The sequence below is a fragment of the Lolium perenne genome, chromosome 3, assembly GCF_019359855.2.
Source record: "Lolium perenne isolate Kyuss_39 chromosome 3, Kyuss_2.0, whole genome shotgun sequence".
Taxonomy (NCBI): Eukaryota; Viridiplantae; Streptophyta; class Magnoliopsida; order Poales; family Poaceae; genus Lolium; species Lolium perenne.
The window spans coordinates 160,626,664-160,698,752 of record NC_067246.2 but is presented as its reverse complement, the minus strand read 5'-3'; the positions used below and the strand labels follow the sequence as shown (position 1 = coordinate 160,698,752).

At 46.7% G+C, this 72,089-nt stretch overlaps 2 protein-coding genes across 8 annotated transcripts; one reads left to right on the top strand and one right to left on the bottom strand.

Moving 5' to 3' along the window:
• The first annotated feature begins 44,988 nt into the window (after positions 1-44,988).
• Positions 44,989-64,095, top strand: LOC127323577 (protein kinase and PP2C-like domain-containing protein). Of its 7 annotated transcripts, none has more exons than XM_051351696.2 (12): positions 45,096-45,357; positions 45,494-45,611; positions 47,532-47,743; positions 48,578-48,645; positions 48,762-48,985; positions 51,257-51,308; positions 52,504-53,038; positions 53,116-53,182; positions 53,257-53,476; positions 53,554-53,658; positions 63,346-63,441; positions 63,629-64,095. In XM_051351696.2, exons 1-12 carry the CDS (start codon positions 45,237-45,239, stop codon positions 63,821-63,823), a joined length of 2,013 nt encoding a protein of 670 aa, XP_051207656.1. In that variant the 5' UTR covers positions 45,096-45,236; the 3' UTR covers positions 63,824-64,095. The 7 variants fall into 7 exon arrangements, with proteins under 7 accessions (XP_071684335.1, XP_051207655.1, XP_051207656.1 ...); XM_051351697.2 differs by having other exon boundaries at positions 45,098-45,357; positions 47,577-47,743; XM_051351699.2 differs by having other exon boundaries at positions 45,204-45,357; positions 47,577-47,743; positions 48,486-48,645.
• Positions 64,096-64,216: 121 nt separating this feature from the next.
• LOC127323578 (bidirectional sugar transporter SWEET2a) lies at positions 64,217-66,777 on the bottom strand. The gene is made up of 7 exons (XM_051351700.2): positions 66,477-66,777; positions 66,312-66,348; positions 66,011-66,227; positions 65,734-65,892; positions 65,470-65,589; positions 65,236-65,366; positions 64,217-64,641 (listed from the first exon to the last, which is right to left on the bottom strand). The coding sequence occupies exons 1-6, from the start codon at positions 66,544-66,546 to the stop codon at positions 65,253-65,255; spliced, it is 717 nt and encodes a 238-aa protein (XP_051207660.1). The 5' UTR covers positions 66,547-66,777; the 3' UTR covers positions 64,217-64,641; positions 65,236-65,252.
• Positions 66,778-72,089: the final 5,312 nt, after the last annotated feature.

The window sequence follows — 72,089 nt, the reverse complement described above, 5'->3', positions numbered from 1 at the left end:
TATGCTTTGTGTTATCAGATATGAACCTCGAGAGAAGGACATCACAGCAGACCCGAAGATGGACAAGGAAGAAGGAGAAGAAGAGTCCCACCGAAGGACGCCTCGGGGCCGGCAGCCGGCCTCCGGGCACCGGCACTGCCGGCCTGCTCACCCGGCAGCTGCCGGCCTCAAGCCCCTGCTGCCCGGCCTACTCACCCCGGCACTACCGGCCTCCAGACCCCGGCACTGCCGGGCCCTCCAGCTGAAGACTCGACGAGAGCCAAGACCGGCACTGCCGGCCTGGAACCAGCGGCACTGCCGGCCCCACCGGCACTGCCGGCCCATCCTCACCGGCACTGCCGGCCCCACCCCTGTTGACTTCATCTCAACCGTCGATTTCGCATCCATGTCCCAGGATAATTTATGTAATTCCGACTTTACCCCTGTACGAATCTGGGTCTATAAATACCTCACCCCTTCCTCCAGATTAGGGTTAGAGATAAACTAAGAAGAAACTTGAGCTTTGCTCTTACCCATATGGGAAACCCTAGATCCATGATCTTGTATCCACCCGGGCTCCTTATCGACGCGTGATGATGATGAGGTATCTCTGGCTCTGATACCATATGTTAAGGTCTAAGACCCTTTGTGTGGCCCGATCTCGCGATTGACCCAAGGGAAAGGCGTGGGAGAGGAAGAACGCGAAGATCACGATGAACACGAAGAACACGATGAACTCACGCACGCACACCAACCCGATACAATCGATACTTACCCCGTGGCTCGATGGACCACGCCAATAGAATCAACCCGGAAGAGACACGCGGTAGAATTCCGAGCGGAGAGATTGGTGAGGGAGATGAATCTAGGAGTGGGAGAGAGAGTGGGTAGCACTAGAATCTCACACACCAAATCCAATCATCCAACATAGGTAGCCTTGATACAAAGGGATGATACCCTAGGGAGACAAAGCTCAAGTTCTATCTTAAGCCAAATCTTGTCTAACCCTAGAAATGAGCAGCACAAGAGATACATATAGCCAGATTCGTCCAAGGGTAGTTTGGGGAAAGAGCTAAATAAGTTACAACCGTTGGATGAGAAGCAATGGTTCAGATTTGGTCACATACGCGCGCGGGCGGTACCTCGGGCGGAGGTACCGGCCATGGTACCGGAAACAGCCTCAAATTGGTTGAAAGCATCCAGTATGGTTGGGCGCATGGGCGGTACCTCGGCCGGTACCATGGCCGGAGGTACCGGCCTGGCCTCCTCTTCCCGCGGCGTCGACGTGGCCGCCCCAGGGAGCACCAGGGCCGGCCGGTAGTACCGGCCAGGAGGGGCCGGTAGTACCGGTCCTGCCCTCCTTTCCCGCGTGGCCATCTCCAGGAGGAGGTACCGGCCATGGGGGGCCTGGAGGCTCCGGCCTCTCCTTGGTGGAGGCTCCGGCCCCCCCCCCTTTCCCTCTTCTCTTCTTTGCTCTTCCTTCTTCTTCTTTCTTCTTCTCTCTTCTTTCTTCTTCTTCTTTCTTGTACAATGGGGTGTCCTCCTCCTCCTCCTCATGTCCTTGATGAGGCTCGCACCTAATGACACATACACTTGCATGAGGTAGTACACCATTCAAGTGGGTACCGAGATCGAGGGTAGAGAGGATAGGGTTCACCTTGTCGTGTATGGCTTTGGTTCGGGTTGTCGGTCCACTTGGGGAACACCTTGGCCATGGTGTAGCATCGACGATAGGCGGGGCTACATCATCTCCCCCCCCTTGGGGAAGAGTCGTCCTCGACTCTTGTTCTTTCTCACCGACGGTGTAGTCCATGACGACTCTCCCATGTTGTGGTAGAGGGATAAAGTAGCGGTCGAAGAAGAACTTGGGGAAAAACGAGTTGCAAATGGAAAGCTCGTGGATGCCAATTTCGTGATCGGCGAACAAGAGGCTCTCAATCCAATACGAAGCATCAAGTCGTTTCTCCAAGAGGCATTTGGCAAAAATGGGAAACAAAAGTGTGTCGATGTATCCAAAATGTGGTATGGCAAAAATTTGTGCATGTAAGAGTTGTATGGTGTGAAGAATGTATGGTGTGGCCTTGTCCCAAGCAAATGGAACAAACAAAAGGCAAGTATCGGCGGCAAAATTTGGGGCAAAATTGTTATGTGCAATGGCAAAGCGATGGAGACTTCGAACTTGGGAGCGTATGGTTGGCTTGAGCCGAGTATGAGTGTCCTCAAGTGTGAAAGAATCCATTGCAAATGCCAAAGATGAAATGAGAAATCCAAAGAAGAGCAACTCTTTGTGTGACATGTGGCACAAGATGCATAAGGTGTCTCTCACATGTATGACATGGTCCTTGAGATTCTCGGAATGTATGATGATAACATCAAGGCATACAACAATCATTGTGCCAACAAGATGTTTCAAGATAAGTTGCATAAGAAGCAAAAGAGGTGACGAGGCAACGGACCAAACCGGAAACTCGACAATGCAAGCCGGAAACACACGAGGGCGAAGACGTTTGGGAACATACCCTTTGGCGTGAATCCCATTGGTCGGGTCATGTATCTCGGCCTTGTTGGGGTAGCTCTCAATTGCGCGTTTCATGAGCTCATGCTCCGTAGCGGTGGAAGTAGTCATGCGGGTACCTATACACACAAAAGAGAAAACAAAAAGCGTGTGTGCATGGTAAAGGAACACATCATCCATCATGATGTTCCATGTCTCGTGCACATCACCATGAGTGTCAAGCAAGATAGTATGAAATGCATGGCGATAGTGCAAATGGCAAGAAGGTGCATTCATGGCATGTGGCAACTCATGATCATCAAAAATAGAGAAGGCTATGGGGGCCATCTCATGGACAATGAAATAAGCATTTTTGCATACCAAGCATAGGAAAGAGCAATTGTTCACAATCTTGGATGCAAGGATCATGGAGTAGTGCAAACATTTGGGGCAAAGCATGCGGAAGCTAATGTCATCACTATCATTATCATTGCAAGCAATACATGGCAAAGAGCAAGTGGTCGACATATTGCAAGCAATGGTGGAAAAATTGAAGCTCTCATAGCATGGCATGGTCAAGGTATCACAAGCACTCAAGTCCACATGATCAACAATGTTATCAAGCAAAGTATCACATGGGCACATGAAAGTAGCATATGATGTATCAAATGTGTCATCAAGATCATGCATGCATTCAAAAGTCATCATGTCCACTAGTGGGATCATGGTATCACCAACACCTTTGTCGTTACCTTTGTAGTCCGACTCATTTGAAGTAGGTGTGGTGGAAGTAGGAGGATCCATGTGGTCGAGATGTCCATCTTGGAGCAAGCATGGTGAGATATCTTCATCGTCATGCACCATGTACATCGTCTCCATGATCGGGAACTCGTCCTCCGTGGAACCTAATGCAACATAAGGAGACACCAAAGAGGGAGAGGTTAATGTGTTAGCAAAATCGATGTCCTCCATGGACCTATCATCTACCTCTCGCAACTCACTCGGTGTATCACTCATGTCCTCCAATTGGAAGCACTCAAACTCACATGTGGAGTGGTAGTCACTCAACTCACTATCACTCTCGCTCAAGTGGGCTAGGTGGCTCTCATGCTCACATGGGCTTGGTACCAACTCATCAATCAAGCATATGGGAGTAGGCTCGACTTTCTCATTTCCATGCGCCTCCTTGGTTGAAGGGAGATTCCCATGCTCAACCATCTCAACTCCATGCGCCTCCATAGGTGAAGGGAAGATCCCATGCTCACCATGCTCAACTCCATGCGCCTCCATAGGTGAAGGGAAAATCCCATGCTCACCATGCTCAACTCCATGCGCCTCCATAGGTGAAGGGAAAATCCCATGCTCACCATGCTCAACTCCATCGCCTCCCAAGTCGTCCTCCATCGGTGGCGCCGTAGTGTCGTGGAGAGCTAGGCTCGTATCCACAACATCCTTGAGTTCACCTTGGTGATCTTCATCTTGAAGTGTGGGCGTCGAAGGCTTCTTGGTGGTTTGAGCTTGGAGCTTGTCGAAGAAGAGCGTCTTGGCGCTTGGCGTTGTGCATTGCCATGCCTCATGACCCTTGTCCTTGCACACCTCACATAGGAGATTGGGACATTCCCGTGGAGGGTGGCCTTGTTGCTTGCACTTGTAGCATCGGAGTCCATAGGCACGTGACGAGGTAGAGGCCATTGTGGTGGTGGCACTAGAGGTGGAAGTCGCCGTATGAGGAAGGTATGCGCGATTTGCACTTGCCATCCTCGGAGTGGTAGACACCGGATGATGGTGTTTGTCGTCTTCATGTCGAGGATCTCGTCTTCGGGCAACATCACCATGGCTTGAGGAGTGTCGTCGATGATCCGTGGAAGATGTGTGTCGATGGCGCTCATGGGGTGGCTTGTGTCGTCGATGATCACGTGGTGAACTATGTCGATGGGATCCATGAGACGATGGTGGTTGGCGACGATGATCATGTGATGGTGTGTGTCGATGACGATCCTCGACATGCCTAGATGATGGCTCATGTGGCGTGGCATGTCGTTTGTGGCGCCTTGTGGAGCTTGGAGAAAAGTGTCGATGACGATCATGTCGGGGACGCTCTTGATGCTCCATATGATGTACTTGAGGTCGACGATCTTGTGCATAAGCACGCTCATGGTGGCGCCTTGTGGAGCTCGAAGAAGTGTGTCGATGACGCTCATGTTGAGGACGCTCTTGGTGTTCCAAATGATGGTGCCATCGTGGATGGCCGCCATCTTCATATGTAGCTCCATTGGCTAAGTAGGGGTATGTGGGAGCATCGGCGTTGTTCAAGGTGGAGTCGAGGTGGGGCTCCGCCATGGTGTCGATGTCGTAGGCGTGGCGTTGCTCCACCATGTCGTCCATGCTTGATGAGCCAATGTCGATGTAGAGCTCGTCGATGTCGTCCTCCAAGTGGTGCTCCACCATGTCGTCCATGTGTGAGGAGCCATTGTCGATGTAGAGCTCCTCGATGTCATCCTCAAGGTGGTGCTCGACCATATCGTCCATGTCGGTGATGCTCGCGGAGCCATAGTCGGTGTAGAGCTCCTCGCGGTCGGACATGTCGATGATGCTTGTGGAGCCATGGTCGGTGTCGAGCTCCACATGTTCCTCCACATCCGCGGTGCTTGAGGAGGTGTCCTCCTCGAAGTACTCCATGTACTCCTCCGTGTCGTCTCCGTCGCTATACATGTTAGCACGATGGTATCTATATGGTGTATGTTAGTGGAAGAAGACTACCTCGCAATCTTACCGTGGTATGATAAGATCGGGGCGATCCAAAAAGCCGAGGTCAAAATCAATTGTATCGGGCACTCACACAAAAACACACGCAAAAGCTAGCAAATATGGTGGTAGGTGAGTGTGGTGGAAAGCCAAAAGACAAATCCGAAATCAAGTATGTTGTCAAGAGTGGGTGAAATCCAAAAATTCAAATGTCAAAGCGATGATCACTATAAACACGGAAAAGATGTGGAACGCACACACGAGATGAACGGGGTTAGTGCGACCAAGGAATGAGCGGAAAAGTGTAAGAAGCCCTTAAGCAAGGGTGCTCGGTGTCACACTAACACAAGAAGACATCAAAGCTTTGGTTGCAAATGAAGAGACAACAAGATTCACACGCGGCCTCTCTTCTCTTTTCTCTCTTTTGCTTAAAAGCTTTTTCTCTTTTGTATATGGTGGCACTTGCACTCGTTTGTATCTTTGGTGGCACTTGCACACTTTTGCTCTTTTTGTGTTTTGGCGGCCGTTTCTCGCACTATGTTAGCTCGCTTTTGCTATCTTGCCACACGAGTTTTGCTTAAAAGCTTGACTCCACACTACACACACACCTCACAATCGGGGCCACGTGCAATGTCTCGCAACACTCAATAAGCAATGCTCGATAGGATAGATCGCAAAGAAAAGGGGTTACAAGGGAAATGCAAGTTATACCTAAGATGTTAGGCGGTGATGAACACACAACTTGCGATGATGGCGGTGATGTCAAGAGTACGGTTGCAAGTCCGGGGTGCCGAGGATGTCGTCGCTTGCTTCGTAGCTGCGGATTAGTGTCACAAACAAGGCACTCAAACCGGAACAAGCAAACACAAGTTAGCGGAAGAAATGGGTCAAAGTAGCTTGGCGGCGGTGGCGGTGGTATGCCGGTGGTGATATCGATGAGCTTGTAGCGGCGGCGGTGGTGGTGGGGCCGCGGCGGTGTTTGCCGGTGGTATGCCGATGGCGGTATCGGTGAGCTTGCGGTGGCGGCGGTGGTGGTGGTTTGCCGCGGCGGTGTTTCCCGATGGTTTGGGAGGGTGGCGGTGCTTGCCGGTGATCAAGGGGGGTGGCGGTGCTTGCCGGTGATCAAGGGGGGTGGCGGTGCTTGCCGGCTGCGGAGAGGAGTGGTGGTGGTCGGCGGTGGTGGGGCGGACACGGTGGTGGTGGCCGGCTTGGGGAAGGAGGAGCGGTAGTGGAGGGTGGAGCCTCCACCCGGAGGTACCGCTCGTGCACGGGTGGAGCCTCCACCCGGAGGTACCGCTCGTGCCTCTTCTTCCTTGGCAGCTCACGTGCCCACCTCTTTCTCTCTCCTGTTCTTCCCCAAATCCAAACCAAATTGATCCAAACTCGAAAATTGATGGAATTGGAGGCTAAAAGGTGGGGGAAATAGTAGATCAACACTAGAGACACCAAATCCATGGACCAAAACCACTCAAAACGCAACAAAATCGCAGATCCATCAAAAGGCAAATTAGGGCTATTTTTGGGGAATTTTTTGGAAAAATTTTCAGAGATGAAATTGGGTGGGTGGGGGGTCAAATTCGCGGAAACCAAAGGCTGCTGATACCATATGATGAGGTATCTCTGGCTCTGATACCATATGTTAAGGTCTAAGACCCTTTGTGTGGCCCGATCTCGCGATTGACCCAAGGGAAAGGCGTGGGAGAGGAAGAACGCGAAGATCACGATGAACACGAAGAACACGATGAACTCACGCACGCACACCAACCCGATACAATCGATACTTACCCCGTGGCTCGATGGACCACGCCAATAGAATCAACCCGGAAGAGACACGCGGTAGAATTCCGAGCGGAGAGATTGGTGAGGGAGATGAATCTAGGAGTGGGAGAGAGAGTGGGTAGCACTAGAATCTCACACACCAAATCCAATCATCCAACATAGGTAGCCTTGATACAAAGGGATGATACCCTAGGGAGACAAAGCTCAAGTTCTATCTTAAGCCAAATCTTGTCTAACCCTAGAAATGAGCAGCACAAGAGATACATATAGCCAGATTCGTCCAAGGGTAGTTTGGGGAAAGAGCTAAATAAGTTACAACCGTTGGATGAGAAGCAATGGTTCAGATTTGGTCACATACGCGCGCGGGCGGTACCTCGGGCGGAGGTACCGGCCATGGTACCGGAAACAGCCTCAAATTGGTTGAAAGCATCCAGTATGGTTGGGCGCATGGGCGGTACCTCGGCCGGTACCATGGCCGGAGGTACCGGCCTGGCCTCCTCTTCCCGCGGCGTCGACGTGGCCGCCCCAGGGAGCACCAGGGCCGGCCGGTAGTACCGGCCAGGAGGGGCCGGTAGTACCGGTCCTGCCCTCCTTTCCCGCGTGGCCATCTCCAGGAGGAGGTACCGGCCATGGGGGGCCTGGAGGCTCCGGCCTCTCCTTGGTGGAGGCTCCGCCCCCCCCCCCCTTTCCCTCTTCTCTTCTTTGCTCTTCCTTCTTCTTCTTTCTTCTTCTCTCTTCTTTCTTCTTCTTCTTTCTTGTACAATGGGGTGTCCTCCTCCTCCTCCTCATGTCCTTGATGAGGCTCGCACCTAATGACACATACACTTGCATGAGGTAGTACACCATTCAAGTGGGTACCGAGATCGAGGGTAGAGAGGATAGGGTTCACCTTGTCGTGTATGGCTTTGGTTCGGGTTGTCGGTCCACTTGGGGAACACCTTGGCCATGGTGTAGCATCGACGATAGGCGGGGCTACATCAGATGATCTCTTTGGTGACTTCTACCGTTTGTTGATCTTTTGCTTGCACTTCTACCTTTTGGTCTTTTGCTTGCACTTCTATCAACCTTCCGGTCTTTTCACCCTTCTAGATCTCGCGTGTTTCGATTTGTCGATCTCTTTGCGGGACTTCTACCGGAAGGTCTTTTCTCGCAACCTCTATCGAGTAGGTGTATCGGGCCTACGAGGAAAAACCGGTTTGTGTGCGTGTGTGTGTGTTGTATCCCCACGAATTCCCCTCCGTGTTCGTCGTGTTTATCGTGTTCATCCACCTCCCCCACGAAATCCACCCAAATCCGTGAAGATCAGGCACATCCCCGGGCTTAGCCCTTATCAAAGACACTCGGGGGCTCATAATCCATCTATCTTCTTGCAACAAGAGGAAAAAATCTTTGAGATAGCAAAACAGTATAAACTCCAGCCAGAGGCTCGGGGGCTTCAACAATATAGGCCACTTTACAATATAAACAAGTTCTTCAGAACAAAAAGAGATCGACAAAATATAGACATAATTTCTCGCAATATAGTACAGCTCAGTCAAGGCCAAAAATACTATCTATGGATAAACCTCTGGTTGTTTTGTGTTCAGCATAGGTCCCCTTGACGAAGAATTCTGAATCCATCCGAAGAAGTTCATCCATCATCGACTCGGCCACAGGAGTCACCATGTCATTGATTGTGTCAAAATCATTTTTTCGCCGCGATTTCTTGGCCAAGCAATCAGCAACAATCTTCGTCAGGTCCAACTTGGGATGGCAAATGTGTATCATAATCATGGCAAACCTTGCTCCAGCAGTCAATTGAGCTCGCACAAAGTTATGAATGCGAGGGGCATCTCTAAATTTTTCCATCAGTCCAAGAAGAGTTTTTGGAGCCTCATCTCGAGGAAATAAAGTCTTGTAAACAAGGGTTAAGGTTCTCGTGCAGAAATTGAGAAATTCGCGAACCTGGCAAGCGCGATCTTGGAACCTGACAATTTGCTGGGTTCGCTCAGGGGTGGCCCAGAAGAGACAACCATGGTTGAGAGAAAGATTGACGAGGAGATTCGTTCTGACATTCACTCTTTCATCTTCAGCGGCAGCGTCAAGAACCGAGCCTATTAAGCGATAAAGCAAGAAATTTAAGGGGAGGCACAGTAAAACAAAAAAAAAGCAGTATGAGGTTGGAAAAACATACCTAGCATATCCACGCTAGCTTCAGACATTAGCTCGAGCATGCTATTTTCTCGAGTAGTGCCTTTTTCAGCTTCCGACACAGCAGCATCCTTGGCAGCTATGGCCTCTTTGGCTTGTTGGAGAGCAATTTTCTCTCTTTCAGATGCTTTTCGAGATTGTTCCATCATTGCCAGAGTTTGTTTTTTCATGGATTGGAGTTGTTGTCGAAGTTCTTGCAAATCTTGCGACAAATGTTTGCTTGAAGAACCTTCGATGAGGTTATCATCGACCAGTGTTTTCTTCGCGAAGGAAGAAGCAGGCGAAGTATCGGCAGAACAAGGATTGGTGGAGTAGTTATCAAATATTAACTGCAAAAGAAAGTCTCGGGATCAATGATAGTGCAAAGTAGAATTTCATTGATCTTCAGGAAATCTACATGGATATTACAGGAGTTCTCCAAAAGGACTACTAAGGTAATTGTCGCCAAAGCTAACATGGCGACAATAGCAAAAGAAACAGGAAAAACAAAGAAAGAAAAGAAGAGGCATTCAACTAGACCTCCGGCTTTGATGAGCTAGGAGTTGAAGATGGCTTGATCCCGAGATAGGCCAGGATTTTCTTCGTGTTGGGCTTTGCCGCCTTGATCAACGATCGCCATTTTGTTTGCTCTATCTGTTCTGTGTCGCCTACTTTCGCCCAGTCGATAGTTTGTTGGCTATCAGCAACCAAGGCAACAGTGCTTTCAACAGCAATCTTCATGTTCTCCTGGCGCATCTTTAGTCCAAGATCCTCTGATGGATTGAAGTCCTTGGCAAGAGCAAGGAAAATCTTGGGTTCCTCTTTCTTCAGGAAGAAGTAGGGGAACAGCCGTGATAATCCTGCGTCAGCCTGTTCAATGCCTTCGCGAACTTCGGTTCCATGAAACTCCAGGAAAGAGAGTGCGTCAAGGAGAGGATCGTTGTCGGGATCTTCAAGCTCAAATTCTTGGTTTGTTTTACCTGCCGCGGAAAATATATGTTGGTCGACAGCAAGTAAAGAAAAGCAAGTCTAAGAAAGATAGAATGGATCGACAAAATTACCGACAAAGCGCCGATTCTGCGTGTTCAAGCGCTTGATGATCGCCTTTTCACGAGTAGCTTGTGCGGCCTTGTGCTCGTTCAAAGCAGTTTCAGCATCATCAAGTCTATTTTGCAGATCTTCGACACCAGCAGCTTCTGCCTTGGCCTTATCAGCCTCTGCTTTAGCTTGGCTAGCATCAAGTTCAGCTTTCTTGCGAGCCGTTTCACTTTGCTCTAGTTTTTGAGCAAGAGTGTCGACAAGCTTGTTGGCTTCCGCAAGTTTTTCTGCCAAAATAGTTAAGAATCGTCAAAATTGCGACAAAACAGGAGCAAGAAGTTATAAACAAGAGCCAACAAAGAGTTATTACCTTCAGTCTTGCTGGCGTATTCGCGATACCCAATGAATTGGGCACCAATGCGAATAAGTTCTTTGATCATGGGCTGTCAAAGAAAGAAAAAGAAAAAAAGCAAAGGTATGAGGAAAAACACGACGGCACAAATGAGCAAATACAGAAAATATAGACAATAACAGGAAAGAAATTATAGGCTTACATCGTCCAAAAGAGGACTCGAGAAGCTACCCAATTGTAGGGTAGGCTCCATGATCGTTTCCACCCTTGTCCTTTTTGGTGAAGGGACAAGAGGACTTGCAGGAGGAGTGGGAGGGCCGACGTTTTGTTGAGGAGGCAAGGATTCTTCTCCTTCAATTGGCGTCTCCGAAACAACTAAAGTATGTGACGTACTCGTTCGAGCAGCCACATCAAGAGTTGGTACTTCTTCCTCATCATCACTGCGATTAAAAGTCGACAGCATAAAAAGCAAGATAGACAAAAATCTTCGAGTACAAAAATAAGGGGAAATAAAGGTGACTTACGAGCTGATGAGGGATTCAAGATATGGATCATAAGTTGCCTTCTGACGTGAAGGAACAACTTCTTCGGCTTTGGAGGTGCCGGAATCTTCGACATCATTCCTTTTCCTCTTGTTCCTTGGAGAAACAGCAGGAGGAGGAGATTGTGCCGATGCAGTGCCTTCGGAGGCAGCCTCCTTTTCAGAAGATCCCGCAGATTTTTGAGAATCTACGGGTTCATTCACAAAAGAGGGGGCATCTTGGTTGTCGTCGGTGACAACGGCCCTTTCCTCGACTTCTCCACCTTCAGGAAGGGGAGGAAGCGAGACAAGATTTGGATGGTTCTATACAAAAAGCAGGGGAAGATGTCAAAAGAGGAGTTACAAAAAAGATAGCAAGGCAAATAACAAATCAATCGATAAAGGTTACCTTGGGGAGCGCATTGGTGGCGCTATGCGGTTTTACATGACAAGAAGAAGGGACAGGATATTTTTTGCTGAGAGAGGAGATTTTTTGGACAAGCTTCTCTAAGTCCTTGACCTCTAAATCCGCCGACAGTCGATCTGCGTCCTTGTCGCCAGCATACTTCCAGAGAGGGGCGAGCCTGAAGAGGCTATACTCTGGTCCTAAGGAAATACGCCGTGATTTGGATACCTGACAACTCTTTGCCGCGAGTATTTTGCAACTCATGGATGCGAGTCATCAGGGCCTCTGTCGATATTTTTTCTTCTTCGGTAGCCTCTGCGTCCCAGGAGCGGCGGCGAAGGATTTTTTCGGCGCCATCGAAGGGAGGGATGTTGTCTTCAGCACATCCATGGTTCTCCTCTTGAATGTACAACCACTTCTTGCGCCACCCTTGAACTGAGTCAGGGAGTTTGACGTCGAAGTAATCGACTGTGGGGCGAACGGAAATAACAACGCCGCCTATATTATAGGCGACATTGGGAGAGCCATTACGGCGACAAAAGAAAATGCGCTTCCATAGCGCCCAGTTAGGCTGGACGCCAAGGAAGGCCTCGCAGAGCGTGATGAAAATGGAGATATGGAGGATGGAATTAGGCGTGAGGTGGTGAAGTTGTAGACCATAAACAAAAAGCAATCCGCGGAGGAAGGGATGAATGGGGGCGGAAAGACCGCGGATGAGATGGTCGACGAAACTTACCCGATACCCCATTGGAGGGGTTGGGTAGCTTTCTTCACTAGGGAAGCACAGCGCCTTGGGCTTCTTGCTGATCCCCAGCTTCTTCAAGAGATTGATGTCCTGGGTGGAAATTTTGGACCTTTCCCACTCCGCGCTTCCCAGATCCACGGCAGCCATTGATGATTCCGACGTGCTGTGCTTGATCAACCGACGCGGTGGCATCAACAATGGCGCAGGAATGCAGCTTGGAGAAGATGAGCTTAGGGAGTTGTGGGGCGCAGGAGGAAGTTTTGCAGAGGAGAGCAGGAGAACGGCGCGAGCGGAACTGCTTGAGGAAGAAGAAGGAGATCTTATATAGAGGTGCGGCGAAGCGGCGGACCGTTGGATGGAAAAAGTGTGCGGCAGATGATAACCACGTGGAAACAGGGGTAAAAAAGTATTTAAACATTGGAGAAGTTACGGTACGTGCGCCAGGAAAAGCGGAGGACGTGTGTCCCCCACCTGCACGATGTGTCAAGATAATGGATAAATTGGTCCCACAAGGCAGCGGGAGAGAACTTCTCGCGATTTTTCGGATTCACAATCGTGGATATCGTCAGCAATAACGTCACCTTGGCAGAGAGAAAAATTCGACTCAACATCTGCATAAAAAGGCGACATGTAAAAATATTGGAGAGCCTTTGATCAAATACAAGTTTTTGATCAAATGCTCGGGGGGCTACTTTGAAAAAATGAAAAATCAAGAAAGACAAAATAGAAATGGCGTGAGCCTATGATCAAATACAAATATTTGCTCATAGCCTCGGGGGCTACTCCCATCGGGAGCGCTGTTTGCGCACCCGAGAAATTGTAAAACTTCGGGAGAGAAAAATATAGCGGCATAAGGTGTGGAGCCTACAACCAAGCACAAGTCCTTGGCTGTAGCCTCGGGGGCTACTCCCATCGGGAACGCTGCTCGCGTGCCCGATGAAATCATAAAAAAGAAAGAAAGAAAGAGAAAAAGAAAGATAGAAGAGCAAAAGAGTATATTTCGAGTTATAATTAACTCTACATATACTCCCATCGGGAGAGCAATATAAGTCATCCGTTGACTCAATAAAATGTGCCATTCCAACAGCCGAATAAGCACTCGACAATATATTCTCAGAACGCCAAAGTTGCGATCAATTTCTGAATGCCGCAAAATTTGCGAAGGTAAGACCCCAGATCCGTTCTGTGTGGCGTGGCGCCGTCTCTGACGTCGGTTTGCTACTTTTATCCGTATCAACAGATACGAAGAAAAATCCTAACGGACGCGTTAGGTACCCGATAAATTTAACTGGGACTCGACAGAATGGTAAGACCTTAAGCGGCACCTGTCGAAGTTTACACCAGTATCCCGAGATCATGTCCAGGGACGTGATCTTGAAGTAGGTTTTTGCGGATTGCCACTAGAGCAGTTAATTAGTACCTGATCCGTCAGATGAACTAGCCCCAACTACCATTATCCCTGTACAATATAGAAACTTATGTGAAGAAATATAGAAAAGTTTTAAGTTGTCGAGTAAAAATAAACAGTGGAGATTTTCCCTGACTCTACAATTCAAGCAAAATCTCGGGGGCTACTGATATAGGCATCCCCAATGGGCCTGCCGAAGATAGTACCCGAGATTTCCTGAAAGCCCACTACCCGAAGAATAAGAAGATTCGGAAGCCCAAGATATTATTCAGGAAAGCTAGAGTTGTAATAGGAAGTATTATTTGTAATCTTGCGGGATGAGTTAGAAACCTTCCCGGACTCTGTAACTTGTACAATACGAATCCCTCGACTCCGCCTCCTATATAAGGGGGAGTCGAGGGACAAAGAAAGTATCGAATCATTGTCTCTCAAACCCTAGTTTTCATAATCGTCGAGTACTTTTCGGCTGAAACCTTCGAGATCTACTTGCCCTCTACTTCCAACTAAACCCTAGTCTACAACCCGTAGGCATTGACAAGTCAATACCTTGTCACCTATGCCTCGGCAGTAGGATCTATCATGTATGCCATGCTATGTACTAGACCGGATATAGCGCATGCTGTTAGTTTGAGTAGCAGATATCAAAGTGATCCAGGAATGGAACACTGGACAGCGGTCAAGAATATCCTGAAGTACTTGAAAAGAACTAAGGATATGTTTCTTTGTTATGGAGGTGACCAAGAGCTCGTTGTAAACGGTTACACCGATGCAAGTTGGAACACTGATCCTGATGACTCTAAGTCACAGTCTGGGTACGTGTTTATATTGAATGGTGCCGCAAAGAAGTCGGGCAAGCTCGAAGCGGTGCACGGTGGCGAAGTCTTCAATGTAATCGTAGTACATAGCGGCTTCCGCAGGCTTCATCAGAAGCGGTATGGATGAAGAGGTTCATTGTAGAGCTCGGTGTGGTTCCTAGTGCATTGGACCCATTAATCATTTACTGTGATAACATGGGTGCCATCGCCAATGCACAAGAGCCAAGGTCACACAAGAGGCTGAAGCATATCAAGCTGCGTTACCACTCGATTCGCGAGTACATCGAAGATGGAGAAGTAAAGATTTGCAAAGTACACACTGATCTGAATGTAGCAGATCCGTTGACTAAAGCTCTCCCTAGGGCAAAGCATGACCAACACCAGAATGCCATGGGTGTTATGTATATTACAATGTAATCTAGATTATTGACTCTAGTGCAAGTGGGAGGCTGAAGGAGATATGCCCAAGAGGCAATAATAAAAGTTGTTATTATATATCTTTATGTTTATGATAAATGTTTATATGTCATGCTATAATTGTATTAACTGAAACATTAGTACATGTGTGATATGTAAACAACAAAGAGTCCCTAGTATGCCTCTTAACTAGCTTGTTGATTAATGGATGATTAGTTTCATAATCATGAACATTGGATGTTATTAATAACAAGGTTATGTCATTATATGAATGATGTAATGGACGCACCCAATTAAGCGTAGCATAAGATCACGTCATTAAGTTATTTTCTATAAGCTTTCGATACATAGTTACCTAGTCCTTATGACCATGAGATCATGTAAATCACTTATACCGGAAAGGTACTTTGATTACACCAAACGCCACTGCGTAAATGGGTGGTTATAAAGGTGGGATTAAGTATCCGGAAAGTATGAGTTGAGGCATATGGATCAACAGTGGGATTTGTCCATCCCGATGACGGATAGATATACTCTGGGCCCTCTTGGTGGAATGTCGTCTAATGTCTTGCAAGCATATGAATAAGTTCATAAGAGACCACATACCACGGTAGGTGTATTGGGTACTTGTCAGGAGACGAGGTTGAACAAGGTATAGAGTGATACCGATGATCAAACCTCGGACAAGTAAAATATCGCGTGACAAAGGGAATTGGTATCGTATGTGAATGGTTCATTCGATCACTAAAGTCATCGTTGAATATGTGGGAGCCATTATGGATCTCCAGATCCCGCTATTGGTTATTGGTCGGAGTGAGTACTCAACCATGTCCGCATAGTTCGCGAACCGTAGGGTGACACACTTAAAGTTGGATGTTGAAATGGTAGAACTTGAATATGGAATGGAGTTCGAATATTTGTTCAGAGTCCCGGATGAGATCCCGGACATCACGAGGAGTTCCGGAATGGTCCGGAGAATAAGATTCATATATAGGAAGTCATTTTATGAGATTTAAAATGATCCGAAAGGTTCTATGGAAGGTTCTAGAAGGTTCTAGAAAAGTCCGGAAGAAACCACCAAGGAAGGTGGAGTCCCAGAGAGACTCCACCTCCATGGCCGGCCAACCCTAGAGGGGGAGGAGTCCCAAGTGGACTCCCCCTAAGGGGGCCGGCCACCCCCCCCACATGGAAGGGGGGAATCCCACCCCAAGTTGGGTAGGTTTCCCTATCACATGGAAGGTTTTGGTTTCGGGTCTTATTCGGAGACTTGTAGTCCAACACTTGGGGCTTCCACCTATATAATGAGGGCCAAGGGGAGGGGGCCGGCCACCCCAAGACCACAAGGTGGCCGCACCCCCTAGTGGCCGGCGCCCCCCTCTCCCAAACCCTAGCGGCCCTCTCTCCTCCACCACATCCCGCACGCTTAGCGAAGCTCCGACGGATTTCTCCACCACCACCGACACCACGCCGTCGTGCTGTCGGATTCAAGAGGAGCTACTACTTCCGCTGCCCGCTGGAACGGGGAGGTGGATGTCATCTTCATCAACAACCGAACGTGTGACCGAGTACGGAGGTGCTGCCCGTTCGTGGCGCCGTGATCAAGATCTTCTACGCACTTTTGCAAGCGGCAAGTGAACGTCTACCGCAGCAACAAGAGCCTCATCTTGTAGGCTTTAGAATCTCTTCAAGGGTGAGACTCGATAATCCCCTCGTTGCTACCGTCTTCTAGATTGCATCTTGGCTTGGATTGCGTGTTCGCGGTAGGAAATTTTTTGTTTTCTATGCAACGTTATCCTACAGACGCGAGGGGCCCACACAGCAGGGCCGCGCGGCCAGGGCTTGGGCCGCGCCGCCCTAGCGTCTGGCCGCCTCGTCGCCCCACTTCGTTTCTCCCCCGGTGTTCTGGAAGCTTCGTGGAAAAATAAGATCATGGGCGTTGATTTCGTCCAATTCCGAGAATATTTCCTTACTAGGATTTCTGAAACCAAAAACAGCAGAAAACAACAACTGGCTCTTCGGCATCTCGTTAATAGGTTAGTGCCGGAAAATGCATAAATATGACATAAAGTATGTATAAAACATGTAGGTATCATCAATAAAGTGGGATGGAACATAAGAAATTATCGATACGTTGGAGACGTATCAGTAGCACATGAAATATTTACTTGGAGTGGCGCAAAATACCACATAATAGGTAGTTATGGTGGACACTGATGGCATAGGTTTGGTTTAAGGGTTTGGATGCACGAGAAGTATTCCCTCTCAGTACATGTCTTTGGATAGCAAGGTTGATTAGCAAGCATAAGAGTTGAGGGAAACAAACAAATATACATGTGATAGAAACAATCATGCATCTTCCTTGTAAGCACAAACAATTTTAGCTTCAGAATACTAAGCTAGGAGCTAACAAGAAAGAAAGATAATAAAATAACATATCTACATGTATTTCCTCTTTTCTACTTAAACTCAAAGTGTTGTTGCAATTGACCAATGCTAAGTTTGCCAAAACCAAATAGATTTACTCAATGCTCCCAAAGTGATACCAATACTAACAACAAGATCAATCATATAATAGAGATTGCAAACTAAAATAAGAAGTGCAATATGTAAATGATAAAACTTCTCATTAATATTCCATAACGATAGCTCACACCAAGGGATACATAGATAACCAACTAAAAGAGAGATACTTCCATACTGCAACCCATCTTATATGATAACTTCCCTTCTCATGATATGACACTACTTGACAGTAAAAAGGTAAAAGATAGTGATGATGTGATACCGCAGCACTCCCCCCAAGCTTGGAACAAACCAAGGGGGTGCCAATACCAATGATGAATTACTCCTTCGGCGGTGGTGTTGATGATGGGACAACCCTGATGGGAGTGAGGAACCGCTCTAGCATTCTGCGAAGTCGATTATTCTCCTCCTAAAGTATCTCCACTTCCCTTCTCAGAGCATGGTATTGGTCACAAAACTCATCGGTAACCCGTAAAGCTTCTTCCAAAACAGGAAAAGAGTTGAGGCTAGGAGCAGGTGGTAAGGATCCCTGCAAGTTATGAGAAAAAGAACGTCGAGTGTTAACCGAGCCCACCAAGATTTGCTTACTCCCAACATATTGTCGCTCTCTTTTTGTTGACATCTTCTTCACTTCTTCCTCGACACTCTCATCCATCTCCTTCCACTTGGGATCTTGAATATCTTCCTCCGAAAGCCCCTTGCCCTTGTTGTTGGAGACCATGGTGCTTCTAGATCAAAACAGATCCTGGCAGAAAACAGCTCGAAACAAAACACGACGAGAAAACGATATACGGACCTCTAGGGGTCCGGGGGATTATATAGCAGGAATTTTCACGACGGAAGGAAAGTACCAGGTCGAACCAGAGTTGGAGAGGGACACCGAGGGGCCGTCCTCATAGGGCGGCGTGGCCAGGCTGGGGCCCGCGCCGGCCTATGGGGGCACGCCCTCGTGCGTCTCCTCCACTCCGTTTCGATCTCGTAATTTTTCATATTTTCCAAAAATAGCAAAAACATTGTTCGGAAAGTTAAACACGGACTTTTTATTACCAGTACTGTTACCTATTCAAAGTCGAACTCTGCAGAACTGTCAATTTGACCTTTGATGAAAGCTTCCGGAGTCACCACTCGAATAACATCAACATCTTCATTATAAGAATCACCAGAGATATAATGCTTGAGTCTTTGTCCATTCACCACTTGTGTGGCATCACCTTGCAGAGAACTAATTTTAATTGCCCCTGAACGATACACCTCCACAATGACATATGGTCCTTCCCATTGTGAGAGTAATTTCCCTGCAAAAAATCTGAGACGAGACCGATACAATAGGACTTTATCTCCAACATTAAATTCTCTTTTGATAATTCTTCTATCATGCCATTTCTTAACTTTCTCTTTAAAGAGTTTAGAATTTTCATAAGCTTCACTTCTCCATTCATCTAGAGAACTCAATTGTAGCAATCTCTTCTTACCGGCAAGTTTAGGATCTTTATTTAGTTCTCTTACAGCCCAATAAGCTTTGTGCTCTAGTTCTAAAGGTAAATGACAAGCTTTCCCATAAACCATTTTATAAGGTGACATACCCATGGGATTTTTATAAGCAGTTCTATAAGCCCATAGTGCTTCCTTCAATTTACTAGCCCAGTTCTTTCTAGATTTATTAACAGTCTTTTGCAAGATAGATTTAATCTCTCTATTTGATAATTCTACTTGCCCACTAGTTTGAGGATGATAAGCGGAAGCAATCCTATGATTAATACCATATTTAGCAAGAGTTTTTCTAAAACCACCATGAATAAAATGAGAACCTCCATCAGTCATAAGATATCTAGGAACTCCAAATCTAGGAAAAATAATATCTAAAAGCATTCTTAAAGAGGTCTCACCATCAGCACTTTTTGTGGGTATGGCTTCCACCCATTTAGTAACATAATCAACAGCGACAAGTATATGAGTGTTACCTTCTGAAGAAGGGAAAGGACCCATGAAGTCGAATCCCCAACAATCGAATGGTTCAATAACAAGAGTATAATTCATAGGCGTTTCATTCCGTCTGGAGATATTACCAACCCTTTGACATTCATCACAAGATAAAATAAACTTTCTTGCATCTTTGAAGAGAGTTGGCCAATAGAAACCTGATTGTAGAACCTTTTGCGCGGTTCTATCTCCGGCGTGATGTCCTCCATAAGCACTACCATGACACTTACTCAATATCACTTGTTGTTCATATTCAGGAACACATCTTCGTAGAATACCATCCACTCCTTCTTTATATAAGTGTGGGTCATCCCAAAAATAATGCCTCAAGTCATAAAAGAATTTCCTCCTTTGCTGAGCTGAAAAGGTCGGAGGCAAGTACTTGGAAACAATAAAGTTAGCATAATCAGCGTACCAAGGACTATCTCGCGAGCTCACCTTTATTACAGCCAATTGTTCATTTGGAAAACTATCATTAATAGGAACAGGATCCTAAGCAATATTTTCCAATCTAGACAAATTATCAGCAACAGGATTATCATCACCTTTCCTATCTATAATATGCAAATCAAATTGTTGCAAAAGAAGCACCCATCTAATAAGCCTTGGATTAGCATCTTCTTTTGCATTAGGTACCTAATTGCAACATGATCTGATGTAGCCCCGCCTATCGTCGACTCTAAACCATGGCCGAAGAGTCCCCCAAGTGGACCGACAACCCTAACCCACGCTACACGTGACAAGGTGAACTCCTTCCTCTCGATACTCGACCTCAACGCCCACTTGAATGGAATGCTACCTCATGCCAATGTATGTGTCATTAGGTGCAAGTCTCATCAAGGACATGAGGAGGAGGAGGACACACCATTGTACAAGAAAGAAGAAGAAGAAAGAAGAAGAAGAAGAAGAAGAAAGAAGAGAGAAGAAGAAAGAAGAAGAAGGAAGAGCAAAGGAGAGAAGAGGGAGAGGGGGGGCCGGAGCCTCCACCAAGGAGAGGCCGGAGCCTCCAGGCCCCCCATGGCCGGTACCTCCCCAGGAGGCCACGCGCGGGAGGGTAGGACCGGTACTACCGGCCATGCATGGCCGGTACTACCGGCCTGCCCCAAGTCCTCCATTCTGGCCGCTCGGGGAAGAAAGGGTACTCTGGTACCTCCGGCCGGAGGTACCGCCCGTGGTACCGCTGGAGGGTCCTGGTACCCTGGACTCCAACTCGAAAATAGAGTTGTTTTCCGGTACCTTGACCGGTACCTCCGGCCAGAGGTACCGCTCGCACCAAAACAGCTCAGATCTGAGCCGTATAACTTAATCTGAACGTCCCTCGTTTATACCTTGTAATGCCTAAAGTACCCCTGCCTAGAATTGAGCCTATATGTATCTCCCGTATCCCCATTTGTTAGGGTTAGGCAAGATTTGGCTTAGACATGATTTGAGCTTTGTCTCCCTTGGGTATCATCCCTCTGTAATCAAGGCCACCCTTGTTGTTGATTGGATTTGTGAGTGAGATTCTAGTGTGGTGCACTCTCTCTCCCTCACCGATCTCCGTCTCCAACACCGGTCTCTCACCTCGGAATTCTACCGCGGTCTCTTCCGTGGGTGATTCTATTCGGCGTGGTCCATCGAGCCACGAGGGTAAGCATCGGTTGTATCGGGTTGGTGTGCGTGCGTGTGTCCTCGTGTTCATCGCGTTCGTCGTGTTCTTCGTGTTCTTCCTCTTTTCCCCTTTCGATTCCGGGTCAATTCGCAAGATCGGGCCACAAACGGGGTCTTAGACCTCATCATATGGTATCAGCAGCCTTTGGTTTCCGCGAATTTGACCCCCCACCCACCCAATTTCGTTTCTAAAATTTTTCCCAAAAAATCCCCAAAAAATAGCCCCAATTTGCCTTTTGATGGATCTGCGATTTCGTTGCGTTTTGAGTGGTTTTGGTCCATGGATTTGGTGTCTCTAGTGTTGATCTACTATTTCCCCCACTTTTTAGCCTCCAATTCCATCAATTTTCGAGTTTGGATCAATTTGGTTTGGATTTGGGGAAGAACAGGAGAGAGAAAGCTGTGCACGCGTGAGCTGCCAAGGAAGAAGAGGCACGAGCGGTACCTCCGGGTGGAGGCTCCACCCGTGCACGAGCGGTACCTCCGGGTGGAGGCTCCACCCTCCACTACCGCTCGCACTAAACACCCGCAGCTCCCACCGCCGGCCACCACCACCGTGTATGCCCCACCACCGCCGACCACCACCACTCCTCTCCACCGCCGGCAAGCACCGCCACCCCCCTTCATCACCGGCAAACACCGCCACCCCCCCAAACCATCGGGAAACACCGCCGTGGCACCACCACCACCGCCGCCGCCACCGCAAGCTCACCGATACCGCCATCGGCATACCACCGGCAAGCATCGCCGCTGCCCCACCATCACCACCGCCGCCGCTAGCTCACCGATACCGCCATCGGCATACCACCGGCAAGCATCGCCGCTGCCCCACCATCACCACCGCCGCCGCTAGCTCACCGATATCACCACCGGCATACCACCGCCATCGACGCCAAGCTACTTTGACCCTTTTCTTCCGCTAACTTGTGTTTGCTTGTTCCGGTTTGAGTGCCTTGTTTGTGAAACTAACCCGCAGCTCCGAAGCAAGCGACAACATCCTCGGCACCCCGGACTTGCAACCGTACTCTTGACATCACCGCCATCATCGCAAGTTGTGTGTTCCGACACCGCCTAACATTTTCATCTAGGTATAACTTGCTCCCCACCTTGTAACCCCTCTTCTTTTGCGATCTATCCTATCGAGCATTGCTTATTGAGTGTTGCGAGACATTGCACGTGGCCCCGCATTGTGAGGTGTGTGTGTCGTGTTGAGTAAAGCATCCAAGCAAACACTCGTGTGGCAAGATAGCAAAAGCGAGGCTAACGCTAACATAGTGCGTGAAAAAGCCCCAAAAACACAAAAAGAGTGCGAGTAGCACCATACATCCATACATCCATATACCCATACATACAAAAGTGTGCAAGTGCCACCAAAGATACAAACGAGTGCAAGTGCCACCATATACAAAAGAGAAAAAGCTTTTAAGCAAAGAGAGATAAGAGAAGAGAGGCCGCGTGTGAATCATGTTGTCTCTTCATTTGCAACCAAAGCTTTGATCTCTTCTTGTGTTAGTGTGACACCGAGCACCCTTGCTTAAGGGCTTCTTACACTTTTCCGCTCATTCCTTGGTCGCACTAACCCCGTTTATCTCGTGTGTGCGTTCCATATCTTTTCCGTGTTTATAGTGATCTTCACATTGACATTTGGATTTTTGGACCTCACCCACTTTTAACAACATACTTGATTTCGGATTTCGTCTTTTGGCTTTCCACCATACTCACCTAACACCATATTTGCTAGCTTTTGCGTGTGTTTTTGTGTGAGTACCCGATACAATTGTTCTAACTCTCGGTTTTGTTGGATCACCCCGATCTTATCATACCACGGTAAGATTGCGAGGTAGTGTTCTTCCACTAACATACACCATATACATACCATCGTGCTAACATGGATAGCGAAGATGAGGATACGGAGGAGTACACGGAGCACTCCGAGGAGGACACCTCCTCAAGCACCGCGGATGTGGAGGAACATGTGGAGCCCGACACCGACTATGGCTCCGCGAGCATCGCCAACATGACCGACATCGAGGAGCTCGACAACGACCATGGCTCCCCAAGCATCATCGACATGGACGACATGGTGGAGCACCACCTTGAGGACGACTTCAACGAGCTCTACATCGATAATGGCTCGTCAAGCATGGATGACATGGTGGAGCAACACCACGACTACGACATCGACGACATGGTGGAGCAACACCACGAGTACGACATCGACGACTTGGTGGAGCAACGCCACGCCTACGACATCGACACCATGGCGGAACCTCACCTAGTCTCCACAAGGAGCAACGACGATGCTCCCAAGTACCACCACTTGGCCATTGGAGCTACATATGAAGATGGAGGACCTCCACGATGGCACCATCATATGGATCATCAAGAGCGTCCTCATCATGATCGTCATCGACACTCGTCTACGAGCTCCACAAGGCGCCACCATGAGAGTGCTTATGCACAAGATCGTCGACCTCAAGTACACCATATGGAGCATCAAGAGCGTTCCCATCATGAGCGTCATCGACACTCTTCTCCAAGCTCCACAAGGCGCCGCAAGCAACATGCCAAGTCGCATGAGCCATCATCTAGGCATGGCAAGGACCGTCATCGACATACGTCACCACATGAGCTTCGCCGCCACAAGCCACTTCATGATCGCCATCGACCAACATCTTCCACGAGTCTTCGACGACACCACGCAAGCCATGGTGATGATACACGAAGACGAGAGCCTCGACATGAAGGCGACAAACACCATGATAGGATGCCTACCACTCCAAGGATGGCAAGTGCACATCGAGCATACCTTCCTCATAAGGCGACTTCCACCTCTTGTGCCACCACCACAATGGCCTCTACCTCGTCACGTGCCTATGGACTTCGATGCTACAAGTGCAAGCAACAAGGCCACCCTCCACGGGAATGTCCCAATCTCCTATGTGAGGTGTGCAAGGCCAAGGGTCACGTGGCATGGCAATGCACAACGCCAAGCGCCAAGAAGCTCTACTTCGACGAGCTCAATGCACAAGTCTCCAAGATGCCTATCGCGCCCACACTTCAAGATGAAGATCGCCAAAGTCAACTCAAGGTTGATGTGGATCCGAGCCTAGCTCTCTACTACACCACGACGCCACCGCTTGAGGATGACTTGGGAGGCGATGGAGTTGAGCATGGTCACCATGGGATTCTCCCTTCACCTACGGAGGCGCATGGGGTTGAGATGGTTGAGCATGGGAATTTCCCTTCAACCAAGGAGGCGCATGGAGATGAGAAAGTCGAGCCTACTCCTATATGCTTGATTGATGAGTTGGTACCAATCCCATGTGAGGATGAGAGCCACTTAGCCCACTTGAGTGAGAGTGATTGTGAGTTGAGTGACTTCCACCCCATATGCGAGTTTGAGTGCTTCCATTTGGAGGACATGAGTGATACACTAAGTGAGTTGAGAGAGGTAGATGATAGGTCCATGGAGGACATCGCATTTGCTAACACATTAACCTCTCCCTCGTTTGTGTCTTCTTATGTTGCACTAGGTTCCACGGAGGATGAGTTCCCGCTCATGGAGAAGATGTACATGGTGCATGAAGACGATGATATCTCACCATGCTTGCTTCAAGACGGACATGTCGACCACATGGATCCTCCTACTTCCACAACACCTACATCAAATGAGTCGGCCTTCAAAGGTAACAACATAGGTGTTGATGATGCCATGATCCCACTAGTGGACATGATGACTTATGAGTGCATGCATGATCTTGATGATACATTTGCTACGTCACATGCTACTTTCACTTTCCCATGTGATGCTTTGCTTGATAACATTGTTGATCATGTGGAATTGAGTGCTTGTGATACCATGACCATGCCATGCTATGAGAGCTTCAATTTTTCCACCATTGCTTGCAATATGCCGACCACTTGCTCTTTACCATGTATTGCTTGCAATGATAATGACAAGGATGACATTAGCTTCCGCATGCTTTGCCCCAAATGTTTACACTCTTCCATGATCCTTGCATCCAAGATTGCGAACAATTGCTCTTTCTTATGCTTGGTATGCAAGAATGTTTATTTCATTGTCCACGAGATGGCCCCCATAGCCTTCTCACTTTTTGATGATCATGAGTTACCACATGCCATGAATGCACCTACTTGCCATTTGCACCATCGCCATGCATTCCATACTATGTTGATTGACACTAATGGTGATGTGCACAAGACTTGGACCATCATGATGGATGATGTGTTCATCTACCATGCACACACGCTCTTTGTCTTGTTTATTCCATGTGTAGGTACACGGACGACCACTTCCACCGCTACGGAGCATGAGCTCACGAAACGCGCAATTGAGAGCTACCCCAACACGGACGAGATACATGATCCAACCCATGGGATTCACGCCAAAGGGTATGTTCCCAAACGCCTTCGCCCTCGTGTGTTTCCGGCTTGTCTTGTCGAGCTTCCGGTTTGGTCCAATGCCTCGTCACCTCTTTTGTTTCTTTCGCAACATATCTTGACACATCTTGTTGGTACAATGGTTGTTGTATGTCTTGATGTTATCATCATACACTCCGAGAATCTCAAGGACCATGTCATACATGTGAGAGACACCTTATGCATCTTGTGCCACATGTCACTCATAAAGTTGCTCTTCTTTGGATTTCTCATTTCCTCTTTGGCACTTGAAATGGATTCTTTGACACTTGAGGATACCCATACTTGGCTCACGCCAACCATACTTTCCCAAGCTAGAAGTTTCCATCTCTTTGCCATTGCACATAACAATTTTGCCCAAAATTTTGCCGCCAATACTTGCCTTTTGATTGTTCCATTTGTGTGGGACAATGCTACACATCACATTTTTGACACTTTACAAAGTAAACCTTTACTTGCACAAACTTTTGCCCCACCAAATTTTGGATACATCGACACTCTTTTGGTTCCCATTTTTGCCAAATGCCTTTTGGAGAAACGACTTGATGCTTCGTATTTGATTGAGAGCCTCTTGTTCGCCGATCACCAAATTGGCATCCACAAGCTTTCCCTTCGCAAGTTGTTTCTCCCCAAGTTCTTCTTCGACCGCTTCATCGACAAACAAACTCCAAAGTACTTGGTGAGCAAGACGTTCACCCTCTCGGACCTCTCGCCACAACATGGAGATGAGGAGGAACAAGAGTCGAGGACGACTCTTCCCCAAGGGGGGGAGATGATGTAGCCCCGCCTATCGTCGACTCTAAACCATGGCCGAAGAGTCCCCCAAGTGGACCGACAACCCTAACCCACGCTACACGTGACAAGGTGAACTCCTTCCTCTCGATACTCGACCTCAACGCCCACTTGAATGGAATGCTACCTCATGCCAATGTATGTGTCATTAGGTGCAAGTCTCATCAAGGACATGAGGAGGAGGAGGACACACCATTGTACAAGAAAGAAGAAGAAGAAAGAAGAAGAAGAAGAAGAAAGAAGAGAGAAGAAGAAAGAAGAAGAAGGAAGAGCAAAGGAGAGAAGAGGGAGAGGGGGGGCCGGAGCCTCCACCAAGGAGAGGCCGGAGCCTCCAGGCCCCCCATGGCCGGTACCTCCCCAGGAGGAAACGCGCGAGATCGTAGGACCGCTACTACCTGCCATGCATGGCCGGCACTATCGGCCTGCCCCAAGTCCTCCATTCCCGCTCGGGAAGAAAGGGTACTCCGCACTCCCGCCGGAGGTACCGCACGAGGTAACGCTGGAGGGTCCTGGTACCCTGGACTCCAACTCGAAAATAGAGTTGTTTTCCGGTACCTTGACCGGTACCTCCGGCCAGAGGTACCGCTCGCACCAAAACAGCTCAGATCTGAGCCGTATAACTTAATCTGAACGTCCCTCGTTTATACCTTGTAATGCCTAAAGTACCCCTGCCTAGAATTGAGCCTATATGTATCTCCCGTATCCCCATTTGTTAGGGTTAGGCAAGATTTGGCTTAGACATGATTTGAGCTTTGTCTCCCTTGGGTATCATCCCTCTGTAATCAAGGCCACCCTTGTTGTTGATTGGATTTGTGAGTGAGATTCTAGTGTGGTGCACTCTCTCTCCCTCACCGATCTCCGTCTCCAACACCGGTCTCTCACCTCGGAATTCTACCGCGGTCTCTTCCGTGGGTGATTCTATTCGGCGTGGTCCATCGAGCCACGAGGGTAAGCATCGGTTGTATCGGGTTGGTGTGCGTGCGTGTGTCCTCGTGTTCATCGCGTTCGTCGTGTTCTTCGTGTTCTTCCTCTTTTCCCCTTTCGATTCCGGGTCAATTCGCAAGATCGGGCCACAAACGGGGTCTTAGACCTCATCATGATCAGTATGGATTGTAACTTTTGAATCAACAATATAAGATCTAAACTTGTCACAAGCAAAGACTACAGCTAATAACTCTTTTTCAGTTGTAGCATAATTTCTTTGAGCAGCATCAAGAGTTTTGCTAGCATAATGAATAACATTCAATTTTTTATCTACTCGGTGTCCAAGAACAGCGCCTACAGCAAAATCACTAGCATTACACATAATTTCAAAAGGTAATTTCCAATCAGGAGGTTCAACTATAGGAGCAGTTGTTAAGGCTTTCTTTAGAGTTTCAAAAGCTTCCTTACAATCATCATCAAAAACAAAAGGTACATCTTTTTGAAGAAGATTAGTAAGAGGCTTTGAAATCTTGGAGAAATCTTTAATAAATCTCCTATAAAACCTAGCATGACCAAGAACACTACGAATACCTTTAACATCCCTGGGATAGGGCATCTTCTCAATTGCTTCAACTTTAGCTCTATCAACTTCAATACCTCTCTCGGAAATTTTATGTCCCAATACAATTCCTTCATTAACCATAAAGTGGCATTTCTCCCAATTGAGAACAAGGTTAGTTTCTTCACATCTCTGCAAAACTTTATCGAGGTTTCGCAAGCAATTATCAAAAGAATTCCCATAGACAGAAAAATCATCCATGAATACCTCTACAATATTCTCACAAAAGCCATGAAAAATAGCAGACATGCATCTTTGAAAAGTAGCAGGAGCATTACATAAACCAAAAGGCATACGTCTATAAGCATAAGTTCCATAGGGACAAGTGAAAGTGGTTTTCTCTTGATCTTTAGTTTTAATAGAAATTTGTGAAAACCCAGAATAACCATCAAGAAAGTAAAAATGAGTATTTTAGACAACCTTTCTAACATTTGATCAATAAAAGGTAAAGGGTAATGATCTTTCTTAGTAACCTTATTAACTTTTCGATAATCAATGCACATTCTATACCCTACAACTACTCATCGAGGGATGATCATTATCATTAGGCACAACAGTTATTCCTCCTTTCTTAGGAACACAATGCACAGGACTAACCCATCTACTATCAGCAATAGGATATATAATACCAGCTTCAAAAAGTTTTAATACCTCATTCCTTACCACATCCTTCATCTTAGGAATTAGACGACGCTGATGTTCAACAACAGGCTTTGCATCATCTTCCATATTGATGGCATGTTGGCAAATAGAGGGAGAAATCCCCTTCAAGTCATCAAGAGTGTAGCCAATAGCTCCTCGGTGTTTCTTCAATATTTCCAATAACCTTTCTTCCTCAAAATCTGAAAGCTTAGAACTAATAATAACAGGATATATTTTCTTATCATCAATATGAGCATACTTAAGATTATCGGGCAACGGTTTTAAATCAAAAACAGGATCTTCCTTTGGTGGTGGTGTTGTACCTAAATCTTCAACCGGCAAGTCATGTTTAAGAATAGGTTGACGAAGGAAAATTTCATCAAGCTCATTCCTTTCTTCCCTAAAGACTTCACTCTCACTATCCTCCAAATTTTGCTGCAAAGGATTACTAGGAGCAAGAGCAATAGACGCACACTGTTCAACTCTAAAATCATTATTAGGCAAATCAGCTTTATAAGGAGTTTTGGTAAATTTACAGAAATTAAACTCATAAGATTCACCAGTAAATTTAGTCACAATTTTCTCCTTCTTGCAATCTATAACAGCTCCACAAGTATTTAGAAAAGGTCTACCAAAAATAATAGGACAAGACTTACTAGCAGCAGAACCAAGTACCAAAAAGTCAGCAGGATATTTAATCTTACCGCATAGAACTTCCACATCTCGAACAATACCAATAGGAGAGGTAGTTTCTCTATTAGCTAACCGAATAACCACATCAATATCTTCAAGTTCACAAGAACCAATTTCATGCATGATTTCCGTGTAAAGCTCATAAGGGATGGCACTAATACTTGCACCAATGTCGCATAAACCATAATAACAATGATCACCAATTCTAACAGAGAGCATAGGAACACTGACTTTCCTATACTTATTAGGATGCGAAACAATATTAGAAGCATCTTCACAGAAAATAATATGACCATCTTCTACATTTTAAGTCACAAGATCTTTAACTATTGCAATAGCAGGTTCAACCGTTATTTGCTCTTCAGGTTCTATAGGTTTCTTTGCACTTTTATTAACCGCACTAGTTATAACAGAATACTCCTTCATTTTAACAGGGAAAGGATTTTTTCAATATAAGCTTCAGGAAGAACATGATCAACAGTTTCAATTACAACACATTTATTTATAGATGAATCAGTTTTATCTTTGTACGGTTCGTGATACTTACCAAAATTCTTCCTAGGCAATTCAAAATGAGAGGCAAAAGCTTTATAAAAATTTGCAACAACTTGAGGGTCAAGACCATAAGTAGCACTCATATTACGAAATTTATCAGTATCCATAAAAATTTCAATGCATTTATAATCATAATTTATAACTGACTCTCTATCTTTGTCGTTCTCCCATCCTTCAGTATTCTCCTGAATCCGATCAAGAAGGTCCCTTTTAAACTCTTCTTTGTTGCGTGTAAATGATCCAGAACAAGTAGTATCCAGCAAGGTTTTATCTTGAAAAGAAAGTCTTGCATAGAAATTATCAATGATGATATTACCAGGAAGCTCATGAATGGGGCATTTGAGCATTAAAGACTTCAATCTCCCCCATGCTTGGGCAATACTCTCCATCATGAGGCCAGAAATTATATATGCGGTTCCAGTCTTTGTGAATTTCAGTTGGAGGATAGAATTTAGAATAAAATAGTGGCACAATATCATTCCAATCAAGAGAATCCCCATTCTTCAGTAATTTGTACCAATGCGCCGCTTTACCAGACAACGATATAGAGAATAGTTTCTTCCTAACTTCATCCATAGCAATACCTGCACATTTGAATAACCCGCATAATTCATGTAAAAACAGTAAATGATCTCCATGATGGACAGTTCCATCCCCTTCATAGCGGTTATCCACAACACGTTCAATAATTTTCATAGGTATTTTGTATGGAACCTCTTTCTCACCTGGCGCCTCATCCACTACCTTTGCAGTAGTAGATTTTCCAAATAGAAATTCAAGAGAAGATCTCTCCATAATGAATTATAGCAAAGAAAGTGTAAATAAAATCAGCACGTACAGTAAAAGTTTCCATTACCAATTCCACTTACCAATAGCGCTTCACTCCCCGGCAACGGCGCCAGAAAATAGTCTTGATGACCCACAAGTATAGGGGGTGTATCGTAGTACTTTCGATAAATAAGAGTGTCAAACCCAACGAGGAGCAGAAGGTGTTGACAAGCAGTTTCGATGAAGGATTCACTGTAAATGCTCACAGACAAGTATTCAGGGGGTTTTGATATAGCAGATAAATAAAGTACAAGTAAGTAAAATGTGAGAGTAATAATTGCAGCGAGTGGCCCAATCCTTTTTAGCACAAAGGACAAGCCGGTTTGTTTACTTATAATGACCAAACGTTCTTGAGGACACACGGGAATTTAGTCTAGTGCTTTCGCTTCATATAGTTGATTAATCTTCATTGTTTTGATAAGTGTTGTGTGGGTGAACCTATGCTAATGCACCGCCCTTCCTAGGACTAATACATACTTGTGATTATACCCCTTGCAAGCATCCGCAACTACAAGAAAGTAATTAAGATAAATCTAACCACAGCCTTAAACTCTGAGATACTGCTATCCCTCTTGCATCGATATACCAACGGGGGTTCAAAGTTCTTTGTCACTCCGGCAACCCCACAATTAGCAAACGAATACAAGATGTATTCCCCTAGGCCCATAAAGGTGAAGTATCATGTAGTCGACGTTCACATGACACCACTAGAAGAATAACACCACAACTTAAATATCAAACCATTGAATATTACTCAATCATAATTCACTACTAACATTTAGACTTCACCCATGTCCTCAAGAACTAAACGAACTACTCACGAGACATCATATGGAACATGATCAGAGGTGATATGATGATGAATAACAATCTGAACATAAACCTTGGTTCAATAGTTTCACTCAATAGCATCAATAACAAGGAGTAATCAATACCGGGAGAGTTTCCCCTATCAAACAATCAAGATTCAACCCTAGATGTTACAGCGGTGACGAGGTGCAGCGGTGGAGATGACGGTGACGGTGGTGGAGATGATGGTGATGATGATCCCAATGAAGTCCAGCTCGATGGCGGTGACGATGGCGTCGATTTCCCCCTCCGGGAGGGAATTTCCCCGGCAGATTTCAGCCTGCCGGAGAGCTCTTTTCTCTCTGGTGTTTTCCGCCCCGCAGAGGCGGCTATGACTCCTCGCGATTATTCTCTGGAGCTTAGGTTTTCGGGACGAAGAAGTACGCAAAGGAGAGGCGGCCGAAGGGGGCTGTGGGCCCCCTCCCCACAAGGCGGCGCGGCCAGGCTAGGGCCCACGCCGGCCTATGGGGGGGCCATGACGGCCCTCCTCGGCTCCTCCTTTTGGCTGGCTTCATCTTCGGGAAAAATAAGATATTCGGTGTAATTTCCGTCAATTGTTGATCTCCAGAAATATTGCATTCCGACGGTGTTTTTTCCAGCAGAATCCTGACTCCGGTGAATGATCCTCCAATAATCATGAAACATGCAAAATAGATGAAATAACATAAGTATCACCTCTAAATATGGAATATATCAATGAATAACAGTAAATTATGATATAAAATAGTGATGCAAAATGGACGTATCAACTCCCCCAAGCTTAGACTTCGCTTGTTCCCAACCGAAACTGAACTCGGTAAACAAGACCACATGTTTATGGAGTGAAGAGTCGATAAATAAAATATGGACAAGAAGCATCATATTAATTCACACAAGACATTCTAGTGAACAACTTCCTCATATAATTCAACTTGAAACAAGTAGAGGGAAATCACAAATAAAGGTGCATAGGAAATCATAATTGGTGATGGCAAACTTCGTTCTTGGTCAGAGAACAGTTAACAGATTGTACTTATCTATCGATCAACGCTCTTATATTAAAGCTTATAGCAAAACTTGCATACTCAATCATAATAATCTCCTCATAATCATTGATAACCTTCAAAGCTATATTCATCCAGATAAAACTTGTACTAAACAAGGAAGAATAAAAGGCATGATTAAGTAGATCACAGTATAAATAGTTTGATCACAACAACTCAATTGCTTGCTTAAGATAGAGGGAAATAGGTTTACTGACTCAACATAAAGTAAAAGACATGCCCTTCGCAGAGGGAAGCAGGGATTAAATCATGTGCTAGAGCTTTTCAGTTTTGAAATCATATAGAGAGCATAAAAGTAAAGTTTGAGAGGTGTTTGTTGTTGTCAACGAATGGTAGTGGGTACTCTAACCCCCTTGCCAAACAGACTTCCAAAGAGCGGCTCCCATGAAGGACGTTATCTCTACCAGGAAGGTAGATCATCCCCCTTCTCTTTTGTTTACACATGTACTTTAGTTTATTTAAGGGTGACACTCCTCCCAACCTTTGCTTTCTCAAGCCATGGCTAACCGAATCCTCGGGTGCCTTCCAACATGTCACATACCATGTAGGAGTGTCTATTGCAAAATTAAGTTGCTTACTAATGAATCAGGGCAAAACAAGTGAAGAGAATTATTAATGAAAGTTAATTAATTGGGGCTGGGAACCCCGTTGCCAGCTCTTTTCGCAAAGTTATAGGATAAGCGGATGAAGCCACTAGTCCATTGGTGAAAATCTGCCCAACAAGATTGAAAGATAAAACACCACATACTTCCTCATGAGCTATAAAACATTGACACAAATAAGAGATAATAAATTTTGAATTGTTTAAAGGTAGCACATGAAATATTTACTTGGAGTGGTGCAAAATACCACATTATAGTTAGTTATGGTGGACACTGATGGCATAGGTTTGGTTTAAGGGTTTGGATGCACAAGAAGTATTCCCTCTCAGTACAGGTCTTTGGCTAGCAAGGTTGATTAGCAAGCATAAGAGTTGAGGGAAACAAACAAATATACATGTGATAGAAACAATCATGCATCTTCCTTGTAAGCACAAACAATTTTAGCTTCAGAATACTAAGCTAGGAGCTAACAAGAAAGAAAGATAATAAAATAACATATCTACATGTATTTCCTCTTTTCTACTTAAACTCAAAGTGTTGTTGCTATTGACCAATGCTAAGTTTGCCAAAACCAAATAGATTTACTCAATGCTCCCAAAGTGATACCAATACTAACAACAAGATCAATCATATAATAGAGATTGCAAACTAAAATAAGAAGTGCAATATATAAATGATAAAACTTCTCATTAATATTCCATAACGATAGCTCACACCAAGGGATACATAGATAACCAACTAAAAGAGAGATACTTCCATACTGCAACCCATCTTATATGATAACTTCCCTACTCATGATATGACACTACTTGACAGTAAAAAGGTAAAAGATAGTGATGATGTGATACCGCGGCACTCCCCCCAAGCTTGGAACAAACCAAGGGGGTGCCAATACCAATGATGAATTACTCCTTCGGCGGTGGTGTTGATGATGGGACAACCCTGATGGGAGTGAGTAGGGATGGCAACGGGTCTGCTCCCCACCGGGGAGTGCCATCTCATCCCCATCCCCATTTAGTAATCGGAGAGACTTTTTCCCATCCCCATCCCCACCGGGTTCGGGGCGGGGATCGGGTTCCCCATTAAGGTGGTGGTGCGGGTGCTGCCGCTATTCTGAGCTGGTGTCGATTTTCGTCCGTGATTGCGGGAGGAGGTGGCAAGTGGATCTCACTCCTGGGTCCTTGAGGATTTCTATGTGCTGCTTGGGCATTGGCGTGCCCTGCCCACCTTAACATTGCCTGAAAATTTCGGCAGTCTTTTTGCAAGTGTCCTGACTGTCTCTTTCCATTGTTGTCGAGATAAAAATGCATCTGACACGGCCCGTTCATCATTTCCTCGGGGGATACAAAAGGTCTCTGGAACCTTGGCCCAGTATTTTGCCTGTTGTTTCGGGAGTCATCTCTATTGTCGCCTCGCTTCTCGTTACTCCTCTGATAGCCATCTCTATTGTTTCCTCCGACCTCCGGCGCTTGCTCGAAAGCCAGCCGAAATTTGTCCAGGAGCATCATAGCTCGAGTACTGCCGAGGAAATCGTCGCCTATTTTGATAATTTCGACCGCGGTCCTCCTGTGGTGACCTATGTCGTTTGTTGTGAACAGCATCGTCTCCATCTGCCCATCTGTTTGCTATCTCCATTAGTGCGGATGCTGTCTTTGGGTTGGTTCTCCCCAAGTCCTCGACAAAATCTCCCCGCCTGATTCCTGCGACAAATGCATCTATCGCCCTCTCGTCAGATATATTCTCTGCCGAGTTTTTAATGATATTCCACCTTTGGATGTACTTCCTCATTGATTCGTCTGGCTTTTGTCGACATGCCCTCAGTTCCTCTAGTGATGCAGGTTTTTTGCAAGTGGACCGGAAATTCTTGACGAACACGTCCTCGAAGCTATCCCAGCTGTCGATAGATCCTGGAGGAAGCTTCTTTATCCAAGATCGCGCAGCTCCACTTAGATGTACCTGGATGCTCTGCATAGCTGTTGCTTTGGTTCCTCCTGTCAACTTCACCGTCTCGAGGTAATCAACTAGCATATCTTCTGGATCTTGCAGGCCGTCGAATTTTTTGAAGTTATCAGGCAATTTGAACCCTCAAGGAACTCGAGTTTTTCGGACCCTCCTCGTGAAGCATGGCAGCCCACACATATCCTCGTCATCTAGCTCTGGGGAGTGCCAATGTTCCCTTCTATTTTGTCGTGCTCTGTCCACCCTCGCTTGCGCTGCTGTGTCTCTTGCTCCACTCGTTCTCTCAGGAACTGTTGCTGCTGTCGTAGGCCGTGGACTATTTTGCCTTGTTGTTCCTTCGGGAGGTGTTGCTGCAAACGCCGTTCCCATGGCCCCGACTCCTGCCATCGCCATGTTGTACAATGCCTCCCTTGGATCTCCGGGAGGTGGCTTGGATGCAAGGATAAAGGCCTGTGTCGCCATATACCCAGCTTCTGGTGTCTTGGGGATAATGTTCCCTCTCGTGTCTATCGACATACAGGGCCGGCTCTAAGATTTCTGAGGCCCCGGGGCGAACCTCACCGATGGACCCAACAGACGTTAAAAAATATGCATGAATAGATAAATTATTGTAAGGCCATAAATACTAACAAATGAATATGTTTTCTCTTTTTTCCTCACCATGTATCAGACTACAATCTACAAGCACATAAAAAAGAGAGATGACATCTACTCGTTGCAGAAGATTAGCAAACCTCAAAGCCTGCAATACCGGCTATATGAATGACTGGTTATATTCTCCACGGATAAACTGGGTGAATTATGAACGATGATAGCTAGTGAACCAAAGCAGCTGCAGTTCTACAAGTGTTGTAGAGAAAGGAAAATCAGTCACCCGATTGACCACAAAACAGTAGAGCCGACCAGTGTTTTTATCCAAAACTAACCTGTCATCTGCAGCAGTGGTTGCTCCCGTGCCTCCGTCTCCGACTCAGCAGCGAGTCTCGTGCGTGATGCCATGATCAGATCTGGGGAAGGCGAGGGCTTTAGGGCCCGCGTGCGTGATTTAATCTAGAGAGAACGAACCGTCATGTGCTGATCGAGAGGAAACGAGCCGTCATCAGGGACTGTGCATGCTTCGATCGACTGTATCTGGTGTGAGCCTTACTGGCTGTTCGTATACCGTAAATAGATGGGCCTTTTTCTTCGGTGCTCTATATATCTATACAACCAGATATGGGCCTCTTGTTTCGCTGGGCCCCGGGCCATCGCACTTCTTGCCCTGGGCCAGAGCCGGCCCTGTCGACATAAAAGACATGTCGAGGTTTTGAACCAAGTGCTCTCTTTCTCCCTCGGGTATGTTTTGCAACCTTGATCTTGCTCTGTTCTGAGCTTCCCTGTGGCTATCTCCAGAAGTTCCTGAATGTCTACTTAACTCCGCCCTTCGTCCTGCTTGATGCAGAGGCTGCTTCCTGCCTTCTATCCAACTCGATTTTCTGCTTCTCGAGCTCTCGCCTGGTACGTGCAAGCCTGTATTGATATGCTTGTAACTCCTCAGGTGTTGCCGTTACAGTCATTGGCTCTGTACCATTAATAGCTCTTGCGACTCGATCCCACACTTCTTGTGGAAATCGCACCATCTCTCGTGTCCCTGGTTCGATATATTCTGTCCCTAGACCTCTCGTGAGATCTGCATGATCGACATATGGATTCCCTGCCTCGTCGAAGTTCTCTGATGTCTCCTCTTGTCGGCGACTCGGATCTCCGATTGCATAGATCTGATGATATTTTGGATACTGAACCATGTTGGGTTTGGTGACACCATCATAGAGATTGGTGAAGACCTTGCCAATGGTAGTGGATCTGTCGGTGAAGTTGAAGCTGTCGAAGCTATTCGAGTCATCGCTTATATCTGAGTCTGCAGATGACTCGAAGGACATGTCGCTGAAGATCTTGGCGAGCTTTTCGCTTGCCCTGGTGCTAATGAAGCGTGGCGATGAAGTCTCCTCTTTGCCTGATTCGATTGACGATGTGGAGTTCGAAAAATCAGAATCGACCTCCCTTCTTCTCGACGCGAAAGTGGAACCTTCCGAACGAGATCGGAATTTCGAGACGATACGCTCTCTCCTTCTCGACGCGAAAGTGGAACCTTCCGAACGTCATCTCCATAGGCTCCTCCAGATACGCATATGCATCCAAACGGGAGGGCGGGTGAGGAACAAAATCGACAGGACCAGTTGCAATCTGTTTACCTCGATCCATCGCGTTGCTTGCTGTTGACGAAGTCGACGATTTTGAACGTGCCATCGAGATCAGATCCTTGACGCCTCTAATTCCCACAGACGGCGCCAATTGACAAGGGATTAACTTGTCAATGCCTACGGGTTGTAGACTAGGGTTTAGTTAGAAGTAGAGGGCAAGTAGATCTCGAAGGTTTCAGCCGAAAAGTGCTCGACGATATGAAAACTAGGGTTTGTGAGACAATGAATCGATGCTTTCCTTGTCCCTCGACTCCCCCTTATATAGGAGGTGGAGCCGAGGGATTCGTGATGTACAAGTTACAGAGTCCGGAAAGGTTTCTAACTCCTCCCGTAATATTACAAATGTTCTCTCCTAATACAACTCTAGCTTTCCTTAACTATCAAGTTGGGCTTCCGAATTCTTCTTATCCTTCGGGTCGTGGGCCTTCAATAAACCTCGGGTACCCTCTTTGGCAAGCCCATTGGGGATGCCTATGTCAGGTGTTCTGTAGCTTGTGGATGCGAGTCATCAGCGCTTCTGTCGCCAATTTCTCAGCTTCGGTAGCTTCAGCATCCCAGGAACGGCGGCGAAGGATTTTGGCTCCTCCGTCAAAAGGGGCGATGTTGTCCTCCACTGAATTGGAGCTTTCTTCATGTACATACAACCATCTCTTCCGCCAACCTTGGACGGAGTCGGGGAATTTGACATTGAAGTATTCGACGTCAGAACGAACACACATAACAACGCCGCCAATGTTGTAGGCGATGTTGTGGGAGCCATTACGGCGGAGGCAGAAGATACGCTTCCACAGAGCCCAATTAGGTTGTACTCCGAGGAAGCACTCACACAATGTGATAAAAATCGACACATGGAGGATGGAATTGGGCGTCAGCTGGTGCAGCTAGAGCCCATAGACAAAAAGAAGACCTCGAAGAAATTCATGGATAGGGGGAGAAAGACCGCGGATGAGGTGGTCAACGAAACTGACCCGATACTCGATTGAAGGCGAAGGATAGCTCTCCTCCTTGGGGAAGCGGAGCGTGTTCTCCTTCTTGGTTAACCCCAGCTTCTTCAGCAGGTTCATGTCCTGGTTCGAGATCTTGGATCTCTCCCACTCCAGATCTTCGGCGGCCATCTTGGATTCTGGAGGGCTATGCCTGGTCAGACGCGCGCGAGGTGGCATCAATGAGCATGGAGGAGAAAGGTGTGAGCGTGGTTGAGCGCTTGAAGCAATGGGAGAAATGGAGGATTTTGCAGAGGAGAAGCAGAGGTGCGGCGCGAGGGAAAGTACTAAAGGAGGAAGATGATGACTTTATATAGAGGTGCGGTGAATCGACGCACTGTTGGATGAAGAAATTGCGGGATAGATGGTGTACGCGTGGACAAGGGGTAAAAAGTAATTTCGGTCAGACGAGAAAGAACAGTAGCTACAGTACGTGCGCCAGGAAAAGCGGAGGACGTGTGTCTCCCACTTGCACGACGTGTCAACTTGATGAGTAATTTGGGCCCGCAAGGCAGAGAGAGCAGTTCTCGCGTTTTCCCGATTCAGTGGTCGTGGCTATCGTCAGCAGTGATGTCACCTTGGCAAGAGAAAAAATCGGCCAAGCAGCTTCATAAGAACGGCGACAACAGAAGACTATGGATTATTTCGAGAGCCTTTGATCAAATACATGTTTTTGATCAAATGCTCGGGGGCTACTTTGGAACAATGAAAAACTCGAGACTGACAAAATAGAAATGGCGAGAGCCTATGATCAAATACAAGCATTTGCTCATAGCCTCGGGGGCTACTCCCATCGGGAGCGCTGTTCGCGCACCCGAAAGATTTGAAAACTTCGAGAGAGAAGAAAAATATAGCAACATAAGGCGTGGAGCCTACACCCAAGCACAAGTCCTTGGCTGTAGCCTCGGGGGCTACTCCCATCGGGAACACTGTTCGCGTGCCCGATGAAATTATAACAAAGAGAGAAAGAAGAAAAAGTGAGTATATTTCGAGTTATATAAATAACTCTACATACACTCCCATCGGGAGAGAAATATAAGTCATCCGTTGACTCAATAAAATGTGCTATTCCAACAGCCGAAAAAGATATCGACAATATATTCTCAGAGCGCCAAAGTTGCGATCAATCTCTGAATTCCGCAAAACTTTGTGAAGGTAAGACCCCAGATCCGTTCTGCGTGGCGTGGCGCCGTCTCTGACGTCGGTTTGCTACTTTTTTCCGTATCAACAGATACGAAGAAAAATCCTAACGGACGCGTTAGGTACCCGATAAAATATGACTGGGACTCGACAGAATGGTAAGACCTTAAGCGGCACCTGTCGAAGTTTACACCAGTATCCCGAGATCATGTCCAGGGACGTGATCTTGAAGTAGGTTTTTGCGGATTGCCACTAGAGCAGTTAACTAGTACCTGATCCGTCAGATGAACTAGCCCCAACTATCATTATCCCTGCACAATATATAATCTCGTATCCGAAGATATGTGGTAAAGTTCAGAGCTATTGAATAAATATAAATTTGGAGATTTTCCCTGACTCTGCGATTCAAGCAAAATCTCGGGGGCTACTGACATAGGCATCCCCAATGGGCCTGTCGAAGATGGTACCCGGGGTTTGCTGAAGGCCCACGACCCGAAGGATAAGAAGAATCGGAAGCCCAAGTTGCTAGTTAAGGAAAGATAGAGTTGTATTAGGAGATAGCACTTGTAATATTGCGGGATGAGTTGGAAACCCTCCCGGACTCTGTAACTTGTGTATTACGAATCCCTCGGCTCCACCTCCTATATAAGGGGGAGCCAAGGGACAAAGAAAGCATCGATTCATTGTCTCACAAAACCTAGTTTTCATATCGTCGAGCACTTTTCGGCTGAAACCTTCGAGATCTATTTGCCCTCTACTTCTAGCTAAAACCCTAGTCTACAACCTGTAGGCATTGACAAGTTAATCCCTTGTCACTCGGTACTAGGTTTTTCGCGACGGAGAGAATATATAGGCGAAGGGGCAGAGTCGGGGGACGCTCGAGGGGCCCACCCCATAGGGGCGGCGCGGCCAGGGGTGGGGCCGCGCCCCCTAGGGTGTGGCCGCCTCGTCGCCCCTCTTCATCTCCTCTTCGGACTTCTGGAAGGCTCCGTGGAAAATAAGACCGTGGGCTTTTGTTTCGTCCAATTCCGAGAATATTTCCTGTGTAGGATTTCTGAAACCAAAAACAGCAGAAAACAGGAACTGGCGCTTCGGCATCTTGTTAATAGGTTAGTGCCGGAAAATGCATCAAAATGATATAAAGTGTATATAAAACATGTGAGTATTGTCATAAAACTAGCATGGAACATAAGAAATTATAGATACGTTTGAGACGTATCAAGCATCCCCAAGCTTAGTTCATACTCTCCCTCGAGTAGGTAAACGATAACAAGGATAATTTCTGAAGTGACATGCTACTATCATAATCTTGATCAATACTATTGTAAAGCATATGAGATGAATGAAGTGATTCAAAGCAATGGTAAAGATAATGACTAAACTACTGAATCATATAGCAAAGACTTTTCATGAATAGTACTTTCAAGACAAGAATCAATAAGTCTTGCATAAGAGTTAACTCATAAAGCAATAAATTCTTAATAGAAGGTTTTGGAGCAACACAAAGGAAGATATAAGTTTCAGCAGTTGCTTTCAACTTCAACATGTATATCTCATGGATAATTGTCAACACAAAGTAATATGATGAGTGCAAATAAGCAAGTATGTAGGAATCAATGCACACAGTTGACACAAGTGTTTGCTTCTAAGATGGAAATAAGTAGGTAAACTGACTCAACATAAAGTAAAAGAAAGGCCCTTAGCAGAGGGAAGCAGGGATTACTCATGTGCTAGAGCTTTTATTTTGAAAACATGGAAACAATTTTGTCAACGGTAGTAATAATTCATATGTGTTATGCATAAAACATCCTATAAGTTGCAAGCCTCATGCATCGAATACCAATAGTGCTCGCACCTTGTCCTAATTAGCTCGGATTTCCGTGGATTATCATTGCATTACATATGTTTCAACCAAGTGTCACAAAGGGGTACCTCTATGCCACCTGTACAAAGGTCCAAGGAGATAGATCACATTTGATTTCTCGTTTTTGATAAATCTCAACTTGAGGACATCCATACCGGGACAACATAGAAAACAGATAATGGACTCCTCTTTAATGCTTAAGCATTCAACAACAGATAATATTCTCATAAGAGATTGAGGATTAATGTCCAATTAAGCTGAAACTTCCACCATGATACATGGCTTTGGTTGGCGGCCCAATGTTCTTCTCTAACAATATGCATACTCAAACCATTCAACTCATGGCAAATCACCCTTACTTCAGACAAGACGAACATGCATAGCAACTCACATGATATTCAACAAAAGTGTAATAGTTGATGGCGTCCCCAGAAACATGGTTACCGCTCAACAAGCAACTTATAAGAAATAAGATACATAAGCGACATATTCTTTACCACAATAGTTTTTAAGCTATTTTCCCATGAGCTATATATTGCAAAGACAAGGAATGAAATTTTAAAGGTAGCACGCAAGCAATTTACTTTGGAATGGCAGAGAAATACCACATAGTAGGTAGTTATGGTGGACACAAATGGCATACGTTTTGGTTCAAGGTTTTGGATGCACGAGAAGCATTCCCTCTCAGTACAAGGTTTTGGCTAGCAAGGTTGTTTGAAGCAAACACAAGTATGAACCGGTACAGCAAAACTTACATAAGAACATATTGCAAGCATTATAAGACTCTACACTGTCTTCCTTGTTGTTCAAACACTTTTACCAGAAAATATCTAGACTTTAGAGAGACCAATCATGCAAACCAAATTTCAACAAGCTCTACAACAATTCTCCACTAATAGGTTCAAACTACATGATGCAAGAGCTTAAACATGATCTATTTGAGAGCTCAAAACAATTGCCAAGTATCAAATTATTCAAGATAATATACCAATTACCACATGAAGCATTTTCTGTTTCCAACCAAATAGCAATACGCGAAGCGGTTTTCAACCTTCGCCATGAACATTAAAAGTAAAGCTAAGAACACCAGTGCTCATATGAAACAGCGGAGCGTGTCTTTCTCCCACACAAGGAATGCTAGGATCCGATTTTATTCAAACACAAACAAAAATAAAAACATACAGACGCTCCAAGTAAAACACATAAGATGTGACGGAATAAAAATATAGTTTCACTAGAGGTGACCTGATAAGTTGTTGATGAAGAAGGGGATGCCTTGGGCATCCCCAAGTTTAGATGCTTGAGTCTTCTTGAAGTATGCAGGGATGAACCACGGGGGCATCCCCAAGCTTAGACTTTTCACTCTTCTTGATTGTATTATATCATCCTCCTCTCTTGATCCTTGAAAACTTCCTCCACAGCAAACTCAAAACAATCTCATTAGAGGGTTAGTGCATAATCAAAAATTCACATGTTCAGAGAGGACACAATCATTACCAACATTTCTGGACATTACCCAAGGCTACTGAAATTTAATGGAGCAAAGAAATCCACTCAACACAGTAAAGGAGGCAATGTGAAATAAAAGGCAGAATCTATCAAAACAGAACAGTCCGTGAAGACGGATTTTTAAGAGGCACATAAAATGCTCAGATGAAGAAGCTCAAATTCAATGAAAGTTGCGTACATATTTGAGGATCACTCATGAATTTTCGCAGATTTTGCTGAGTTTCCTACAGAGAGACCTACTCAAATTCGTGACAGCTAGAAATCTGTTTCTGCGCAGAAATCCAAATCTAGTATCAACCTTACTATCAAAGACTTTACTTGGCACAACAATGCAATAAAGTAAAGATACAAAGGTATTGCTACAGTAGTAACAAGCACCTTGACTCAAATATAAAACAAAAATTGCAGAAGTAAAATAATGGGTTGTCTCCCATAAGCGCTTTTCTTTAACGCCTTTCAGCTAGGCGCAAAAAGTGTAAATCAAGTAGCGCCTACCCTTCTTACTCTTATTCTTACTCTTTGGTTTAGGGAATATATGACCGCATCTGGGTGTAGAGGTAAAATTTAGAGTGCCTTTCCCCACATGTATGGTTGCTCCCAAGAGTTTCAGCAGGGATCTTCCAAGTGTGATTTATCCTGTCCCTACACATTCAATAACGAGATAATCAGTGGATACCGTTCTTCCAAGAAAGGTTGTGAACACACCTTCAGCTATTCCCTTAGGAATTATAACAGAGTTATCAATAAGAGTTATTCCTTCTCCTCCTCCAGTAAGTTCCCAAAGTGTCAAAGATTCATAAATACTTTTAGGCATAAGGCAAAACTCAGACATAATATCACAACGGGCATAAAAAGTTTCACCACAAATAGCAACTTTAATAGTAGGGTCCCACATTGAAGGTTCAAAGTTTATTGGGACATAATCAAAATGCTCACGAATCTGACTATATCCTTCTTTTAAACAAGATATATTTGTCTCGAGAGTGTTTAATCTATTATAAATACTAGCAAGAGATGAATCAAAATTATTAGCGGAGCTAGATGATGTAAACAAATTTTTTATGACATTAAAAGCTTGATCCCCATCGCAGTGAAGGAAATCTCCTCCCACTACAGCATCCAAGGCATATCTATAGGAAATCTCCTCCCACTACAATATCGTTTAGAAACAAGTTCACCTATTGTTTAAGTAGCTTCACACGAGCCCTTGTAATTGGTCCAATCCGAACTTCATTGGACTTGAGCTTTACAACAGGTTCATATTCATTTATCAATGATGGAGGTAGTGGTGTAGTAGGGATGTCCTCATCACGAGAACAACCTGACCTGGAAATACTTCCAGGCTAGGCGCGAGGGGGAGCTCACGACCTACGACTGCTTTGCCCCCCGAAGAACAAGAACGCCGACGTGCGGAGGCGGTGGTGGGGCGCGCCGGGCCAGACCCCTTTCGGCCATCCTGGAGCACATCCAGGTAGGCAACAACCCGAAGCCCTCGGACCACGTCTGGGCGCCACAACGCATGGCATCGTCCGCCTCTTCCTATTCGTCAACATCAAGGGGGTTAGCCCGTTCTATCGCTACGGAAGCGGTCTGGAGAAAACAGTCGCTGGATCGTCATCCGTGACCGCGTCGCAACACCGTCGCATCCTCGCGGCCGTTTCCTCCTCACGAAGCTGAAGAAGGAGGAGCACGACTGGGTTTTGCCGCCGCCAGAAGCCGTGACGCAAATCGACCTCCAGAGCAACGACAACCTAGAGGAGTATCCTGCCAGCACATGGCCATGCACGCCTCCTTCGAGGAGGTGACGCCGGCCTCGCTGGAGTACACGTTCGTCTGGTCCAGGTGGGAAGTGAAGGAGGAGGAGCGCCGGTGGCAACGGGAGTGCACATCTGTTGGGGCGACGATACGCTACATTGTGGTGGAGCGCATGCCCTCATGGGAGACGCCGACCGGGAAAGCAGCCGCGGCGGCGATCTCGGCTAGGGTAGCAGTCGTGGCGGCGACGATAGCCAGGGAAGCAGCAGCGGTGCCCGTGGATAGCAGAAGGACGACGGCGACAACAACGACGATGAGGACAACACCATCTTGTACCGCCGCCTCGACTACTCTCCGCCGTCTTTTTATATTTTAAATTCTGTTTTTTATTTATTCTTATATGTAAAATTGGCCTAAATATGATCTGCCTTCATCTAAATAGGATTGATTTCGCTGGTTTGCTTTAATTTCTTTCAACTTTTGAACATTTGCCCAACCCATAAAATTTTCTTCGCCGGCCGGCAAAACATCTCTGCCGGAGGCCGAATGGGGGGTGTGTGGGGGAACAGGTAGGAAGAGAATTGCAGACATGCAATTCAGCCGCCGTTCGATCCACCCGATCACGAGCAAAGTCAACGAATCCAGTAACATCCAACCGTTGCCTCCACGCAGCCACGCCACCTTCACTTCCCAATCCCCACGGACCACCACGCCTATCGAGATTCAACCGATTTCCCACGCGACAGAACGCCGACGGGGAGGTCGAGGCGGCTGCGATGGCTCTGGAGGTGCCGCCGGAGGAGTCCAACCGGTGCGTGCGCGGGTGCTGCCGCAGCGCCGCCATCCCGCTCCACCTACCCGCCGCGTCCTTCTCCCTTCTCTCCCCCATCGCGCGAGGTAAGCTAACCCTGCCTGCCCCATGCTCACTTCTCCTCTTCCCTGATGTTCTGGCTTCTGAGGAATGTCGTGTGGTGATGGGTGGAGGGGAAATGCGATGAAGATGTGACGCGACATGACGTGATGCGCCGTGCAGGGTCAGAGAGTACGGTGTACGAGGCGCGGCTTGGGGGCGAGCGCGCCGCGGCCAAGAAGCCCGTGCTGTCCACTTCCGACGACCTCGACAAGTTCCACTATCAGCTCCAGCTTCTATGGTCGGTAGTCTCTTTTTTACTACTACTCCGCACTTGCTTCACAAATGCCCCATATTCCCGATGACAGCGAGGGAAGCCATTGCTCACAGCTGATGTGCGTTTGCTAGAGACGTCTGATTGGGAATCATATGGAGGATGGGCTAGTTGTGCTTCTGCCGCCATTTAGCTTCAGGTGATAACAATGGTGGATCCAGGATTTTGCAGTTAGGTGTCCATAGTTAAGAAAATTCTACCTGAAATATAACATTAAAGTCCGCAGTGGCAAAAATCAAAGTACAAAATTGTGGCAACATCTCACAGAATCCTGGAAAATATAATAAATAAATAAATCAAACCTAATACTGGAAGGAGATACAATGTCATAATGTTTTACCTGCAAAAAGAACTCCCCCTCAAGTTTTGAAACCAAACAATCATTTAGTATCGTGTGCACATATTATTTCTTACCTTATTTTTCACAAAATTCATCAAAGCGAACACAAAGTTCCATGGAAATGGAAAACGAATGGAACTTATACCTCAGCATCGGCTTATGCGGCTCATTTTAATGTCTCCCATCCAAAGTTTTCATCCGCCAAGATTTGGTCTGCCATTGCCAAACCTAAGTGCAAGTTCTTCTTTTGGCTGGTGCTTCACAGGACTACAGGAGAGTCCGCACGGTTGACTTGCTTGCCGCACGTGGTTGGCCACGTGATCCCAGATGTCAGCTTTGTCTTTAGGCCCCCCAAAAATGTAACACACCTTCGTAAAGACTGCTCCTCCTCGGTTGCCGTTTGAAATCATGTGAAAACCTGGATGGGGGAGGTCAGCAGGGTTTTGCTCTGCACACTGTGGAACATCTGGAAAGAGAATGAGTCTGTCACATTTTGAGTTGGCCATGGCCTTTGATGATATTAAGTAGCGCGCTTTGGCTTTTATGAAGCCCAGCCAACTGTGGGCATTGGTTAGTTTCGCCAATGTTTTTTTTTTGTTTTCTAGGGTTTAGGTACTTTCCCTAAATGTGTGCTGCTTCCTTGTACGCCTGTCTCCTTTTCTTCTTGATGAAAAGTCAGAGCTCCTGCTTGTTTGTTGAGAAGAAGTGAATACTAACACTTATTTTTCACATGACCAAATTAGCCGTTAGAAATTTGGGGCATTACGGAGGAATGCTCCATGCGAGCTATAGGCGCGTCATTGGGAGGCATGATCTGCCGTGGGCATGGATGCATGGTAGTGGCTGAGGGGCGTGTGTGTGACCAGGGTTGGCTGCATTGCGCGAGGACTGCTGTAATTAGTGGATTTTCTCTTTTGAGGGTAAAGTAATTGGCAGAATGGGTTTGCGTCACAGAGTTCAGTGATGGGATTGACTGACCACATGGGCTGTTGGGTGGGGAGAATTGATGGAATACATCTATTGATACACATAGCAATTATGCACTATATACATCTAACCCCATGACCCTGCGTGGATTCGCCATCCGCCCCTGTGCGCCAACAGTTTGGAGCATAAAAATGAGAATAAGTTGTTTCATAAAGAGCTCACACAACTGAAATGGCATTGAGGCATTAAAATCTCGTAAAGATCCAAACTATTATGTAGGAAGCTGCGCAGGCACATCTAACTATATATCAGCACAGTACTTTTTTGCCGTCTTATATTTCTAGTTTACTATTATATTTTTATTTTCCTTTCCCCGTCTAGGTCCTCTCATGACCTAGGGATAGCACATGTAAATATGTGACACATCCCTTTTTTATTATATTTAAAGCAGTAGGAGACTTTCCTGCTGCAAGTTCTACAAAAATTTGTATATCCCAGACATGCATGCCATTTTCTGGTTATCTCCTTCACTTATGAAAGGGTTGTTTTGTTAGTGGCCAGTGCCACATTAAAATTTTGGTTAGAATGAGTTTTACATCCTGAAGAATTACTATTGCCAGGTTTCTAATTTCTTGGTTAATTTGGGGATTACAATGCACATGCAGTAAGCTGGATCATCCAGGGTTGGCAAAACTGATTGCAGCACATGCACGTCCTCCAAACTACTTGATGTTCTTTGAATTCTTTGAGCCTCCAAACCTAGCAGACAAGATACATGTCGAGGAGTGGAGCCCTTCTATCCAGCAAGTGGTTAACATTGCCAGCTATCTAGGTCCTGCTTTGTCACAGTTCTACTTTTCCTCGAGATTGTGTTTTGTCGTGTATTTTATTTGCAGATGTTAGTAATTATATATTGGTTTAGCAAATAGAACTGGATTTGTAATCGAAGAGCATGAGAATAGAGTTTCATGAGGAACTGTTTTTTAAAAGGTCTGCATTGTCGGTAATCGCGCTTCTTTCTTAATTGCCATATAAGATCGGAATTGTATATCTGTTTTGTTGACATGATTTAGTATGCATACAAATTGTTGTAGTACTACATAGGATCTCTTTTCTTGACTGGTGATTATTTTTAGTAGTTTCACCTTTTAGTATATCCAAGTGGTGAATAAATGACAAAAAAATTGGTATCACTCACATGTAGCATTTATGTTCAAGTAAAATAATTTTGTACTTTCACTTGTACTCCTTTTTAACCCTGGTACTTTTGGAAGATTTTACACATCCCTGTTTACTACTGTGCAATTTTAATATGTACTTATTCATTCTGGTATGGTGCTTCTAGTAAAAAAGGCATGCATGCAATACCTACGTTAAGCATGAATTCGTTGTAATGCTAAGTGGACTGAAACATAATATGATCTTCATGCCATATAAAATGCAAAGATGATGATAAGCTAAAGTTAAAGTCAATGACTCAATGGACTAAGCAGTGCTGCTAATTATAGAAGCACCAATATATATTTCTAATTCAGAAATAGTAATGCATGGCTGAATTTTCTTTATTCTTGCAGGTATGTCTTGCTGCATCCTGATCTTAGTTGGATGTTCGCTCTTGGAAAACAGAGTTACCAATTTGAAATTGCTTTTCACTGTACTGTTACAGCAAAGACTCTCGAATACCTACAAATCCTTGGGATAGTACACAGGGATATAAAACCAGCAAATATTTTGGTATGTTCCTTGCTTTTTTCTTTTATCGATGTGTCAGACTCTTGAATTGTATTCTTTGAACACATAATGATTTTCTTATCTCTGTTCCATGTATTGATTTTTATGATTCTGTACAGCTAGATAAAGATCTCCTTCCACGACTAGCAGATTTTGGCTTGGCTATGTACCAGAAGGATATTAAAAGTGTTTCAGTTGAAAACTGGAAATCATCTGGCAAGCCTACTGGTGGTTTCTATAAAAAGAATATGGTTGGGACACTAATTTACATGGCACCAGAAATTTTGAGAAAGGATTTACATACAGAAAAATCAGATGTATATAGCTTTGCAATATCAGTAAAGTAAGACATTTCTCCTACGGAATTAGTATTTAATACATATAGGCTCTAATCTTTTCTATCATAAAACTACAGTACAAACTACAGAAAATGTGAAATCTTTGTATGACATTTTTATCCTTTTGGAAGAATGCTTCACTTGACACATTTAAGACCGCTCGTTTCATCCATAATTCCACATATAGGAAGATGCCACATCTCTATTGTAGGGAGTGGCATATCCCACATTTTTTTTTCGAAATGGGTCATCCCAACCTCTGCATCAATCGATGCATACGGCTTTTTATTGCCAGAAAGTATGAGATCATATCCCACATAGATACATGATGCGTAGCAAGGTTCAAAAAAGCGCTGAGCGCTAAGTGAGCGGTGAGGCACCGCCTAGAGGAAGTGCTGCTTAAGCGCTCAGGCCAAAATCGTACAGAAGTGCTGCTTAAGCGCAGTCGGTTGCATTTTTAGCGCATACAAGCTCCAATCTTCCTTTAATGTTGGCCCAGCGAGACAATATTAGCCCAGTAAAGCCCATACAAAACCCTAGCCTGCCCAGCTCAATCTGAACCATCTATATTTTCTAATCTGAACCGTCCATTTACTCTCTTTTATCTCTTTCCCTCACCTACTCCCTTCGAATCACGCATCAACAGCCGCAATGGCCTTCATGCAGCTCCTATTCCATGGATTCCCTTCCTCCGCCCCTCCCTCCACGGCTTCGCCCCACCTTCCCTGCATCCACCCCTCCTTACCTACCTTGTTTCCTTGACCAGATTCTAGCATGAGCACACAAGGTCGCTTAATTGCGCGCTCAGGCCATAAGCGAAGCGTAAGGCCGCCGCTCAGCGCTTAAGCGCGCCTAGGCGTACGCTTTTTTGAACCATGATGCGTAGACAGTTATGCTAGATGTCACATATCATGTCCAACATGTATTGGGTGTTGGGTACTGCCATTTGCATGACAGTTCTGTGACATACATCAATTAGGTCTATGTTCACACAGTATCTAGGGATATAACTATTAGTGAAACTTGATAGTATATTGTGATATTGGCATGAAGGCTGAGGTGAAGCCTAATTTTAGGACTCCACCAAGCTAGGTGATATTTCATCGAAGATTGACACGCTATGACGACCTACGATATGTAATGATTAAGTCTAAGGTTGTGTCAACAATTTATATTAGTTTCTATGTTATTTTATTAGCTAGGTCATGTTATGGGCCACTTAGGGTTTTTATATTTGTGTAGTTTTGGTTTGGGCCTGTCTAACCAAATTAGGTCAAACCCATCTAGGCTGGGCGCCCCACCCTCCATAAGGAGATGGTGCGGCTAGGGTTAGGGTTAGGATACGTTGAATTTGAGTTTAGACACTATCGCGTGTGTTCGTGGTGAAGCATCCCTCCGGGGATGGCGTTGCCGTTTATCAGTTTGCAATAAAGATCGATGTGAAGTTTCTTGTGTTTATCAAGGATTATCAGGCTCAGGTTTGAGGCGTGTAGATTCCTCTCCACGTTGCTTGCTGGATCCGTTCCTCTTCTTCAGTTTGAGTTATCGCGTGATTGGAAGAATCTGCTACCGGTTGTCTCGCTGTGAAAGATCGGGCAAAACCCTAGGATCATCAAGTCGATCCAAAACCCTAGCTTGGTGGAGTCCTAAAATTAGGCTTCACCTCAGCCTTCATGCCCGTATCATATTGTATTTCCAGTATTGCATTCTCTTTTGGTTTTACACAAGACATTGGTTTTATCTTTGTTTTTTATTTGAATGCTGATTTAATGTTTATCCACATGTGCGTTTAGGTTTGTTGAATTATATATATGTATGCTCTTTAATTTTTGGGAAATCAGGCAATAACCTGAAAACAAAACTAAATGACGGTAACAAATAGAGATGTTGCAAAAATCTTTGGTTCAAAAATAGCGTTGCAAAATATCTTATGGTGGAAATGACATTACAGTTAATTTGTCATCAGTTGGATGCTGAAAAGTAGAAACATCATTTCTATCCCTCCGGTGTTTTTGTATCTTTGCACCCAAATGAGATTTATTTGGAGTCAAATTTTCATCCACCTCGCATTTGTAAGGGGCTATTCTCATACTTCCGTACCTATTTTTAACCCTTCCCCACTTTGGTTTACCATAACCCTACACAGTTTTGCTGTAGAAATTTGTTGTCACCTTTTGGACAGAAATGATAGTTCATATTCCATAATAAAGATATTTGTATATTTGTGTTTTTTTATGTTGCCCCCTAATTTCCCCTTTAATTTTATCATTTCACAGTGAGCTTCTTACTGGTGTGGTGCCTTACACAGACCTGCGAGCTGAAGCACAGGTGCTTTTTTTCTTTGTTCAATAGCTACGAGCATCATGTTTCACTAATTTTTACAAACATTAAGCCAGCATTGTACTATGGAGAATTTCATGTTGTCTACATGATTGCTTTGGCATTCTATCAAATTTGAAATTGAAAATTTTGGATTTATGATTTCATGCTAATCTAACATGCAAAAGTGCCAGTCAGTATAAAACTCTAAAATGTGTAGAGTAAATCATATAGTGGATTCCTAAATTTGTGGTGCGGTCAAATCAACCCATAATGTTGTAAGTTATACATTCTCACCTAACAACTTGTTTAGTGGTCAGTCGCATTTCTGAAGCTTCCCAGCCCGTCTAGTTTTGCTTGTATCGTAGGTTGACCCCGCTCAGCGTGCCATTCATGTTGTCGCTAATTTTACAAACATTACGCCAGCATTGTACTATGGACAATTTTGTGTTGTCTACATGATTGCTTTGGCATTCTATCAAATTTGAAATTTAAATTTCCGGTTTTTATGATTTCATGCTAATCAAACATGCAAAAGTGCCAGTCAGTATAAAACTCTAAAATGTGTAGAGTAAATCATATAGTGGATCCTGAACTTGTGGTGCGGTCAAATCAACCCATAATGTTGTAAGTTATATATTTTTACCTAACAACTTGTTTATGCGGTTAGCCGCATTTCTGAAGCTTCCCAGCCTGTCTGGTTTTGCGTATATGGTAGGTTGACCCCGTTGAGCATGGTATGAGTTTGTGTGCATAACAGGCGCGCTGAGGGAATGACAGTTTGATCCATCTTGAAAAGAGAACCTTTTGAAGCCGAGTTGTCCATCAGCCACCATTCTTTAACCCGTGAAAGCTAAGCATTAGTTAGGTTCAGGGTCCAGAAGTGCTCTCTGCTAGCTTTTCCAACAACTGCCTTTGATTTTGTCCAGGACTGGGCAAGTTCCTTATGGGCAAAAGTTACCCAGATTTAGCTGCTTTCAGATCTGCGACAAATAACTTAAATAAGTTGTTGGGTGAAAATGCTATGGGCGGCAGTCCGGAGTGCATGCAATGATAGTCTTGGATAGGATATACAATGTACATGTTCATGGAATTTTTGACGGCATCACGGTAGTGTTGAGACCATACCATAATTATAGTCATCTTTAGCTGAGATGTGCATTTATGTTCTCTGCAAATGATGGCTCACTCTATCTTTCTTTAGGCACACACTGTTCTTGAAATGACTTACACCGAACAGCAACTTACATCAGCTGTTGTTTCTCAAGGATTGCGCCCTGCTCTTGCCCTTCCAGAGTCGGGCTCACCGCCGAGTCTCTTGTCACTTATTCAGCGCTGCTGGGACCCTGATCCCAAACAGAGACCATCATTTGAGGATATTATTCAAGAGTTAAATGCAATACAGAAGCATTTAGTTACATATTCTTGCCCTCCGTCATCCTGTTCTGTGAACATGAGTCAAACGGGCAATGCGGAAGTACACCATTATCAAGAAACATTAAACTGGTTCAACCAAGGGGAGCTGTTCGCAAAGAAAGCAAACAAATTAGAACATACTGTGAATCCTTGGTCTGATTCTTTTGATCAATCCTCTGTCTCTATGTATCGTCCAACTTTAAGTTGGGGATCTTTTGCAACATGTGGACGAAGAGAAACAATGGAAGATACTCATTTTATGCTTCCCTGCATGTCTGAAGAAAAAGACGTGCATTCGTTTGGCATCTTTGATGGACACAGAGGTTCAGTATTCATCAGGTCTTATGTTTTGATTTCTGCAAGGTTTTGAATTTGCATATTTACACAATAATTCTTACAGGTGCGGCAGCTGCTGAGTTTTCTGTCCGAGCAGTTCCTGGATTTCTGAAGCAATTTGGCCACACCAGGTTCGGGTTAAACGCAAACTATCTTGATCTTTTTTTCTCTTCTAAAATATTCATGGAGTTCTTGTTCTGTTTAGCCCGACTGATACCCTTGTTGAAGCATTTATGAAGAGTGACACAGCATTTAGAGAAGAATTAATTATTCACCAGAAGTCAAAAAGGATTATACAGAAAGACTGGCATCCTGGTTGCACGGCAGTGACAGCACTGATAGTGAGAAACAAGCTTTTTGTAGCAAATGCTGGTGATTGCCGCGCAATTCTGAGCCGTGCTGGCAAACCATTTCCCATGACTAGGGTTGGCATCAATTCTCCTTTTCCCCTTATAGTACAGATTAGCATATAATGCAACTTTCTTTTTGTTTATGTTGATAGGATCATGTTGCTAGTTGCGCTAAGGAAAGAGAGCGTGTTATAAAGGAAGGGACTGAAGTCAGATGGCAAATAGATACATGGCGAGTCGGTGCAGCTGCCCTTCAGGTGCTCACATTGTTTTGTTTTTTCTGACATGTACTGACTTGAGTGCACTGAACTGAATAAACTTGCAGTTAGTAACAAATATCTTTGCATAGCAGAAACGCCTACTATGACTTATCTAAAAGACTAAAGATCAAGGTTTTAAATTGCATTTTGGCGGCTTTGTGATGAGGTCCAACCTATAGCTATGGTAGTTAATACAGAAGCTATTTCCAGTAGCGTTTTGATAAAAAAAGATACAGATGTCAAAAAATCAATAATTACACATTCGAAACTGATGTGGCCTAAGGGCAAGGATGTGCCCAGATCCCACGAATTTGACCAAGTGAGTGGGTGATTGAGGGGGAAGAGGATGAAGAACACAAGATCCAAATAAGAACACACACACACAACCCAACACAAACCAAATTTACTCCCTTGGTAGGTTAGACCAAGCCAATAGAACCACTTCTTAGAGAGACCCTTGGGTAGAATCTAACAAGTGGGAGATTGGTGAGGAGATCTCAACTAGAACTTGGATGAGAGAGGGGTAGCCTTGAATCATCCATGAAGAGTAGAAATCACTCAAGAGTGCCTTGATACAAAGAACATAGTTCTAGGGAGACAAAGCTCATGTAGTCTAAGCCTAATCTTGTCTAAAGAGCTAAGGGGTGGGGGAAGAGGTATATATAGGCCCAGATCCGTCCAGGGGTAAAAGGGGCATTACATAAATTATCCTGGTCCATAGATGAGAAATCAACGGTTGGGATGAAGTTGACTTCGATGGGGCCGATGGCGTGTGTTCGAAGCGCGATGCGGTGGGGCAGCGATGCTGCAGTGTTCGAAGCGGCGATGCCAGTGGGGCAGTCTTGGGGAGGATGGGCCGAGCGTCTTGGAGTGCGCCAGCAGCGATCGCCAAGTGGCGCAGCTCGCCTTGTCGTGGTCGCGGCCGGAGCCCTTCTCCTTCTTCTCGCTTCTTCTTCTTCTGCCTTCCCTTCTTCTTCCATGAACCATGTGGCTTCCTCTCCTCGGCTCCTTGACGCTCCCTTCTGGTTCCTTGACGAGATTGGTACCTAACGACATATAGACATAGGCATGAGGTAGCAATCCGTCCAAGGTTGTGTCGAGGTCGCCCATAGAGAGGAAGGAGTTCACCTTGACATATATGGCGGGGTTTGTGTTGTTGGTCCACTTGGGGGACTCCTTGGCCATGGTGTAGCGTCGACGATAGGCGGGGCTGCACTTGACGATCTTGAGGTAGCGACGTCGGTGACCAGGGGCTACATCATCTCCCCCCCCTTGGAAAAGAGTCGTCCTCGACTCTTGTTCCTCCTCACCAACGGTGTAGTCCATGATGGTTGTCCCATGTTGTGGTAGAGGGATAAAGTCGCGGTCGAAGAAGAGCTTGGGGAAAAACAACTTGCAAATGGAAAGCTTGTGGATGCCAATTTTGTGATCGGCGAACAAGAGGCTCTCAATCAAATACGAAGCATCAAGTCGTTTCTCCAAGAGGCGTTTGGCAAAAATGGGAATCAAAAGAGTATCAATGTATCCAAAATGTGGTATGGCAAAAATTTGTGCATGTAAGAGTTGTATGTTGTGAAGAAAGTGTGATGTGGTCTTGTCCCAAGCAAATGGAACAAGCAAAAGGCAAGTGTCGCGGCAAAATTTGGGGCAAAATTGTTATGTGCAATGGCAAAGCGATGGAGACTTCGAACTTGGGAGAGTATGGTTGGCTTGAGCCGAGTATGGGTGTCCTCAAGTGTGAAAGAATCCATTGCAAATGCCAAAGATGAAATGAGAAATCCAAAGAAGAGCAACTTTTTGTGTGACATGTGGCACAAGATGCATAAGGTGTCTCTCACATGTATGACATGGTCCTTGAGATTCTCGGAGTGTATGATGATAACATCAAGGCATACAACAATCATTGTGCCAACAAGATGTTTCAAGATAAGTTGCATAAGAGGCAAAAAGGGGTGACGAGGCATTGGTCCAAACCGGAAGCTCGACAAGACAAGCCGAAACACACGAGGGCGAAGGCGTTTGGGAACATACCCTTTGGCGTGAATCCCATGGGTTGGATCATGTATCTCGTCCGTGTTGGGGTAGCTCTCAATTGCGCGTTTCGTGAGCTCATGCTCCGTAGTAGCGGTGGAAGTCGATGGTCGGGTACCTACACATGGAATGAGCAAAACAAAGAGCGTATGTGCATGGTAGAGGAACACATCATCCATCATGATGTTCCAAGACTTGTGCACATCACCATTAGTGTCAAGCAAGATAGTATGAAAAGCATGGCGATAGTGCAAATGGCATGAAGGTGCATGTGTGGTATGTGGGTACTCATGATCATCAAAAATGGAGAAGGCTATGGGGGCCATCTCATGGACAATGAAATAAGCATGTTTGCATACCAAGCATAAGAAAGAGCAATTGTTCACAATCTTGGATGCAAGGATCATGGAATAGTGTAAACATGTGGGGCAAAGCATGCGGAAGCTAATGTCATCCTTGTCATTATCATTGCAAGCAATACATGGTAAAGAGCAAGTGGTCGACATATTGCAAGCAATGGTGGAAAAATTGAAGCTCTCATAGCATGGCATGTTCAAGGTATCACAAGCACTCAAATCCACATGATCAACAATGTTGTCAAGCAAAGTATCACATGGGAACATGAAGGTAGCATGTGACGTAGCAAATGGATCATCAAGATCATGCATGCGCTCATAAGTCATCATGTCCACTAGTGGGATCATGGCATCACCAACACCTATGTTGTTACCTTTGTCGGGCGACTCATTTGAAGTAGGTGTGGTGGAAGTAGGAGGATCCATGTGGTCGACATGTCCATCTTGGAGCAAGCATGGTGAGATATCATCGTCGTCATGCACCATGTACATCGTCTCCATGATCGGGAACTCGTCCTCCTCGGAACCTAGTGCAACATAAGGAGACAACAAAGAGGGAGAGGTTAAGGTGTTAGCAAATGTGATGTCCTCCATGGACCTATCATCTACCTCTCTCAACTCACTTTGTGTATCACTCATGTCCTCCAATTGGAAGCACTCAAACTCACATGTGGAGTAGTAGTCACTCAACTCACTATCACTCTCGCTCAAGTGGGCTAGGTGGCTCTCATGCTCACATGGGATTGGTACCAACTCATCAATCAAGCATATGGGAGTAGGCTCGACTTTCTCATCTCCATGCGCCTCCTTGGTTGAAGGGAAGTTCCCATGCTCAACCATCTCAACTCCATGTGCCTCCATAGGTGAAGGGAGAATCCCATGCTCACCATGCTCAACTCCATCGCCTCCCAAGTCGTCCTCAAGTGGTGGTGTCGTGGTGTAGTAGAGAGCTAGGCTCGGAGCCACATCATCCTTGAGGTGACCTTGTTGATCTTCATTTTGAAGTGTGGGCGCGATAGGCATCTTGGAGACTTGTGCATTTAGCTCGTCGAAGTAGAGCTTCTTGGCGCTTGGCGTTGTGCATTGCCATGCCACGTGACCCTTGGCCTTGCACACCTCACATAGGAGATTGGGACATTCCCGTGGAGGGTGGCCTTGTTGCTTGCACTTGTAGCATCGGAGTCCATAGGCACGTGACGAGGTAGGGGCCATTGTGGTGGTGGCACAAGAGGTGGAAGTCGCCTCATGAGGAAGGTATGTGCGATGAGCACTTGCCGTCCTTGTAGTGGTGGACACCCTATGATGGTGTTTGTCGCCTTCATGTCGAGGCTCTCGTCGTCGTGCGTCATCACCATGTCTTGAAGAGTGTCGTCGATGATCCTTGGAGGATGTTGGTCGATGGCGATCATGAGGTGGCTTGTGGCGGCGAAGATCATGTGGTGACGTGTGTCGATGAAGACCATGAGGTGGTAGTGGTCGACGACTATCATGAGATGGTGTGAGTCGATGACGGTCCTTGCCATGCCTAGATGATGGCTCATGCGACGTGGCATGTTGCTTGCGGCGCCTTGTGGAGCTTGGAGAAGAGTGTCGATGACGATCATGTTGGGGACGCCCTTGAAGCTCCATATGATGTCCTTGATGTCGATGATCTTGTGCATAAGCACTCTCATGGTGGCGCCTTGTGGAGCTCGGAAAAGTGTGTCGATGGCGATCATGTTGAGGACGCTCTTGATGCTCCATATGATGGTGCCCTCTTGGAGGTCCTCTATCTTCATATGTAGCTCCATTGGGGACGTAGGTGTACTTGGGAGCATCGTCTTTGCTCATCGTGGAGCGTAGGTGAGGCTCCGCCATGGTGTCGATGTCGTACTCGTGGCGTTGCTCCACCATGTCGCCCATGCTTGATGAGCCATTGTCGATGTAGAGCTCGTCGATGTCGTCCTCAAGGTGGTGTTCCACCATGTCGTCCATGCCGATGATGCTTGGGGAGCCATGGTCGTTGTCGAGCTCCTCGATGTCGGGGATGTCGGTGATGCTTGCGGAGCCATAGTCGGAGTAGAGCTCCACATGTTCCTCCACATCCGCGGTGCTTGAAGAGGAATCCTCCTCGAAGTGCTCCATGTAGTCTTCCATCTCCTCTTCTTCACTATCCATGTTAGCACGACAAAAGCTATATGGTGGGTGTTAGTGGAGAGACTACCTTCGGGTCTTACCTTGAAGTGATGGAATTGGGTCAACTAACGATACCGAGAGCAAAATGATTTGTTTTGGGGTACACACACAAAAACACACGCAAAAGCTAGCAAATATGGTGGTAGGTGAGGAATGGTGGAAAGCCAAAAGTCAAAATCCGAAATCAAGTATGTTGTTAAGAGTGGGTAAGCTCCAAAAATCAAATGTCCAAATGGTGATCACTAAAAACACGGAAAGGATATGGAACGCACACACGAGATGAACGGGGTTAGTGCGACCAAGGAATGAGCGGAAAAGTGTAAGAACCCAAAAGCGAGGGTGCTCGGTGTCACACTAACACAAGAAGAGATCAAAGCTTTGGTTGCAACTTGAGAGACAACAAGATTCACACGCGGCCTCTCTTCTCTTTTCTCTCTTTTGCTTAAAAGCTTTTTCTCTTTTGTATTTGGTGGCACTAGACACTCTTTTGTATATGTATGGTGGCACTTGCACTCTTTTGCTCTTTTTGTGTTTTGGCGGCTTTTTCTCGCACTATGTTAGCGTTAGCTCGCTTTTGCTATCTTGCCACACGAGTTTTTGCTTAGAAGCTTTACTCCATACGACACACACACCTCACAATCGGGACCACGTGCAATGTCTCGCAACACTTGATAAGCAATGCTCGATAGGATAGATCGCAAAAGGAAGAGGGGCTACAAGGTTAGGAGGGAGCAAGTTATACCTAGATGAAAATGTTAGGCGGTGTTGGAACACACAACTTGCGATGATGGCGACGACGGTGTCGTAGTTGCGCCGGAGTCCGGGGTGCCGAAGGTGTCGCCGCGGTGTTGATGTAGGCGCGGAAGCTTGTTGGACAAACCTTGCACTCCGAAACGGAAACCGAGCAAAATAAGTCAATGCCCGAAAACTTGGGTCACGACGAGCGATCGAAGGTGTCAAAATTTTGGAGTCGGAAAATTTCGAAAGCGGTGTCTAAATTAGAGTCAATATGAAAAGGGATAACTGTGAAAGTTTGGGGTCAAACGGGCGCCGGAAAGTTGTCAAAATTTGGGGCAAAAAATGGAGACAGAATTAGGCGAAACTGAAACAGCATATGTACATAGGGCCGGTAGTGCCGCTGTGGTCTGGCCGGCAGTGCCGGGGTGGACAGCACGGCAGTGCCGGCCGGATTGAGGCGGCAGTGCCGGCCTGTCCTTGTGAACTTGCGCGTGGAGGGAATTGAGCGTGGTGCTTTGGCTGGCTGCTGGAGGCTTGCGCGCTGGTGGCTTGCGGGCGGGAGCAGCTGGTGGCTGAGCTAAGTGATGCGGCGGGCGATGGTGGTTGGCGTGCTGCGCGCGCGCGTGTGTGTGGGGCGAGCTGAGGGCGGCCGGCGGTAGCTTGCGTGCGCAGGGAATTGGCGGGCGAACGGGCTGCTGGCGCGCGTGGCCTTGGGTGAGCGGCTACTGTGCTGTGGCGATGGGCTGGAGCGGCGCGGATTTGTGCAGCAGCAAGGGTGGGATCGGTGGTTGCGGGCGACGGCGGGCAGTGGCCAGGGGCGAGCGTGGAGGATCGGCCTGGGGAGCGGAGTGGGGCGGCTCAGGCTGCTGGTGGTTGCGATGCGGGCGAGGAACAGAAGGCGCGGGCGGGTTCGGACGGTGGGCGTTGACCCCAGGAAGAAGATGGAGGCCAGCGGCGGCAGTGCCGGCCAAGGCCCACCGGCAGTGCCGGTCGAGCGGCAGTGCCGCCAGGCAGCACCGCCCGGCAGTGCCGGCCGAGCACGATCCTGATGAACAGCTCGACGAACTGGCGGAAATTGGCTCAGAAAATCTTCGATTCGGGCAGAAATTGATGGAATTGGACGGGGAAAATTGGGGAGGATGTAGATCTACCATAAGAACACGAAATCCATGGATCAAAACCACTCAAAACGCAACAAAATCACAGATCTGACCAAAGGCAATTTAGGGCTATTTTTTGGGGATTTTTTGGAGAAAATTTTTGGGGCGAATTTGGGTGGATGGGGGTCAAATCCGGGCTAACCAAGAGCTTCTGATACCATTTGATGTGGCCTAAGGGCAAGGATGTGCCCGCATCCCACGAATTTGACCAAGTGAGTGGGTGATTGAGGGAAGAGGATGAAGAACACAAGATCCAAATAAGAACACACACACACAACCCAACACAAACCAAATTTACTCCCTTGGTAGGTTAGACCAAGCCAATAGAACCACTTCTTAGAGAGACCCTTGGGTAGAATCTAACAAGTGGGAGATTGGTGAGGAGATCTCAACTAGAACTTGGATGAGAGAGGGGTAGCCTTGAATCATCCATGAAGAGTAGAAATCACTCAAGAGTGCCTTGATACAAAGAACATAGTTCTAGGGAGACAAAGCTCATGTAGTCTAAGCCTAATCTTGTCTAAAGAGCTAAGGGGTGGGGGAAGAGGTATATATAGGCCCAGATCCGTCCAGGGGTAAAAGGGGCATTACATAAATTATCCTGGTCCATAGATGAGAAATCAACGGTTGGGATGAAGTTGACTTCGATGGGGCCGGCAGGCGGTGTGTTCGGGGCGCGATGCGATGGGGCCGCAGGTGTGTTGAGGCGGCAAGAGCCGGTGGGGCCGGCGCGTCGGGAGGATGGGCCGGCAGTCGGAGTGCGCCCACGGCGATGCCGGCCAAGTGGGGCGGCGGTCGGCCTTGTCGTGGCTGGCGGCTGGAGCCCTTCTCCTTCTTCTGCTTCTTCTTCTTCGGTCTTCCCTTCTTCTTCCATGAACCATGTGGCTTCCCTCTCCTCGGCTCCTTGACGCTCCCTTCGGTTCCTTGACGAGATTGGTACCTAACGACATATAGACATAGGCATGAGGTAGCAATCCGTCCAAGGTTGTGTCGAGGTCGCCCATAGAGAGGAAGGAGTTCACCTTGACATATATGGCGGGGGTTTGTGTTGTTGGTCCACTTGGGGGACTCCTTGGCCATGGTGTAGCGTCGACGATAGGCGGGGCTGCACTTGACGGTCTTGAGGTAGCGACGTCGGTGACCGGGGCTACATCAGAAACCTTGTTAAAAATGTATATAATTTCCACTTTGGATGTAAAAATTAGCTTTTTCCAAGACCTAGCATATAGCATGATTAATGTTTTGAACTTACGCATTTGAAATCATGGGACTCCCATACACCGTGTAGCCCAGTTTTGCATAGATATTATCAGATTTGTATCTTCATATATGTGACCGAATTAATTCAGCTGTATGCGCCCACAAGTTTACTTCTATAAAGTTCTATGCCCTGACTCCAACATAAGTTGGATTAAGCATTTCTGGTTGTTAATTAAGTTGAAGGAAAAATTCAACGGCAAATGTACTGTGATCCCACCTATCTTGTTTATACTTAATACTATATAATAGCCTCTTACATGGTTCTAGTAATTCAGAGTCAGATGATTATGCACATAATTCTACAGTAAAACAAAGCATATACTACATCTTCTCTACAGATAGAATGCAACTCCCAGCAATTTTTCCATGGTTACAGCAGAACTAGCAAGATTTGACCATGTTATGCTTGCAAATGATTCACCTAGTATCTTTAAAACCAACATGGAGGGTCTATTAGAAGACTTCTTTGATGCAAACCTAACTTGATGAAGATTATTCTATTCCTCTTTCCACTAAGATTAGCCAACTCAATAAACTAAGGCAAGATCATTTCTTTATCCTATTTATCCTTATAAATGATGCGTCTCAACTTCTTTAGAAAGCTTTTTTTTTCGAGAATACACCCTGGAAGGTGTATCAATCACATAGAAGAAAGGCCAAAGACGGCCGGTACAACGCCAAGAAGGCTACAACTCCACACCACAACGAACGGTACAACACCAACCATGGCTACCACGATACAAACGCACACCCGGCTGACAACACAACCCACAACCAGACACCGAAAGCTTACCTTGCATTGTCCCCTGCCAAGAATGGCGAGGAGGCGATACACCAAGCTCCCGAACCGCGTCACGCCCGATGAAGGAAACTTCATGAAGGCCGACCCCAACTCCAAGATGGCGTAGATCAACGCACCGCCCGCCCTTGAGCGCCTAAGAGATGGCGAGTGGACGGTGGGACGGGAACCAAACCGGAGAAGGCTTCGGCCAAGAAGCCTCATCAACGGTGTACATTGCGCACCGGAAGCTCACGCCCTAAGCGGTGGCCAAACATCAACTCCATCAGACGCACCGAGGACTCTGAACAACCAAAGCAATGCCTCCAAGGAGGGAACAACATTGTTGTGCTGCCACTGCCCGATCCGATGATGGATCTAGGGTTTCCCTCGGTGCTCGAGGCGGGGGAGCACGAGCAAGGCCATGACGACGCCTCCAAGAAGGTGACGACATCCACGGGCGTCGCCGTCGTCAGCAACATGCAGGGATTTCGCCCCGGCCTGTTGACCACCCCCAAATCTACCAGACAAGCGCACAAGGAGCCTCCTTTTAGCACACCGCCGGCGAGAGGCGCGCTGGAACGGCAGTTGGCGGAGTAGGAGGCGCTGCTCGCCGGTCCACCACCACAACTGGATGGGACTAGAAGGTGGAGTTCCAGCCCGCCGCCGCCATGAACGGCCGCCAACACCACCACGGTGCCGAGCAGGCAGCAGCCAACCATGCCTGCTGCGGCCGAGCCAGCTCCACAGGTCCACCACCAGACTGAAGACCATGGGGAACCTGGAGCTCAACTCCGCCGGAGCAGGCACACCACCGCCGGGGAGAGGCCGCCGGATCCGTGAGACACCACACCGCCACCACAAGGGGCCAGGGTCACCGCCCGTGGGGAGAGACCCTGCCGCCGTCGTCAACGCCTGGGCTTTGCCTGGCGTGACCTCTGGCAGCGGCGGAGTGGGGGGAGGACGGGAGGAGGAGGCGCTGTTTTAGGTTAGAGGGGGGTCGGGTCGCCCTGGCTTCATTTCATTCCGCTCCCTGATGAAACCAGGAACAAGGAAACACTGACCGAATTCACAATTCTTGGATTAGAAAGCTTTTAAAAATACTTCATCTAAAAATAGGTGTCTTAACTTTATCTAGATACGAAGGTATGTATCGTTGACAGGAAGGAGTGTTTCTTCTTGACAGGTCACCAGGTCAATTGGTGATGATGACCTAAAGCCAGCAGTGACTGCATTGCCTGAGGTTATTGAAACTGATTTATCCACTGATGACGAGTTCCTGGTTTGTCCCTTTTAGCTTTACTTATGTTGCTGTTCTTCAGTTTGTCATCCTACATAAATGTGATACATTTCAATAATGCATTAAATTATAAACCATGAACCTTGATGATCGCGAAATATCTAGTGTTCGTGTTTGAGCAAGTTTCTATGGTTGCACAGAAATATGTAACTTCATTTGATCTTTATAGGTTATGGCTAGCGATGGACTGTGGGACGTGGTAGGCAACGAGGATGTCCTATCCATCATCAGGGACACAGTGAAAGAACCTGGAATGTGCTCCAAGAGGCTGGCTACGGAGGCCGCGTCGCGGGGCAGCAAAGACAACATCACCGTCATCGTTGTATTCCTTCGCCCCGTCACCACAGCAGAGAGAGTATACTAGCGAATTAACCCTTGTGTGAAACTTGCATAGCTGTCCAACGTCACCCCAGATTCTGTAATCACTACGGTGAACAGATAATCACATCCATACACATACAAATTGGTCACTCTGTATTGGGCCAGAAAAAAAATGATTGTGTATTTAATTTCTTCAAGTTTTTTGTTGTTGTAATGCCACTTATATTACCACTTGTATACCACGGCTACAAGCTAAAGGATTACGTGCACTCTTTCATGTATGACTCAGTAAATGGATTTTTCCTCTTTTGAGAACTCGACGTGTGACTCACTTCCTCTCCTGAAAATTTGTAAAGATGTTGATTGGCCTCGTTATAATTTTGTTGTACTTGTATACTTGCATATATCTCATACATTGATGAAGTCTACACAGCAATAATGCATAAAGGGACCACGTGATACACGTGGTAAGCAATCAAAAATAATGCATGCTGGGTAACTGTACACAGCGTTATATAAACAAATTACTCTGGCCTTACACGGGGTAAGCTTACCAACAATAAATACACAGCAAACCTGTCACTAGCTTTTTACATGAGCAGAATAATTTGGAGAAACCACGAGACATAGAATGCATTCAGAGAACCTCGACCTGGACTTGAGCAAACTGTGAGAACCTCGGCCTGGACTTCGAGAAACTGAGAGAACTGACCCGGATTTTGACAGATTGAGAGAACCTTGACCCAGACTTCCACAAATTGATATCGCCAGAGACAGGTCAAGTTTCTCTTCTGAATTCTGGTGGCAACTGCTGCAGGCAGGCTTACAGTGATGACTGTACATGCCCTATGAACCATCCATCTGAAATGTGGGAGAAGAAAAAGTTGAAACAATGAGTATTACGGCTTGAACACACCTGTTGTTGGGTGCATGTTTTTTTAACCTTCTAGAGAACCTAAAACGTTCGAACCGTACTCAAACAACAGTTTGCTGCAAGAAAGTGACACCACCAACATGAAGGTAGTTTTCCAGCATTGATAGGAAAATTATAATTTGTACTTTCAAGTATTTGTGTGCACATGAAGTTGACGCTTCTTAGTCTGCGTTGGCCAAATCAGCTGTGAGCTGTTGTCCTCTTTTTGTTGCAAGACACCATTTCTTACTAAAGAAACCCTGGGGGTGATCTTCCTTGACTCGTCAACTTAAGCAATATGACACGTCTTGCTCTGTGTAACTTTAGGCCTACTCTTGTTAATTATGACGATATTGTGGCAGCTGGCAACAAAGCTGGACTTATCCATCCATGACAGCACTCTAGATTTGTCTAATGGATGTGACCCACATTCCAAATGAGACAGCGAAGTTTACACAAGCCATTTAAATGGCGCAACCATGATCAGGAAAAAAAAAGAAGAGGAAGCCACATATAACAGTAAATAGTTTGTGGATCCCAACCTTCTACTCTTCCATGCTCATGTATGTGTGACTAGTAATGGCCGTCTGGCTTCGTCTGTCGACCCTTTTCTGAAGTAGGCATATAGCAACAACTGTATGACGCCCAAGACAGTCCCAATCCCATTCGGAATCTGTAATTGTGCAAACCAACAACAAGGAAGGAACCAAATGCACATGATGTTAGATATCCTTCCAAGCAAGAGCTATGACCGGCAATAGAAAAGTGGATCTTACATATATGAAGAAATCATCCAGCAGCATTCCATATGCGAAAAATGACACGCTCATCAGGGACATGGACAGTGACAAGTAGAAGGGCATGTACTCGACGCTCTTCGTCTTGATCACCAAATTCTGTCAAACACACACACACAGAAAAGAAAAAAAGAGATCATTACCAAGTAAAATTGCAGAACCCACCCTGCAGCTGATTATACGCCAGATAGGATCATGAATTGCAAACTTAGTGGGGCTACTTGTAAAAGAACAAGTACTCACGATGATTGACAAAGGGGACGCGAACATGCAAATGAGGGACGCGACGCTGAGATAGCCGACGAATGTCTGGCGAGGTTTGTGATCGAACATTGCCATACTGACATACACAATGAGGCCGAATGCGCAGAAGACGCCCAGGAGCAGCATGGACACCTTCAGCTGCAAGCATGAAACCACAAGTTGTTACAGACGCACAAGGCAGAAGAAACTTTTTTCTATTTTGCGGGGAAGACGGAAGAAACTAGAGCAAAGGAGAAGTGGTGGCCACGGTACCAACCCTCTTCTTGGCGTCAGCGTAGGCGATGAATACCGCGGTGTACGCGAGCTGGAATGCTGCGCCGATGGTGTTGACGGTGGCGACTAGGACGACGCCGTAGGAGACGAAGGGGAGGGCGTACCATACGCAGATGAGGCAGTTGAGTAGCGAGTAGATGTAGGGCATGGCCGAGAACTGCTCCGTCGACCCATTCCGGACGATCCTCCTGAATGTCGGCCTGGAATCAACAGCAGCGGCGCCTTAGCATTGGATCGGTCGAGCCAAGAAGGAATCGGGTCGAAATCGAAAGGGGGACACTTACAGCGGGGAGACGAAGAGCACGAATGCAAAGATGTTCCCTGCAAGACAAGAGAGGATTGCGCGGCGGAAATGTCAAATCCGGCCAACTTTCTTGACGACGACGACGACGACGACGGGGCCTAATAAGAAGTAGAGCAGAGAGAATGGAAGGTGTGGTAGCAAGTACCTGCAATTCCTGCCCCATAGCAGCAGAGCTCGTGGTAGGAGGAGGCTCCGGCCCAGCCGAGAGGAGCCATCAGTGCAAGGATGATGGATCCCGATCCGCTGACGCTCCCCGCCCCCGTCCTCCGATCCCCGGCCCCTCCAACAGCCGAGGGAAGCAGATGCCTGAGTGTGGGTTCTTTCTTTCTTCTAGAGCTGGATGATATACCACCACTACCGGCAGCAGCAGCAGCTCGCCGGCTCCACCACCAACTGGCAAAGAGCTGACCCGTAGAGTTTTTTTTCCTCCTCCTCCTTCGACTCGTTCCCAGTTGTTGAAAAGAAAAATAAGCACGTGGGATGCAAGATGGGATATCCTGCGATTTTGTTCGACTGCCCGGTCGGTCGGGGGTTCACGGAGATGATGGCGATGGCAGGGCAAGGGGCCGCCCGGTCTGATCCATTTGCCATGGCACGGGACGGGACAGTGTTGCGAGCACATGCTCGGGCGGCGCGGCCTCACCCGACACGACACGCCACACCACGCGCGCGCGGAACCGTGAAACCTCAACAGCAGATCAGCTGACATATCTCCTGCTACCCATCTTCCCCGTCGGTTTCCAATTTTGTTCAAACATTCATGTTTCCAGCTAGGCGTGATCCCGCGCATCTCCTTTCCTTGACCCGCACCGCCTAGTGATTCTAATGCATAATTACTAATTAGGCGTGTTTCTTTTTATTATTTACATTTATGGACACTATTGATCCACATCATTTCCAACCAAGTCCAGCGCTTAGATGAAACAAAAAAAAGGATAGAGTACTAGCTAGTTGTACCTTTCGAGATCCTGCAAACACATTTTTTCTAACTTAGATGCGTTTGTCAAAATTCACTACTTACAAAAATTGAAATCGCAAGGAGATTAGTTGTTACTAGCATAAATGCCCGTGCGTTGCTACAGTCAATCAAATTTAGAGTGCTCAATAAATTAGTCTCTTAATTTTGAACAAATGAAATTAAGATGTTAAGAAGGTGAGTGTCAACAACACGTTGGCTACCGTCTTTTTCCCGTCAACCTACATGGAACTACTTCTGGTGAGTATCTTCACCAAAATACATTAATTATAAATAGCAGTCATATCTAGATACAGATGGTTGTCTCACTTTTATCTACATACAAATGTATTTAGATTCATTTTAGTTACAGATGTATATCTAGATAAAATTGAGATACCCAATTTTAGACGGAGTGAGTATTATATATCAGTTAGTCAAAAGAAAATAGAATTGCCAAATAAACAGTACACAGTTGAAATTCTCTAGAATTATTATGTAGTATTCCATAGTTACAAGTGTAAATGAAACTTGTAAAGCTTAATTATGCAACAAGGATAGCTAAATATTTGCATTGCCAACCGGTTTAAATATTGACTATCAGATAAACCAAGCAAATCTGCAGAGTTTAGAGTGTCTATGTATTATACATACATTTGCTTAATGCTGAAAGGCATATGTAATGCACTGCAACACTTGAAGTACACGCCGGTGGGCATTTGCGTAATGCTGAAAGGCATATGTAATGCACTCCAACACTTGAAGTACAGGCCGGCAGGCGGCTCCTGTGAACCCATTTTTTGAAAAGTTTCGTTTGTGATCTCAAAACATGTTTTAAAAATCGAAACACAAAATGATTTCTCAGATGATCTCAAATATGTGCCCTGGACATGAGTTTCGTGACGAAAAAATCTTTTATTTTGTCTCGGTAAAAAAGTGAAATTTTGCAGGGCTATATAGCAGTATATATGTGACGTATTTTGTCTTTTTTAGATTCTGAAATAAAAAAGTGGTTTCTCCGCGAAAACTTTCTACGCACACATGGAACATGCGTACGTACCCGGATATTTTTATTTCAGAATTTTTTAACATTTGGAAAATGCATTTCCAACTAGGGTTCACATGCACCCAGGTTCAAACCGGACTTTTCCCACTTTTCACTTGTCATAGTGAAATTCGGCCTTTTCTTAGGCTTGTAATGTAAACTCCTTTTCTATCAATGAATCGAAACGCAAGCTTTGCGTTTTCGCGAAAAATAGTGAAATTTAAAGGGGCTCATTTATATGAATCTTACCATTAGAACTAATCTGAACCTAAAATTGCAAGGTTGATGTGGGAAGACGCCAGCAAAACCATGAGCTTTCTGAATTAGTTAATCAACTGATATAAATCCGAAATAGACTCATCTGTGTAACTGTGTTTTGTCTTTTGTCCCAACAAAGCAGATGAAGGATATATATTTCTGCCCATTTCGAGGGCGATGACCGACTCCTTTGAAATTACATCGAGTTCAGCTCCAAACCAGCAACTCTAATTAATCTGGCTAGTGTAACTGGTGCTAACCTGCAGTATGCTGCGCAGGCTGCTCGATACGCACGCGTCGAGCACCAGTGCCGCCACAGTACGCCCGACGACCAGACCACCTAATCATCCCGTCCGGCGCGACCGGCTCGTCCGCATTGGATTCTCCTCGAAATAGGCTTTCGCCCCGCTATATTAATATAGCACAAGACCGATACAGCATAGGATCCATGGCTGGGGCAAACAGCACAAGCACGTCCAAAAGAAAACACAAAAGAAAGACAAGAGAAACTAATGCCGAAAAAAGGTCGGATTGATGAAAACGGAGATGCCTCGCGACCGCTGCGCCCGCCGGAGAATATCCACCACAAGCCTAGCACATGGAGACCCCGCGTACCAAGCAACACCTTCAAGAAGGGATGCGACGATGACGACGCTGCTGCCCGGAGTGATCCTAGGGTTTCCCCCGGTACGCGCAAGGACAGGGGAACAGGGCTTCACCCAACGCCCTTCAAGAAGGAAGGGTGGCGCCCGCGGGCGTCACCGCGTCGGTGTCGGCGAAACCGACAGGGATTTCTCCCGACCCTCGTAGTCCCGCCCTTGGACGCTCCATCGTGCTCCACCACACTCGCCGTCCACCACCTCACGCCACCACGGCCTTGCAAGCACCACCGCCGTCTCACCGTGACCAACGAACTGGGGACATCAGGAACAAGACGGGCCAACCGGGAGCGAGAGGCAGCACGACAGCAGCCACGTCGGAGGGAACCGCCTCCACCGCCGCCTGCGGACACCGACCGGACGCGTTGACCAGATCACACCAGGCCCAATTGGCCCGGCCGAGCCCGAGCGGGCTCGTGAAGATCCGGTCTCCGCGCTGCAGCGTACGTGCCGCCGGCAGCACCACCCCCCACGCAAGCCGCCCCTCCGTCCGTCGCGAGGACCACCGCAGGAAGGAGGCCAGCCCGCCCGGACCCGCATGGGGCCCGAAGGGCCCGGTCTGCCGGGCAGCGCCGCCCCGAGCCGCCGCGCCGTCCCGCGGCCAAGGAGCCGCGCCGCCACCTCGTCGCCACCCGCCGCCACGCCGCTCGTGGGACGCGCCGCCGGACCCCCGTCGACCCGGGCGCACCGTCGCTGCCCGCCAGCCCCGCCTCGGAGAGAGAACGCCGGGTAGAGGAGGGCCACCGCCGCCGGCACCGTCCGGGCTTTGCCCGACGGCTCTCGCCGGCGGCGGCGGCGGGGGAGGGCGGAGGAAAGGGGGTGGAGGAGGTTAGGGACGGACGCCCTGGAGTCGCCCGCGGGGGAGCGACCCGAGGGCGGAGCGGGCGTTTTTTTCAGCAAGATTCATTCCCACGGCACAGCAGCCGCGGAAGGTTGCCCCGCCTTTTATTCCGGTCGCTAGACGTCGTCGTTCTTCTTCTAGCAGCCGGACGCCGCGGTCTCCTTCTTCTTGCCACGGTGGCTGATGAGCATTGCCAGCTTGCCGTCGGGTGCCTCGCCGAGTGATCCGAGAGCCGCACATGCTATTTGGCAGTTTAACCTAATCCTCTCGCCCCCGCGGGGCGACACCGTGCCGCGCCAGGGCGGCCGCCGGCACTCCTCCTCGTCTTCCCCTCGGCGCCCTCCTCTCCCGCCGCCCGAGGCGCTGCCAGGCAAAGCCTTGGTGGCTTGGCGGCGGCGGTGGATTCTCCTCGGCTGCGGACCGACGGGAACATCGGCGGCGGTCCGCCAGGCCTTCCCTGATGCAGCGGTGCGGGGAGGCGGCGACCATGGCGTGGATCTGCAGGTGGCGACACCGTCGGTAGGGAGGCGCTATCGGGCCTCTCTTGCATCGTGAGGAATCCTAGGGCAGCAGCTCTAGGCATGGCGGTGGTGCACATCTTCTCCGTCGGAGGTGGTCGGCCAGATTGGGGCTGGTTGTGATGATCTCCTGATCTCTCCTAGCAGCGAGTTGGGGATGCACGGCTGCCGGTGAAAACCGTGCTCCGACCCTCGTCGTGGCGGGCGATGATGATGTCATGCGTCATTACCTTCTTGAAGGCATGGCCGTCGCAGTCTATGTCTACTCACTCGTGCTGCTACGGGGGAAACCCTAGATCTGGGTCTCCCGGATCAGACGATGGCGGCGCTCTATGTGTCGCTCTACCTATTGTGGCATCGTTTTTGGAGCAGCTGCTGGACGGTGGTGGGCTGCGGTGGTGTGGTGGTCATCTACCGCGTAGGCGATGGTGAGTCTCGGCGGCATGGCGCATCAGAGTATCCGTGTTGGATGCGGGATGAAGAGCATGCACAAGATGGTGGTGCTGTCAGGCATCATGGTGGCGTCGATGACAGGTCTGGCAAGATCAATGTGGTGATCCCTCTTGAAGATGGGTGCGAGCAAGACGGAGGTAACAACTTCTGTGACGTGTGCAATGACGTGCGCTCAGGGTCTGCTTGACTGGTTGTGCTTCTCACCTGCCAATGGGCGGCTTGGGAAGACATTCAGTTTTAGATGATGTGTGTTGGTGTATGGTCAAGGTAATGGCCCTGTTCATGGTCACCCCCTTCATCGCTCTTGTAGGTATAGCGAGTTGTCGCTGGAAAGGTGGCTTCGAGTTGATATTTGTGTCTCACTTGTAAGGCTTTGCGAATAATTTAATAAATAAAAGCTATGTGCATCTTTTGGATGCAGAGGCTGGGGCGATGCTCCCTGTCGTTGCCAATTCGACGGTACTCCAGAGGAGGGATCCTCATGGATGGGAGAAGAAGTAGGGGCCATAGGGCGGAGAGTTCTCGGGACGGTGGTACGCGATTTACCCAGCTTCGGAACACATGCTCGAAGACAGGGCCTACTACTGCTTGTCTGGAATTATCTGGGCGCATTCGTGTTGTTACAATGAGTTGTGGTTGTGCCTCTAGGGCTCCCAGGATCCGGCTTATAAAGGCGCACGGATCTAGGATTTACATGGAGAGTCCTAGCCGGATTACATGTTGCCTAATTACGGTACAATATCTTGTCGTGTACGTCAAGGATTCGCCTTCCATCAACGTCGTATTGGATCCGGGTTCCTCATGGGCCTTCACGGATCCGGCCTCCTCCGAAGGTCGGTTAGGATGCGGCTCCCCGATCATGGGCTGGACTTCATCCTTCATGATCAACAGCAACTGGGCCGCCCGATGGGCCACATGCCACATCACCGTCTGTGGGCCATCCGGGCTTGCCGGATCTAGGCACTGTCGATGGTACACCCATGAAGTATACCCACAATAGTAGCCCCTAGAGTTCTCCGAGATTCACCT

Bases quoted from the DNA above. Each gene is read 5' to 3' on its own strand.
- LOC127323577 (XM_051351695.2), top strand. From the start codon at position 45,050: ATGCAATTCAGCCGCCGTTCGATCCACCCGATCACGAGCAAAGTCAAC. The intron at 45,358-47,576 runs GTAAGCTAACCC...ATGCACATGCAG, and splicing joins TCTCTCCCCCATCGCGCGAG to TAAGCTGGATCATCCAGGGT. The intron at 53,477-53,553 runs GTTGGCATCAAT...TTATGTTGATAG, and splicing joins AACCATTTCCCATGACTAGG to GATCATGTTGCTAGTTGCGC.
- LOC127323578 (XM_051351700.2), bottom strand. From the start codon at position 66,546: ATGGCTCCTCTCGGCTGGGCCGGAGCCTCCTCCTACCACGAGCTCTGC. The intron at 66,349-66,476 runs GTACTTGCTACC...CTTGTCTTGCAG, and splicing joins CTATGGGGCAGGAATTGCAG to GGAACATCTTTGCATTCGTG. The intron at 65,367-65,469 runs GTAAGATCCACT...GCACAATTACAG, and splicing joins TGGATGATTTCTTCATATAT to ATTCCGAATGGGATTGGGAC.